The 72,089-nt window shown below is 33.0% G+C and overlaps 5 protein-coding genes across 9 annotated transcripts in view; 4 read left to right on the top strand and 1 right to left on the bottom strand.

Annotated features, from left to right (window-relative positions):
• Positions 1-324, bottom strand: part of LOC123275179 (hypoxia-inducible factor 1-alpha-like) — a 128,921-nt gene extending 128,597 nt beyond the window's left edge. For all 3 annotated transcript variants that reach the window (XM_044743125.1, XM_044743124.1, XR_006511646.1), the window contains exon 1: positions 263-324. In XM_044743125.1, the coding sequence (XP_044599060.1) occupies positions 263-297 (35 nt within the window). In that variant the 5' untranslated portion in view covers positions 298-324. The remainder of the gene's footprint in view (positions 1-262) is intronic.
• Positions 325-9,579: 9,255 nt separating this feature from the next.
• On the top strand, positions 9,580-12,468 carry LOC123275180. The gene is made up of 5 exons (XM_044743128.1): positions 9,580-9,747; positions 9,853-10,082; positions 10,190-10,416; positions 10,516-10,579; positions 11,757-12,468. The coding sequence occupies exons 1-5, from the start codon at positions 9,659-9,661 to the stop codon at positions 12,029-12,031; spliced, it is 885 nt and encodes a 294-aa protein (XP_044599063.1). The 5' UTR covers positions 9,580-9,658; the 3' UTR covers positions 12,032-12,468.
• Positions 12,469-14,396: 1,928 nt separating this feature from the next.
• Positions 14,397-30,824, top strand: LOC123266710 (NADH dehydrogenase [ubiquinone] iron-sulfur protein 3, mitochondrial). Of its 2 annotated transcripts, none has more exons than XM_044731092.1 (5): positions 14,397-14,583; positions 14,648-14,722; positions 14,764-15,032; positions 15,128-15,373; positions 30,598-30,824. In XM_044731092.1, the coding sequence occupies exons 1-5, from the start codon at positions 14,517-14,519 to the stop codon at positions 30,748-30,750; spliced, it is 810 nt and encodes a 269-aa protein (XP_044587027.1). In that variant the 5' UTR covers positions 14,397-14,516; the 3' UTR covers positions 30,751-30,824. The 2 variants fall into 2 exon arrangements, with proteins under 2 accessions (XP_044587027.1, XP_044587034.1); XM_044731099.1 differs by having other exon boundaries at positions 14,398-14,583; positions 14,785-15,032.
• Positions 30,825-35,457: 4,633 nt separating this feature from the next.
• Positions 35,458-38,566, top strand: LOC123263293. Of its 2 annotated transcripts, XR_006509142.1 has the most exons (3): positions 35,458-35,638; positions 38,059-38,253; positions 38,405-38,566. XR_006509142.1 is itself a non-coding variant. In XM_044725927.1 (2 exons), exon 2 carries the CDS (start codon positions 36,323-36,325, stop codon positions 36,890-36,892), a length of 570 nt encoding a protein of 189 aa, XP_044581862.1. In that variant the 5' UTR covers positions 35,458-35,638; positions 36,024-36,322; the 3' UTR covers positions 36,893-38,253. The 2 variants fall into 2 exon arrangements, 1 of the variants encoding a protein (XP_044581862.1); XM_044725927.1 differs by lacking the exon at positions 38,405-38,566 and having other exon boundaries at positions 36,024-38,253.
• Positions 38,567-50,467: 11,901 nt separating this feature from the next.
• Positions 50,468-51,477, top strand: LOC123266875. Its single transcript, XM_044731319.1, has 3 exons — positions 50,468-50,704; positions 50,766-50,903; positions 51,213-51,477. The coding sequence occupies exons 1-3, from the start codon at positions 50,566-50,568 to the stop codon at positions 51,356-51,358; spliced, it is 423 nt and encodes a 140-aa protein (XP_044587254.1). The 5' UTR covers positions 50,468-50,565; the 3' UTR covers positions 51,359-51,477.
• The last annotated feature ends 20,612 nt before the right edge of the window (positions 51,478-72,089 follow it).

The raw sequence follows: 72,089 nt of genomic DNA on the forward strand, positions 1-72,089 counted from the left end.
ACCAAATGGAAATTTATTCTTAGTTTAAAGAATTGAAATAAGAATTTTTTTATTACGTGCTTTGATAACAATCATTCATTTATCAGCGATAATTTTCTGAAGCTTGCTAAATTTAAAAAAAAAAAAACAAATCGTTTTAGTATTGATTTATGGAATCATTCATTATTCGAATTTATTTTAGCAGAAACATATTGAATGAACACATCAATAGAAAAATCCGATGTTTCTAATTAATAGTGTCACAATACTGATCATAACCTACCTTCTTTTTTCTTTGGATTTTTTTTTCGATTCCATTATTTAAAATTATTTGAACACAGTAGAAGTAAAGTTAAACTATTATTATATATTTGAAGTTTAAAATTTTTGTTGTTATGAAAAGGAAAAAAAAATAATCTAAAAAAAAATATGTTATGGAAATTAACCAAATTCCTTGATTTTTTTTCAGTATTCAATATAAATACATTAACTACATTAACAGAATTGCACAAATAATTATCACACTGTCACATGTACATATACAAATATATAATCATTACGCTTAGTAATGAATAACATTTAGAATATTCGGTAAACAGCTTATTCTAACACATAATCTTTTTAACCATTTTCTTTTAACGAATAATAAATCTATTGAATTCCATTTTTAAGATCATATTTAATTTTCTAAATAATTAGTAGTCTAGGGAATGTTACTAGAGAACAACATTTTTTTATGTTAGTCTTTTTGCTGTGATACCTCTAAAAGCATCCAGCAGGTGACAGTACCTGTCAGCAAAGCGCGAATTTAAATATAATTTAAATTATTTTAAATATTTTATTAATTCATAATTGAAGTAGTTGAAACTGTTCAAATTAGAAAGTTTAAATCTTATGTTGTAGAGGATTTATTAAATCGAGTAAGGTAAAAGCCCCAATAGATGATCACGTACCAGTATATGATCACTCCATGTATTTATATATCTATATTCACAAATATAGGTATACAAATACATGGAGTGATCATATACTGGTACATGATCATATATTGGGGCTTTTACCTTATATTTTTGTTTTAAATAAATAAAATTTATGATCGAGTACAAGTACTTTCTCCTTACATGCTATTTTTTTTACAGATTTTCAAATTTTGTCAGTTTTTCAACTCTAAGATCATATTCCATCCATGAAAATACACCTAAGTCATTAACGATCGTGTTTAATAGATTTTTTCTCATATTTATAACTGCAATTTTCTCGATTTTTTTGATTTGTTGAGATTTTTTTAATTTTTAAACGTCAATGGGACAAGAAAACTTCAGATTCAAATTCAGTGGATCAAAGTACTTAAAAATCATACTCAATCTGAATCCAAAAAATTTTTTTTAATCTTGATAATTTCGATTTTTCATGATTTCCTGCAATTTCTTTTTGGTTTTTTGCAATTTTTTCAAATTTTGACGGCTCAAGGGGCTCAAGGGGCTACTCAAGGGGAAATACATAAAAATCATACGTGATTCAGGTCCAAAAAAATTTTTTCATTGCTGTGAATGCAGTTTTTCGCAATTTTTCTCCTTATTTTTGGGTTTTTTGCATTTTACTCAAAATTTTGAGTGTGTGCGGGCAAAACTGACTTCAAATTCGGATTCAGTGCGTCCATATACATAAAGATAGGTAGGTCCGGTCAAAAGTAGAGACCACTTTTTTTTTGTGGGCCGGTGTAATTAATGTTGTAAAAATAAAATTTTACAAAATAATACTATTAGATGATATTTTTCTTTTATATAAATAATTAAGTTGTTTCACAGTTTTGGAGAAAACTTCATAATAGATTGACAGAAATAAAAATAAGTTTAGTCTAATTTGTAAAATACGAATATTAGGAAATGCTTTATTAGTATAAATAATTAATTCATTTATAAATATTTGTGAATGTAACGGAAAATATTATATATTAGTGTGTAAAAATTATTTGTATGTGGTAAAAATATGTGTATTGATGTACGTACTAGTATGGCACGCCGTTTTACTATTTAATAGAAGGAAAAAAATGATCTTAAAATTAACAACTAAAAGGAAAAATGCACATTTTATGTTCAAACATAATCAAAATATAATAGATTAATTTTATGTTTATGCTTGTATTTTTTAAGGAATAATTACTATGTAGGGACATAATAATATATCAAAGAATTAAAATTCTGAGTTGAGCTGATGACAAAAAAAATATTTTTATTAAGTGTCATGATAATTAAAAATAAGAGTTTAATAATTATGTGAGGACATAATTTTAACTAACAATTTTTTTTATGTAGTGACATAAATTAAATTGGCTCCTGTAGATTTATATTTTTGGAGTAATTATTTATAACATTTTAATTTCTTTTAATCTAAAATTTAATACAAATAAGAATTAAAATTATGTACATAATAGAAATTCGGAATTAAAATTATGTACATAATAGTAATTCAGAATTAAAATTATGTACATAATAGTAATTCAGAATTAAAATTATGTACATAATAGAAATTCGGAATTAAAATTATGTACATAATAAAAATTCTGAATTAAAATTTTGTACATAGTAAAAAAGTTATAATTAAAATTAGAGTGTGAGAATTCGTCCGATGAGGCACAGGGCACGGGTCTATCATATACTGTATCCGTGCTCGTACCCGTGCCCCGTGCGTATTAAATATCTGCACGGGTGTAGTGTATGCATAGACCAGTGCCCCGTGCCTCATCAGACGAATTCTCACTTCCTTTTATTAAATTAAGTTTCCTTTCCCGCGCTGAAACCGACTATTTTAATACTCTCGGGCGAATAGTCGGGACAATAGTTGGTAAATTTTCATGCAAAATAAATTAATATCCACCAGATGGAGGCACAACATTCCATACACAAGGTGGAATTTTTCACCATTCAGTGAATCCTTAAGAGCGGTTGATAGTTGATTTTCAAACGTGTTTTTCTCATGTCTGTGATAAAATTTAGAAAAAAACGCTTCGCTCTTCGATAGACAATTAAATTATCTATCGAAGAGCGAAGCGCTTTTTTTGGAAAATTTTCATTTATTTATGCATAAAATGCGTTTTAAGATTCCATTTGTTGTACAAGTATGACAGAGATACTTTCGTTCGTCCAATAGAGGGCGAGAGAAAGAAAAAATGTATACCCTTCTTAAGTTGTCTTTTTCACTTTTCAAGTGGAAAACTTGACGAAAAACAGAGACATAACTAGGGAACTTCAGGGGCTGCTCACTTTGGGCCCCCACCATGCCCAATTTTGTCTCCGGAGGAAAAGAGAGTTGCAACTGTAGAAAATGAAATTTCACCATTATTGATTCCTCAAATGTGGCAGCACTGACAATAATAATAATAATATCCGAAAGATGAACTGGAAAAACATTATCCGCCATTCTTGTAGCCACTGGTAGCCACAATTACTGCGATCATATGCGTTAATTTTGGTTATCTCGAATTTTTGTGATTAGAAGTGTTTATTCTTGATTAATGATAATTAATCAGCAATATATAAAATCTAATAACTATTTACGCCTATTTCTCTAATTCAACATTTATTTATGACCCTGAAGTTAGCGGATAGCAGACAAAATAAAATTTCAGATAGGGATATCTACAAGCGAATTGAAGTTTTTCAAGTTAACCAAATTAGAAATTGTTTGTCGTCGACTTACCTACAGGTGATAATAAACGAAATTTTTTTTTTACAAATAAAAAATTTTTTAAATTAAAAATTAAATTTCGGGAAACTCTCACCGTGTTTCCTATCGATTCATAAATATGAAATTTTCAGATTTAGTTTATTTTTGGATTCTAAAAAGGTGATTTCAGTTAGTTTCTCTAATTTTGGCTTAGGGCATTCTGGGATGTATATCTGCGAGTAAAATGATTATTATTAAAAAAAAAAAAAGTCACCTTTTCGTCTTTGAAAAATCTAAAGATGATATTTTTTTGATTTTAAATTTGTTAGTCGGATCGATAGATATCTTTAATTTTTGATTTTTTTGAAAATTTTGGCGCCGGATATCAAAGTAAAAAATAATCAAAATCAAAATCAAAAAAATGTCATGTTTTAATTTTTCAAGAATCTAAAGATGATTTATCTTGGATTTTTTATTTTTTTATTTATTTATTGAATATCCTTATTTTTTTATTTTTTTGAAAATTTTGGTCTGGAATATTAAAATCAAAAATGATGAGAAACACAAAAAAAAAAGTTTTTTGTTTTCATTTTTCAAAAATCTGAAGATGACTTTTTTCAGATCTTCATTTTTTTCATTTGTTCATTAAATATTTATATTTTTCAGTTTTTTTTATTTATTTTGACGAAGAATATCACGTAAAGCATGAATTAAATTTTTTTTTTCCTCAAGACAATAAATTTGCTATCTAGATTTAAGAAATTTGAGAAAAATGATTCACGTTAAACAAAATTGCTAAAAAACTAATCCTTTTCTTAGTTATTTTGTGGTATGAATTATTTAATCCTGTAAAAAACATGTAATGAAGACAATTCAACTGAAAATAATTAGCCATGACTGAGGTAAATAAGGATCAACGAGTAAGGTAAGTATTGGGCACGTAAAATGATAAGAGTAAAATAAGGAAGAAAAAATGTTTCAGTCTGTATTTCAGAAATTTTTAGTCTATTATCAATCTTCCATGAACCATTTTTTACATAAATCACAGGTGTATTTATAATTATCACTTTGAATCTCCTCGTAAGTTTTCTTCAAATGTTTGAGACAGCTGATATGTGACCACCTCTGACAGCTTTCACATAAAACCCAATTTAAATTTTTTCTAAATACTCCTTGCCCACATACGAGACACAAATCGGAAACATCTAATGAATTTTCAAGGCACTTAACCTTCAACTGCTCTCTATACTCGTTGGGGTTGAATTTCAACGGTATGATTTGATGCCCTTGAAAAAAAAAATTAGATAATTAACGTTAAGCAACTATAATTACTGACTTCAAGAAAATATCAAATTAGTTTAACAACCGTAGCATACTAATCACACTAATCTCATGTTTAAAAAAAAATATTATGAGTGAATAAAAGGTGATACCTTTCAAGATTTGTTCGATGAAATAGATTACGTAAATTCCGCAATTGAAACCATCCTTTTCATCTTGAGATGGATAAACCATATTTTTTAAAAGCCAATCATCCTTTTTGTTTTTGCTGGGGAAAACAGCACTGAAAAATTTTTTAAAATTCGCCGCATAAAATTCGGGATCTTCTTTTATTTGGCCAGAATCTAATAAATAAATCCATTTCTCTTTTAATTGAATATAAACTAGAATCCAATGAGAGTTCTGAACATGACACGGAAGAAATAGATGGGTTTTACGAGACCATTGTTTTTTCATATTGAGATAGAAGTTCTGATCAAAATTTTCTACTGAATTTTTTAAAATTTTAGAGCTATTTTCACAGATAACATAAGCTGTTTTTGAATGTTCTGGCGAGTTTATAATAAATGTAGTAGCACAGTAGTCGATGGTAAAGTTCAAGAGCCATCCTCTGTTGTACAAAGTATTGCAATCTTCTCCGTTCAATTTCAAAATTGAATCATCATTGAGGCTCTTCGTTAGAGCGACGGTATATTCACGAGGGCAGTTTGGATGATAATAATAATCAATATTTTTTATCGTACCGTTGTTATGAAATATCAGAGCAGGAACTTTTGACTTGTCGATAATTCGTTTCAACCTTTTTCCTTCTTGGTAAGGAATCCTTGGAGCTTGTTTCGACTTGTCACGATTCCATGCTTCTTCTGATTGAATGTTATCCGGCTCATTTACAACACGTCGCTTTCGTAATATATTAACTTTCGGTATCGGTAAATCTAATTGTTTATACCGAGATGAAATTGCTTGCCACCGTTTATCTATGAAATGCCCAGCTTTGACAGCAATGTTTTCAATTTTGACATTTTTAAAAAAGTTTTCCACTGACGCATTAGATGAGTGCCTCTTCTCTTCCCGTGCGGACAGTGACCAGAGAGGAATGAAAGGAATGATTCGCATCATTGCATACTCGACGAAAGTCTTGCAGCAATTAGCATTATCTTTCAATTTATTTTCTTTTTCAAAAGCTCGGCTTTTCGTAAATTTCATTTTTCACTGGTAGAGCGTCTAAATAAAACGGGCTTGACTTGTAAACCGGTTTTGTCTTCTGATCTAATTTTTGTCTTTTTTCACGTTCAGAGTTATTATCCTGATTAGATTCATCGCACAATTCATCATCAAATTCACAGTCAAGAACATCTTCGGGATCATCTTCTTCATCATCATCAAAGTCGAGAATTTCAGGAGCATCGGGCAGATCAGATAAGAACTGGAGAGAATCGAACAGCTCTTGATTTTCTTTAGGATATAAAAATATCACAAATATTGACTGCAAGCATTTCTTCAAAATTGTGTAGTCTTCTATGTGGACTAATTTAGCCATTATTTCCAAGATGAAAGCCCTCAATCTTTTTCTACCCGTCGTTTTTGTAATTGTCTTGATAACATCTTCATAAAATGTGGGTAACAAACGTGCACGGGGAGAAGCTTGAGGGTTTCATTAGAAATAATTGCCTGATGGACTTCATTCAAATAATCACGTACGGATAAGTTATTGAATTCGCGAAGTAAGGCATTGATACTCGCCCAAGACCAGTCAGTAGTCACATCTTTAAACGGTGGCCATTTCACGTTACCCTCAGCCCAAATTCCCTTAAAAAATTTCAAAAAATTGCCAATTGATTCAGCGGTATGATTATTTGTGATCATTTCTAATATTGGATATAATTTATGCTCAATATTAATGATCCCCGCATAATAATAAACTCTCTTTGACTCAGGAAAGGGTTTCCTAACAACAGATCCTGTAGCGTCAAAATGAAGAGTGATGTTAGGATGATTTTGCAATAATGTTACTTGCTCAGGGATTGATAAATAGATGGTAAATGGTGGAACATATTGTTTAATGTACGGATGTTTGAATTTACACTTGCTTAAACGTAGAAAAATGTCTGTACAGTCATCTTGATGTTCATCATTTTCGCATGCGGCTTCCGAACTAATTTTCTGCAAAGTTGGTAATGTATGAGCGAACCCATAGTTTTTATCTACTTTAGCTAAATTTAAATCCATTTTATTTATAACAGACTGATGAACTGTGCTCGGTTTTGCATATTCTAATTTTTCTTTTAAAATTTCGCGATTAACACCTTTAGCAGCATAAACCAAAGGCTCGGTATGCTGAGGCTCGTCTTTAGTTTTATAAATGTTAAGAATAGTATTAAATTCAAAGTCTTGTCCACGAAAAATTAGTCTCATATTACACTTGGGCTGACGGCATACCGCATAGTCTCTAAATTCACCAATTTTTTTACCAAGTTTTAAGCCTTGAAATACTAAAACGCATTTTATCCCAGTCAGCTTTGGTAATTCTTGGCGTAAAACATGATGGAATAAATCCCGAGAAAAATGACCTTGATACAAAAATTTTGATTTAGAAAATTCTATTGTTTTGTAGTGAAAATAATCGTAATGAATTTTCAGTCGATCATGAAGATTTACTTTTTCTTCATCCTCAGATTAATCGGAGTGTGAGATGGATGTGGTACTCAATGTTCGACTAAGTTGGTCTAATCCACAAGTTTCTTCTTTATTTTCAGGTTCCATCAATTGACCTAATAATTTAACTCGTAGTCGAGAGTTAAATTTATCAACAAAACCATCATAATTTTTCCGCCATGCCCAAAATAGAGTTGATCGAAATTTTTTAATTTCTCCTTTTTTTTTTATTTTATAGTGCTCGAGTAGTTGCGGAAAAATAAATTTATTTTTTGATGGTTCAATTTTCACATCTTCAAAATTGGTTACGATTTTTACTAATGTGTGTATCAGATCTTCGTAATCGAATGTCATGGTTCTTGTGATAATAAAATATCGAGATATTAAAATTTGTAAATTACAAACGCTCACAGATTTTCGTATATAAATATCACTCGTATTGAGTGTCAATTGTTAAAAATAGTATTAATTGTTAGACTATAACACAGTTAGACACTTCGATTAATAATTAAACGTCAAACTTTTTTTTTAGAAGAGATCAAAATATTAAAAGTTATAAAATCACAAACGCTCACAGATTATCATATATATCACTCGTAATGAGTGTCAATTGTTAAAAATAATATTAAATATTAAACTTGAACACAGATAAACACTTTCATTAATAATTAGACGATAAACTTTTTTTTTTTAAGAAGATATCTAGATATTAAAATTTGTAAATCACAAACGCTCACAGATTTTCACTTATATACATCACTAATGTTAAGAATAATATGTTAAAAATTATTTAGATTATTAAACTTGAACATAGATACGTATTTACAACTAAACAATGTTTATAAGTTTTTTGATTCGTCGTTTAAATAATTTAAAAGAAAAATAACGCCACCTGTCAGAAAGAAAATTTTTTGGCGCGACATTCAAACACGCCCCGTACTTACCTCAGTCATGGCAAATTATTTTCAGTTGAATTGCCTTCATCATATGTTCTTTAAATTTAAGAATAAAATTTTAATTCATGCTTTATGTGATATTCTTCGTCAAAATAAATAAAAAAAACTGAAAAATATAAATATTTAATGAACAAATGAAAAAAATGAAGATCTGAAAAAAGTCATCTTCAGATTTTTGAAAAATGAAAACAAAAACTTTTTTGTGTTTCTCATCATTTTGATTTTAATATTCCAGACCAAAATTTTCAAAAATAAAAAATAAGGATATTCAATAAATAAATAAAAATAAAAATCCAAGATAAATCATCTTTAGATTCTTGAAAAATTAAAACATGACATTTTTGATTTTGATTTTGATTATTTTACTTTGATATCCGGCGCCAAAATTTTCAAAAAAATCAAAAATTAAGGATATCTATCGATCCGACTAACAAATTTAAAATCAAAAAAATATCATCTTTAGATTTTTCAAAGACGAAAAGGTGACTTTTTTTTTTTAATAATAATCATTTTACTCGCAGATATACGTCCCAGAATGCCCTAAGCCAAAATTAGAGAAACTAACTGAAATCACCTTTTTAGAATCCAAAAATAAACTAAATCTGAAAATTTCATATTTATGAATCGATAGGAAACACGGTGAGAGTTTCCCGAAATTTAATTTTTAATTTAAAAAATTTTTTATTTGTAAAAAAAAAATTTCGTTTATTATCACCTGTAGGTAAGTCGACGACAAACAATTTCTAATTTAGTTAACTTGAAAAACTTAAATTCGCTTGTAGATATCCCTATCTGAAATTTTATTTTGTCTGCTATCCGCTAACTTCAGGGTCATATTTATTTTTTCTAAGCCTTTTTGCTTATATTCTTTATTTAAGTTTTATAACCTCTAACTTTTGTGATTGTTTACTTTACTTTGGTTTAAATTATTGCTATTAAAATTCCTATTTAATGCTTGATAATTATTAATTATTCTTTTTTACAAATTTTTTTCCTTAATAATTCATCATATATATTAAACTTTTTTTCTTGTCTTCTCTCCCTCAATTAATTATTTTTATTTTACAATAGGATTTTTTACTATCATTTGCCTTTATTTGTTTTTTAATAATAATTGCAAAATGGTTGTGTATTGTCGTGTTAAGATTTGTAAGCACAAAAGCAAGGACAAGTGTACATTACATCGTTTCCCGAAAAATAATAATAATCTGTAAGTATAAATGATTTTTTGAAATAAAACTAACTAATACTTCATAAATTATAACATTTAAAATTGATTGTAAGTTCAATACCTATCGAATTGAAATTTTTTCAGCTGCAAAGAGTGGGTTCGTCTTACAGGAAACGAAGATTTACTACATAAACATCTGGAGGATTTAAATAATGAAAGGATATGCAGTTGTCATTTTACTTCCGAAGATTATACTCCCGGTAAAAAATTGAAACTTGGATCAGTGCCAACGATTTTTTTTGAGAATACGCCACCCATTGATGATGAGAAAGTGGAAAAATTTTTTTTAACTTCTAATCGTCTTGCTACAACTGGTAAGATTAATGTTATTTTATGACTTGTAATAATAGGTAGTTTTTAAAATGATAATCATTCATTCGAATATAGTATAAATATTAATGAATAAACTCTTTGTTTATAGCCTCCGTTAAACCTCTTGTGGACATTTCAAATCCAAAGGCTATTACTCATAAACAGCCTCAGATGATCAGGATTGTCCAGAATGTAAATGAGATTGAGCAACCATCAGGGCATATTGAACAGTTTACGACTGTTGAAAATCGTGAATTTACCGTATGCCCGATGTTAGAAGATGTAAATCAAACTTCACAACGAATTATACATCACAAAAGAAAAGTCTCTGAATCGGTAAGTTGAAAAACATATAATGTGTTTTCGTTTTGTTTTTATTGTCAGACAATATTAAAAAATATTACTGATCTAATTATGTGGTTTTGTATATTTCAGGGATCTGGAACAAGTGAGGAGTCTACTGATACATCTGTGTCTAATAAGCGATATCGTACATCAGGTAAATAATTTTCTTTAATTTTATTACAGTAGAACCTCGTTAAGTCGAACCTCGATAAGTCGAAAACCTCCTTAACTCGAAGAAATGTTTCATCCCCTTCCCTCCAAGCCCCAAAACCTCCGTTGCTCGAAATTTTTAACCTCTATAAGTCGAAATGATTAGTGAGTCCCTACAAGTTATTTATGTACATATTTTCCCTCCATAACTCGAAAAATTAAATTTGACCTCTGTATCTCGTACATAGCAATATTTTATTTTATAACATCTACAACTTGATTGTTTGAGACTTTTGATACCTTTAAGAATTTGCCGACAGTGTAAGTATACACTGATAAAAAAATTAATTTGACTCAAGAGCCAAAATCTTGAACCAAGAATACCATTTTGACGAAAATGATTTTCTTGAGTCAAGAGAATAAATTCTTATGATAAGAAAAATTTACTTATATCAAGATTAATTTCTTGACTTAGTTCAAGATTTAGGCTCTTAAGTCAAGTTAATTTTTTTATCATTGCACCATTGTTTCTTAGGAGTAGATAATGAATAGAATTACCCAAATTTATGACTCACGTTAATTCGAATTTAAATTTTAAAACTTGAATTTTTATTTATTTTAGCCCTCTACCTCAAAATTTATAAAAATGAATCTCAACCTCTTTATGTCGAATCAAAATCCGCCTAAGTCGAAATCCTCTATAACTCGAAAACTCTATAACTCGAATTTTTTTGCCTCTCCCTTGGAGTTCGAGTTATAGAGGTTCTACTGTATTTTGCTTGCTTGCTTTATTTTTTGATTTGATACTTCAAATAGTGACAAATATTTTCGTTACTGACATGTACTATGATATCTTTAAGCATAAAAGAATGACATGATTCTTTATTATTTTAAATATATTTATTGAAATTAACAAAAAAAAAAAAAAATCAAATTTCTTTTATATCATTCAATTTTAACGGGACAGTGAACAGTGGCTTGTAATTTATTTCCATTGTGAAATTTTATAAATATAAATTTGGGCAGTAAAGCTTCACCAGTTTTATTTACTTTATTTCTTTTTGGGAAAGTGCTATGATAAAAGTATTATTTTTTGCCGACGCAGCTAAGCCGTTTAGCTTCTTACTTTCTTAATGGGTAGCAGGGGAGAAATAAATAAAACAAATAATTTTTCGTTCCAGCTTTTTTAAATGGAAAACCAATAAAATTTGAAAATTTATGTGAACAACCAGATGACAACTCAAATTTATCATATGTGAAAAGTGGAAAGATAGTAGACTTTGAGTCTGAAAGCCTTCAAAACTTGACACAACATGATGAATATGTTGAGGTAACAAATATTACCAAAATTGTGAATAAGTTTGAGCAACTATGTAAATCGTTAGAACCTACTCAATTAAAAGGATTATCATATAAAATAGATTTATTAGCGAATTATTACTGGCAAAAGAATTAAAAGAATTCTTTATCTGGTTAGGTAGATCTATTGTAGGCTCTTATCATAAGAGTAGAATCTACCTGATTTAAATTTGTAAATAACAGCAATTAATATTCGTCGATAAGTAAATTATAAAAATTCAATTGTTTATACTTTTCTCAATTGTATATACTTTTCCCAATTGTACATACTTTTATCAATTGTAAATACTCAATACTTTAATTCTTTTAATGCCAGTATTAAATTCGGTTACTTTTAAGATTATTTATCGATTGGCAATAGATAGTGAAAGCTTTACTTTATTTATTACACGGAAACAATTAAACACAAAAATTTATACAGATTCTAGATAATTTTTAACGTTTCATAATAATATGTCGTCCTCCGGGGAGCATATATTGAAATATTACTATTTAAAATCTAATTTTTACCGTTTGAAATGCTATTTTTTTCGGTTCTATTTAAAAATTTTAGCATTTACATTTTAAATTGTAGCATTAGAATTATAATTATTTACAATTGATTATTAAAATCAAGGTTTTACAGTTTTTGATGATATTTCTTAAACTTTACTTGTTACCGTGTAGGCAATCGATCTATTAAATTCTTATTTTCATTCTTAATTATTAATTTATAATTAAAAAAATATTAATTAGACAATGAGCTAGTTACATTATTTAAATTTTTTTATCGAAAAATAACTTGAAAAAGTTTTCAATTTTATTAATACATTAATGATAAGATATTAATAAGTATTGTTAAAAATTTTATAAATAAAGAACTTAATTATTTATGTACTTTAATATTGATCATTAAAAATTGCATTTATGCACAGCCCCCGAGTAATTCTTACTTCAATATTATCAACTGCAGTTTTTCTTTCAGCTGAGACACTACATCCAGTCTTGTGTATACTTTTTATACACGACAGGATACCGGTAGCGCAAAATATTTTAAATAATTTATTTATTTATAGTTAATATATTTTATTAATTGATCACTTCTCAGCCCTTAATTTAAGTAAAAATTAATTTCGTAATATTATTTTCTCGGTATGACTCAAATAAAAATAAAATTGAATAAAAATAAAATGTAAATCAAATAAAAATAAAATTGAATAAAAATAAAACGTAAATTAAATAAAAATAAAATTGAATAAAAAAATTTATTTCAAGTATAATAAACATTTAGATTATTTCCGCCGTTAAATTTAATTTTGTTATTGATTAATTGAAAAAAAATATTCTCCGCTGGCGAGAATTGATCCTCTCCGCTGTCAATCACTGGTCTCAAAGAATCTCTCGCGACTATCTAAGTAGATAACTGTTTCTGTCACCATGTGATTCTTAAGCCTCGAACATGAGTGGGTTTGTTTCTGATAATTTATTATTCATTTTTGGTCGTATTTATTATTTTTTTTTTTTTCATTAACAATTAGTATGTTTATGACTTACTATCATTAAAAAAAATTTCTGAATAGTTTGATATTTACTCTCTTTCCAAATAAAAAAAAAAAATTCTACGATTCATTTTATTTGATTATTCATCATTTAAAGACAATTATTAATTATTTGTTATTAGTTAAGGAAAAAAAAATATTCGCCGTTCGCAAGAATCGAAGCTCGGCTTCGACAATTATTAGCCTCGCGCAATTCCACGTAGCTATCCAAACATAGACTCTGATACTATCATCAAGTAAATTTTTAGCCTCGAGCATGAGTGAGGTTGTTTATTATTATTTTATACTTATTATTCGTAGTACTTAATTGTTTGTTAATTTTTTTATTGACAATAATTTATTTGAAACTAACTTATATAGATATTTTATTATTTATTATGAATATTGCAGTAATGCACTATTATTTTGTTTCAATTTCCGCGCTTAAATTTCCTCCAATCGCATTATTCAGTAGAGGGCGCTCTCGACTTCCTAAAAACTGCTAACATTGGCTGCGTTCAGGTTTACTAAGTTCTGAGTAGGGCTGACTTTATCTACCAAAAAATTAATATTTAGACACACTTAAATAAATATATCTTGCATTATTTTATTATAGGTTTTTTTAAAAAACAATATAGTTACTTTAAGTTGTTGCTACAAGATATGTTAAGATCTGCCAAGAACTTAGTAAACTTGAACGCGGCCATTTTTTCTATACTAACGAAAAATACCTCCAAAAGTATAGTAATTTCTTTCATTACGTTGGTATCACCATTTTCCTCCGATGACAAAATTCGCCTCTATCTAAAAGCATTGAGTGAGCAGCCCCTGTTGATGCATACCGATAGCGTCACCTAAAATAATGCTCAACATCTTTTCATGCTTAACGTCTACTCGTATACACACTCATTTTTGACTAGTATATCTGCGTGCACCCAGGCAATAATTTTTGCATTGCTACACTGACATTTTCACTCACATTTGTATAGTGAGCTTATTATATAAATATACGAATTTTCAGAAAACAATTACAATTGTAAACTTTTGTATATTAAGTTTTTGGAAATGGCATTCTTTATTAAAAATAGTTTTAAATCATTAGCTCGATCGTCATGTATTTCAATATCTAAACGTTAGCTAATTTTTATTCCTTTTAATGTTATTGGATATATTATTAATTCTTTAAAATTATGCAGGTTATCTATCAATTTCATCGACACTACGTAATCCCCAAACAACTACAGAGACAGAAGATGAATCACAACGATCATGTGAGTCGAAACAATAGTTTAATTTATGTATAATTATATAGATTTTTTTTTATTATTTTTAGCCATTGTGCGGAAGTCTTTCCATGACAATCTTGATTCAGTCAGAAGCTTTGGTCAATATCTAGCGGAATGTTTACCCAAATATGTTCAAAAAGTGCAGATGACAGCTCAAGATGAACTTGAAATTCTTATTGCTCCATCAGGAATTCGGCCTACATTATCATTCTTAAGAGATCACCATAATTCACAGTACACTATTCTAGCTGACTTAACTGCTCTTGATGTTCCTAGTCGACCGTATCGATTCGAAGTTTGTAATTTCGTGTTATTAAAGTATTTATACTGATTGATATTTGTGATATCTACTTGTGATACTTAATAAAATGTGATTATTTTTTTTTGCAGCTAGTATACAACTTATTGTCTCTTCGATTTAATAATCGTATAAGAGTAAAATCTTACACAGATGAATTGACTCCAGTAGATTCTATAGTTTCTATTTTTAAAGCCGCTAATTGGTACGAGAGAGAAGTTTGGGATATGTTTGGTATTTACTTTAGTGATCATCCAGATTTGCGTAGAATTTTGACGGATTATGGTTTTGAAGGGCATCCATTAAGGAAAGATTTCCCACTCAGCGGCTTCATCGAGGTATTTATTTATTTAATCACAAATATTTAGCGAAAATTGTGTTTATTTCCATGGTATTTTTCTCCAAATTGAACAGTCAGAAAAATTTTAGTTTTTGATTTTACCAATTTTTTGACTATCCATGAAAAAATCTTAGTAAATTTTAAGATTTTCCGTTTAAAGGATATAAAAAAAAAAAAAAAAAAAAAAAAAAATAATCGCTATCTTGATGTTCTGCTCATGTCTTCTTCGACAAAACCATTAACTTCGGTCTAAACCAAAACTTATCTTAATTTAATTTTCTTTTGAAACTTTTGTTTGTTTTTGTGTATACAAAATACGTATCATGTGGAAAGAAAAAATAAATTTAGAAATAAAGCAATAAATGCTTTTTTGAGTATTTTTTAATGAGATAGTATAGATATTAAGTTAAAATCTTGGAATTATGTTATTGAAAGTCTGTATTCTCTGATTTATTTCTGTAACTTTTATTTCAAAATTCTATCACATCAATATAACTTACAGGTCTCAGTTTTGTAAGATTATTTTAATAACTATATTTTTTTTTTCGATTTTTGAAAATTCTAAAATTTTTTGCTCCCTCCCGAAGACTTAAAGCTGTTTGAAACTCACTGTGGGTTGATATCAACATTTTTTTATGTAACGGGTGATTGAAATTCATCTTTAGTACATTGTTATAGTTTCAATTAATTCTAAAATTATGATAAATAGCTAAAATTTCAATATGAGTAAATTAAATCTAATGGACCAATCACTTTTTTTTTTTTTTTTTTTTTTTTTAATATAGTTATGATCGTGTTTTTTTTTTAGTAGCATTTCTTTAGAAATCTATCTGTTGTAGTCGGCCTCATGTCGTCATTTTAAGAAAATTTTGTCATAATATGTTTCATTTCATCGAGTCATGTCGAAAAATAGCATTCGCTCAAAAGTATATATATCGATACTGCAATTCTAATACGTCGTATCCCACATTTAAATGGGATTTGGCAGATGAAAATATTTATTTAAAAATAGTTATTTAACTATTTGACCTTTAAAATTTTAATATGACTTGCATAATATTATTACGATTCCATTTTTCAAAAAAAGTCAATTTGTCAAATTTTGTGGGATACGACGTATTAGAATGGCACTATCGATATGTATTTGCATATGTATTAGGGTGGTCGTTAAAAATTAAATTTTTTCCGGCGCCCAAAAAAATCCTTTTTTTTGACGAAAAACTACGGGATAAATTTTGCTTTTTGATTTTAAACAAAAAAAAAACACGTGCCGACGGTCAATTAAAGTTCACTTTTCGATAAAATTATAGTTTTTTGAAATATTTGTCACAGTATTTGAATTGGGACAAAAAATCATGAAAACAGGCTGGTAGGAAATTAAATTCTCTACAAGACGGTTCCTTTCGGTTTTAGATGAAGCTCATATCCATCGAGATAATCTTATCAGTAAACTTATAAACTCTATTAGGTCAGTCATTTTAGCAATAAAAACTTTATTTTTCCGGTAATATGAACAATTTTATGTCGCATATTCTATAAACTCACATTAAGAAGGTCCTTTCCAATTCATTTCTCAATCACTTGCTCCCAATTATCCTGTTACGTGAACGTGGAACGCTTCACGTAATAATAACCGTAACTCCTATTCTTTCCCGCTTCACAGCATTATTTAATTTTAAAAATAATGTAGACCGTAAGATGGACGATGTGGCGTAATGTATATAGAATAAGCGAAAAGGAAATTTGGTATAGACGGGTAGCGCAAATGGTAGAGTAGTCGACATGTCTTCGTAAGGTTCTGGGTTCGAATCCCAGTCCGAGCTATTCGAATTTTTCCTCGCATATTCTATAAACTCTTATTAAGAAGGTCTTTTCCAATTCCTTTCTCAATCCTCTCCTCCCAATTATACTGTTATGTGAATGTGGAATGCTTCACGTAATAATTACCGTAACTCCTCTTCTTTCCCGCTTTACAGCATTATTTAATTTTGATTTACAGATTAAGACCAATTTAAAACTCTTGACCTTACGGAAAGGCACTCCACTCTTTTGTCCATATTCTAGGGAAATTTGAACAAGATTGATCATAGATAACTCACCGATAGAGGTTTCATTTGAAAATCATTAAATTGAAAATTATTTACCCATGTCAAAATATGAAGAAAATATCTAAAATTCAAAATATTTTGCGAGAATTGTTCATATTTCCGGAAAAATAAAGTTTTTAGTGCTAAAATGACTGACTTAATAGAGTATATAAGTTTACTAATAAGATTATCTCAATGGATATGAACTTCATCTAAAACCAAAAGAAACCGTTTTGTAGAGAAATTAATTTCCTACAAGCCTGTTTTCATGATTTTTTGTCCAAATTTGAATACTGTGACAAATATTTCAAAAAACTATAATTTTATCGAAAAATGAACTTTAATTGACTGCCGGCACGTGTTCTTTTTGTTTAAAATCGAAAAGCAAAATTTTTCCCGTAGTTTTTCGTTAAAAAGAAGGATTTTTTTGGGCGCCGGAAAAAATTTAATTTTTAACGACCACCCTAATATGTATATATGGGGCATTCCACGCCAAATCGACCACTTTTGACCCTGACCCCTTTTGATTTGGCTGAAAGTTTACCATCTTTTTCGTCTCTCATAATTTTTTCAAATTTTTTTACCCAACCAAAAAAAAAGTTATGAATTTTTCAAATAAACCGCTTTTTTATTTTTAAATTGCCATAACTTTTTCAAAAATTGACTTATCGAGACGATTTTTTTTCAAAATTTTTGTTATTAAATGTTCATTATGGAAAAAAATATAAAAAAATTATTCAAACCTATCTTCATCGTTATTTTTTAGATTTTCTTAAAAAACTCCGAATTTCTCGATGATAACCATTTTTAATTTCTTTTTTCTTTCTTTCATATAAACTTTGACATTTTCTACAAATATCCTGAAATTTTCAGAAAGGTGTTTTTTCGATTTCTATGTTTTTTTCAATTGAAAAAAAAAATTCTTTTTTTTAATCTTATTTTTCATAACACCGAACCAAAAATTTCCGGGAATCCTTAAAAACAAAAAAAAGTATAGGACCAAAAGTTGAACATGTTAACCCGAGTAAAAAAAATTAGAAAAACGGTTGACCCTGAAGGCCATCCCTGCAACTTCCCGCTAATTCCATACTTAGGCGCTTAAAATTGCACCAATGACGTTTTTGAGCTCTTCGAGCTCAAAAATACAATTTATGGGTTATTTTAAGCTCTCCGAGCTCAAAAAGATTGCTTTCCTATGCTTTTGAGCTCTTCGAGCTCAAAAGTCTGATAGAGATTTGATAAGACACTATTTTTTGAATTTTTAAACCGCAATAACTTTTGAATGAATAAACCGATTTTCACGCGGTTGGCAACATTCGACACAGTTTTTTAAGCCTCACAAAGAATCTTAAATTTTTAATTGATCGCGCTAGGAATTTCGGAATTATTCCGAAAAAACACTTTTTTCGGTTTTCTTTCGTTCACGATATCTCTCGAACGAATCAACCGATTTTGACCGGATTGGTGGCGATCGACGTGATTTTTTTGAGGTTAAGAGCTGATTAGTTTTTGGAATTGAACCATCAAGCCATTTAAAAGTTATTCCAAAAAAACCACATTTGAAAAAAATTTTTTTTTCAGTTTTTTGAAGATTTCTCAAAATCTATTGATCTGAATCGGTCCAAATAGATTTCAAAATCTAAGTTTGGTCAAGCCCTTTCGAATGGCACCAACCGCGATGAAATCGGTCACGCCGTTCAAAAGTTATAAGCGGTTTACATACTTTCACACACACACACACACACACACACACACACACACACACACACACACACACACACACACTCGTGTCGGGCTTGCTGGGTCCCGCATCGGGCGCCTCTCCAGGTGGCGGATAGGGGAATGCCCGGCATATCTGCACGTCAGATGCGTCGGGTACCGAGGAAATAGAATACTCGGGGTGGACCAAAACCTAGCAAAAGATGGTATGGAAATGTCAGAACAATTTCAAACATCGTCTACGGTGCAGAGGAGGGATACCTCAGTGCCGGCGAGGGAAGGCGTACAAACGGGCCTGAACTCGTCGTTATCAAGCGACCGTTTGAACAGTGGAGTAGACCCCATGGCTCTGCTGTCTAACAATGCTAGCAATGCTACAGGGAGTAAAGAAACAGCTCTGATGGAAGTAGACGCACAGCAAACAAACTTTCCTCCAATAGGTGGAAGACCTGTTGCTCCCGTCAACACTCACACATGCCGAGGAAGGATAAACTCTCTACCGACTGTCACCGGTCAACAATCGCCAATGGAACGGCTCGGTAGCAAGATCGAAGAATTAGCTGAGTTCATAAAGGATAAACGAAATCTCCACCATGAACTCAGAAAAATAGTAGCGTCCATTGCCACGGCATATAAGTTGGCCAACAAACCAGCAACGAAGTCGGCGAGAACCACGCAAACATCTCCGGATCTGAACAAAAAATCCCAGACGTTTTCGGTCACTCCTGAGAAAACACAGCATAGAGAAGAGAAAAACAAGAAGAGGCCGCTATCCACGCCCAGCCCTTCCTCGGAAATCGATAAGCCAGCACATAAGAAGACAGCCCGGGGTGATACCTGGACCAAAGTGACTCGGAAAAGCAAGAAAAAGGAAGAACAGAAGCCAGTGGCTCAATCTGCTACAGCCCAAAACCAGCCAAGCAATGTTGGCTCCAGGAAACCGAGGAGGAAGAAGATAAAAACTAAAGCTGTGCTTGTCCAACCAGCTGAAGGGCGAACATACGCCGATCTCCTCAAGGAAATCAAAGCCAAGGTTAATCCGACAGAGACTGGAGTAGACAAAGTCTATCAAACAAACGAAGCGAGGGGGCGTTCTTCTAGAAATAGGTCGCAAGACTGAAGACACTACCGCTTTCACGGCTGCGATAAAAACAGCAACTGCTAACATCGGTACAGTCAGAACGCTTACACCAAAAGCAACGATCGAGATCCTGGACTTGGATGCCATCACTACTGAGAACGACGTCCGCGAAGCACTCAAACGTGACTTCACCGACAGCCTGGAGATCAAACGGGTAAATTTGACAAAGCCTACTCGACGGGGCAACCGGGCAGCCTTCTGCGAGATAGACGAGGCTAGCGCGTTCAAAATCCTTGACAAGGCTCGTATAATGATCGGATGGGTCAACTACCGCATTCGACCAGTTGTAAAAGTAACACACTGTATCAGATGCCTCGGATACGGGCACGCGATGAACTCCTGCAAGGGGCCTGACAGAAGCAAGTGCTGCTTTAAATGCGGGGGAGGAAACCACAAAGCTGCAGACTGCGTTGAACAGCCAAAGTGCTTCCTCTGTTCACAGGAACAAGAAGCTCCAGATAGCTTATGTCATATTCCAGGCTCTGGGGCTTGTAAGGTATTCCGCACCGCACTTGCCGAAGCTACGAAAGGGCAGAAATGACACGCATACTTCAAGGAAACCTGAATAGATGTGCGTTGGCGCAAAATTTACTTCTCCAGTGAGTCTTTGAAGAGAGGATCGACGTTTGCTTCATCTGTGAGCAATATCTAAACCTCCAAGATAGAGCATGGTTCACAGACAAAACTGGCACGGCGGCAATCTGGATTGCAAATACAAAGAACGTTACCACCATCAACAGCGGAAGTGGAGCAGGTTTTGTCTGGATTCAAACCCCCATAACCTACTTCATAAGCGTCTATCTCTCACCCAACGAAGGGATTAGTGTGTTCCGACAGAAACTGGCAAATATAGAGGATTTGATCACCAAGTTCGACGGCGAAGTTATCGTAGCTGGTGACTTCAATGCTAAATCGGCTGAATGGGGCGCTGATTTCTCCGACACCAGAGGCAACGAGGTCGCTGACGTCGTGGCTAGACTCGACCTCATAGTGCTAAATACTGGGAGCACCACGACTGTCAGAAGACCGGGGTACCAAGAGTCCATCCTCGACATTTCGTTGGCGACTCCAAAAATTGCCAACATGATTGAAAACTGGACACTATCCGAAAAATACAGTGGCAGTGATCACCAGTTCGTGACATTTAACGTTGGATTGGCATCTGCTCCGGTACCACAACACGACCTTTCTAAGCGAAAGTGGAATGCCAGGAAGCTTGATCCAGAGGCACTGCGAGCTTCACTTGCACGGAGCTGGTCTACCCTTCAGAACAACCCGACTCCGGATACTTGCAGCGAGACAGAAAGGACAGTACTAAATACGATGAAGGAGATTTCCGCCGCATGTGACGCCTCTATGCCGCGGTTGAAAAACCGGAGTTTTCGCAGGCCGGCGTACTGGTGGTCAACAGACATAGCGGAACTTCGCAAAATGTGCCATCAACTACGTCGCCGCGCAACGAGAGCCGCCAAACGCTCCCCAAGCCAGGACTTGTATTCAAAAGAGTACAAGCAGGCCAAAAAGATGCTAAATCGAGCCATCAAAGCAAGTAAAGCAAAGTTGTGAAAAGAGATCTGCAACGATCTCGACAATGACATCTGGGGTAAAGCCTACCAAATTGTCGCCAAACGACTTGGAAAGACTTCACCAGAGGCGCCGAAGTCTCCAGCCTTAATGGATAGCATCGTAGTGGAGCTTTTCCCCAAACACCCGCCGCGGGAGAAGAAACACTACACTAAAAACAACGAAGTAACGCCTTTCACAACTAAGGAACTACAAGACGCGGCCAAGTCACTCAAAACAGGAAAGGCACCTGGACCTGATGGCATCCCGGCATCGGTGATCAAGATTATAGCCCTGGAATACCCAGACTTACTCCTGAACACCTACAACGCATGCTTGGCAACTGGCACCTTTTCCGCGGTCTGGAAACAGCAGAGATTGGTTCTCTTAGACAAAAGTAAGGGAACCCCCATAACACCTTCGTCGTTTAGACCACTCTGTATGCTAGACATTGCTGGAAAACTGCTCGAGAAGCTCATACAAGGGAGACTTCGCGACGACATCGACCGTGCTGGAGGTTTTGCCACCAACCAGCATGGCTTCCGGAAAGGTCATTCGACAGTCGGAGCGATCAAGAAAGTCATAAAGACAGCAACACAAGCATGGTCTGGTAGCCTCAAAGCTCGTAAAGTATGTCTTCTCCTCACGCTAGATGTCAAAGACGCATTTAACAGCGCAAATTGGGGAGACATTTTAGACGCTCTGGAGCACAAGTTTGACGCGGAGCCAGAAAATCTGGCACTAGTCGACAACTACCTTGACGATAGAAAGCTAATAGTGGAAACTACTGAAGGCCCACAAGAATACGCCATAACGGCTGGCGTGCCGCAAGGCTCAATAATGGGGCCTGATCTATGGAACGCAGACTACGACGAGCTTCTTGAAATCCCGTTGCCAGAGCAAGTAGAGCTAACAGACTTTGCAGACGACGTTGCAGCCACTATAGTGGCGGACAGCGTGGAAGAGGCCGAACTGCTAGTTCGGGAAACCATCGACACCGTCGAGACTTGGCTCGATAAGCATCACCTGAAACTCGCCAAACAGAAAACCGAGATGGTCGTTTTGACCCGTCAAAAATGGTTTCCAAAACCATTCGCTATGGACATGGGAGGAACAACGCTGACGTCAACAAGGGCCCTGCGGTATCTAGGGGTAATGATAGACGAGAAACTATCTTTCCGTGAACACCTCGACAGTGCATGCAAGAAAGCCAGCAAGACTGTGTCTAGCCTAGCACGAATTATGACCAACACCATGGGACCAAGAACAAAAAAGAGAAGAGTTCTTCTAGAAGCAGTCCACTCGGTACTGCTTTATGGAGCGGAGATATGGGCAGACATATTAAAGCAGAAGACCTACCGGCGAAAGATCGCAGCAGTACAGCGGCGAGGCGCTCTCAGGGTTGCCTGCGCCTACCGCACAGTTTCCGAAGCGGCTGTATTGGTCATTGCAGGAGCCGCGCCCATCGACCTATTAGCGTTCGAAAGAGCAAAACTCTATGACGGAAACGCAGCAAGAGTGGCAGGACCGATGGACATCGGGAGAGACGGGCAGATGGACGGCGCGCCTGATCCCAAACATCAACGTCTGGCTCTCTCGGAAGCACGGGGATACGGACTTTTTCCTGACCCAGCTATTGACGGGACATGGGCAGTTCAATGCCTATCTTTTCAAGATGGGTTTGCACAGCACACCAACGTGCAAATACTGCCCGGATAAAATCGACGACTCCGAACACACATTCTTCGAGTGCGCTCGATGGAAGGACTACAGAAGAAACACTGAAGAGATCATAGGCACCAGGCTCTCCCCCTCAAGCCTGGTGACCTATATGATCAAACAAGAGGAAAACTGGTCAGCTGTTGCAGTTTATGCACAGCACCTCCTGAAAGACAAAATCGCAGAAAGGGACCAGTAGCCAGGAGTAGGCGTCGTGAGACGCAGCACGACTGGATTGAAGTAATGCTAATGCGGTTCCAATCCAGTCCTCCCCGTACCATGTAGGGGAGAGGGGAAGAGGAATGTTTTTTTTAGTGGGTAAAAATCTCCACACTACCGACTATCGATATCTGCCGGAAGATGGGCGGCAGAGTTAACGATACCGGTGTCTTTTGAAGATCTTTTTTCGTACCTCTTCACAAAAAAAAAACACACACACACACACACACACACACACACACACATACATACATACAGACACCGTGACAACCTCGCGGGAAGAGTCAGGGAAGCTTCCTGTGACCTTCAAACGTCGAGATCTGATGAAAACTCGATTTTTGTAAAACGGGGTGAAAACAATAACTTTTCGATTTTTGAAAATCTTCGATTTTCTTAGCGGGAAGTTGAAAAGATGTCCCAAAAGTGTCACAAAAATGTTCCAAGCGAGGAGCTCCAAAATTGACACAATTTGGGACTATTTTGTGACATTTTTGTGACACCGGATGAAAAATTCAAAATATAAGAGTTGAGCATTTTTAAACTCTCATAAAAAATTTTTTTCAAGCTTACGTCATTTTTTCAACTCATTTTTGTGACTATTTGGGACATATTTGTGACTATATTGGAACATTTTGTAACTATTTTTGGACATTTCTGTGACTACTTTGGAACATATTTGTGACTATTTTAGGACATGTTAGGGACTATTTTAGGACATTTTTGTGACTATTTTGGGACATGTTTGTGACTATTTTGGAATATTTTTGTGACTATTTTTGAAAATTTTTGTGATTATTTTAGGACACATTTATGACTTTTTTAGAACACTTCACTATTTTAAATTAATTATATAATTATTTCGGAATAGTTTTGTGCCGATTTTTGAACATTTTTGAGACTATTTTGGGACATTTTGGTGACTCTTTTGGGACATTTTTGTGATTATTTTAGGACACATTTATGACTTTTTTAGAACACTTCACTATTTTAAATTATTTATATAATTATTTCGGAACATTTTTGTGACTGTTTTGGGACATTTTTGTGACTATTTTGGGACATTTTTGTAACTCTTTTGCGACATGTTTGTGACTATTTTCGAACATGTTTGTGACTATTTTGAAACATTTTTGTGATTATTTTAGGAAACATTTATGACTATTTTAGAACACTTCACTATTTTAAATTATTTATATAATTATTTCTGAAAATTTTTGTGACTGTTTTGGGACATTTTTGTGACTATTTTGGGACATTTTTGTGACTTATTTGGGACATTTTTTTGACTATTTTGGAACATGTTTGTGACTCTTTTGGAACATTTTTGTGATTATTTTAGGACACATTTATGACTTTTTAGAACACCACTATTTTAAATTATTTATATAATTATTTCTGAAAAATTTTTGTGACTATTTTGGGATATTTTTGTGACACTTTTGGGACATCTTTTTTTTGCACGGGAATCATCGAGAAATTTTATTTTTTTAAAAACAAAGAAAATTGAAAAACAAAAAAAAATATAGAACTAAAAGTTAACCAGGTCAGCTTCTCAGAATTGCTTTTTAAATTTTTAATCCTTGCGAAGGTCCAAGTTTATTTTTAAATTACTCTAAACTTCTTTGAGAAATGATAGCTTGCGCCACCGATGAATCTTCTTCATAAAAAAAACTGATTAAGTGCCATCTTCAGAAATGATATTAAGTTAAAGAACATTTTCTTGCTTAGCTAAGCTAAATGTCTTTATTAGTTTAAGAATTATTGCATTTGAGACATTATAATCATGTATTAAACCATCTGATAATAGCGTTTAACCATAAAACTCAGATTATCGGAGAATTGTTTATTTCAATGCCATTTATTAAGCAATAAATGGAAAAAACAATTGTTTTTCAATTTTCTTTGTTTCTAAAAAAATTAATTTTCTCGGTGTGATTAACATGTTCAACTTTTGGTTTTATACTTTTTTCTTGTTTTTTGAGGATTCCCGGAAATTTTTGGACCAGTGTTATGAAAAATAAGATTAAAAAAAAAAATTTTTTTCTCAATTGAAAAAAAATTTTTTTCTTAATTGAAAAAAAAAATAGAAATCAAAAAAATACCTTTCTCAAAATTTCAGGATATTTTTAGAAAATGTCAAAGTTTTATATGAAAGAAAGAAAAAGAAATTAAAAATGGTTATCATCGAGAAATTCGGAGTTTTTTCAGAAAATCTAAAAAATAACGATGAAGATAGTTTTGAATAATTTTTTTATATTTTTTCCCAAAATGAACATTTAATAACAAAAATTTTGAAAAAAAAAAACGTCCCGATAAGTCAATTTTTGAAAAAGTTATGGCAATTTAAAAATAAAAAAGTGGTTTTTTTGAAAAATTTATGGAAATGGTCATGCCTGTTCATGTCTACTCATGTCTGAAGCGTCAAATACTCTCAGGCCTGAACAGGCCTGTTCATGTCTGAACAGGCCTGTTCATGTCTGAAGGGTTAAATACGCTCAGGTCTGATCAGGCTTAATCATGTCTGATCAGGCCTGTTCATGTCTGAAGGGTTAAATACGCTCAGGTCAGATTATTCCTGATCAGGCCTGTTTATGTCTGAAGGGTTAAAGACGCTCATGTCTCTTCATGCCTGATCAGGCCTGTCCAGGTCTGTTCATGTCTGAAGCGTTTAATACGCTCAGGCCTAATCATGCCTGTCCATCCCTGTTCATGTCTGAAGCGTTAAATACGCTCAGGCCCGATCATACCTGTCCATGCCTGTTAATGCTAAGAAAAAATTTTTGAATATGTTCAGTATATGTACATTAATTTCGATTAATAAATTTGTATCTTATCAATAAACGGTATATTTTATTATTCAATAAATAAAAGTATTTTGATTATCATTAAAAACCTACCGTAAGGTAAATTTAATTAACTATTTTAGGGATGAACAAGCCTGAGCATATGTAATGATTCAAATATGAACAGGGATCAACAGGCCTGAGCGTATTTCCCGCTTCAGACATGAACAGGCCTGATTAGACATGAACAGACATGAGCGTGTTCAACCCTTCAGATATGAACAGGCATGGACAGATATGAACAGGCCTGATCAGACATGAATAGGCCTGATTAGACCTGAGCATATTTAACCCTTCAGACATGAACAGGTCTGAGCGTATTTGACGCTTCAGACATGAGCAGGCATGAACAGGCATGATCATGACTAATTTCAGACCTGATTATACATGAACAGGCATGATCAGGTCTAATTTCAGACCTGATCATACATGAACAGGCACGGTCAGGTCTGATCATTTTTTTCCGGGAATGTCTTAGCCGTAAAAGATAGTTTAAATCTATTGAATGAATGTTAAAGTTCACATAATTATCTTCAGATTACGCTTTTACTTGCCCACTTTTGATAATTTTTTTAAATTTTTGTGGTAGTTCAGAAAATTACAAAAATTTTTCAATATTCATCCAAGAAATCTACCTATCCGTATCGGGTGTTGCCAAATGGCGTTTTTTGTATTTATTTCTAAAAAGTACATGAATAAACAAAAACTTTCAATTTCAGTCATCATTAGAAAAAGAATGGAATTTTGAAAAAAAGATCTCAAAAAGAGCCATTTTTTGTTTCAAATTTGACATCTTTAAAACTTGATTGTTAAAAAAACTCAAAATCCACTAAATAGTATATTACGCACCAAGGGAGAAAAGTAGGACATTTCAACCCGCGCAATTTTGTCACCCAAGCCGAAGGCAACCTACTTTCCTCGCATGGCGCGTATACTATTTTTTATTGATCCAGGACTGAAAGTTTGATAATAATTTGAGAAACTATAAAAATATAATTATTATTATTATCATTATTATTATTATTATAATATCATTAGATGAATATATAAACATACATAATTTTTTTATTTCATAAGAATAAAATTAAGATTTTTATCCACAAAAAATTTTCTCAACTATAATAATATTACATATGATAAAACCATTATAACATAACAGGAAATAGAGTTTATAATGTATTCAAATAACAGAAACTTAAATAACCTCATCATGTAATAGCTTAATTAATCATTTTGATTTTCTTTATCGTTTTCATGGTAATGAAGATTAATTTCAAAATTGTAATTTTCAAATTTTATCTGAGCATGATGTGGAATAGACTTAAAAATATTTTGGATCGTTTCTTTGTAAGCAAATTCTTCGTTTGAATTTTGAATCTGACGGCTTAGTAGGTTTTTCATTTAATCTTTTAGGTCCAGACATCGATGTTGATTTCGAAGTAGGTTGTACATTTGGATAATCCATTGCAAATTCAAGATCAATATCAGATATCAGCCAGTCCCATGGCTAAGAGGTACAACGCTTGTCATGCTTGCTTGGGACTGGTGAGGCGTGGGTTCGAATCCCGGTGTGAGCTGAAATTTAATTTTCAGTGAACATCGGTGCTCGTAACTTACACCAGGCTGTACAGGTTTGGGTTTTTCGATGGTTTCCCCAAGCCCTGTGCTACCGGTAGGGCACAGGCAAATGCGTGCAGTTTCCCCAAAGTCGGCCCATCGCCGCATTACAGTACTCTCCAGGCTGAAAAAGTATGTAATACCGCCAAACTTATTCTGCCAAACTAAATGTACCGATCAGCCTGGGGTCCCCCTCCGGTCTCGGCCGGACTCCCATCGAGATAGAAGTCTGAAAAGCGGGGTTAAAGAAAAAAAAAAAAAATATCAGATATCGAATCTTGGATTTCTGAAACAGACTTGGAAGTCGTCGCTGTTGTTGTATAAGTTGGCATTGTTAATTTTGTCGTTGTTATTGTTCGAGTGATTACTGGTGTTGAGAAATCTGATTTTGAAGTTTTTGTACTAGTAGATGTTACTGTGTGAGTTGTTGTTGGTAAAGAGCAGGTTGAATTGGAAGGCGTTGGCCTAGTAGATGTTGTTGTGTGAGTTGCTAATAGAGAGCAGGTTAAATTAGAAGTTTGCATGGTAGATGTTATTGTGTGAGTTGTTGGTGGAGAGCAGTTTGAATTAAAAGAAGTTTGCATGGTAGATGTTATTGTATGTGTTGATGTCGGTAAAGAACGATCTGCACTAATTATTTGATTGAAAATTTTTCGCTTGTTTGCCAAGAAATTCTCTATGTATCCGGTAGCAACTGCATCCGATTTCCAACCCCCGTGCTGTTTGATAGTGAGTAGAGAAGCTCCGGAATCGGCCAACAGCGTTGTAAATGTACAACGAAGGCAGTGGCCTGTGTATTTCTCAGCATCTGGTAGTCTTAAGAACAGAGCTATGGTTTTAGGAGCTTGAGCAATCGAGTTTTTCCCAATGACTTGACGTATGCAAGCACCGCGATGATATTGTAAGAAAAATCTGTCTGTTCTTGTGTCTTTAGGTCTGAGAGTCTGGTATTGACGAATTTTCTCGCGAAATTCAGGGCCAATCACAAACGTCCGAGGATATTTATTTTTCGTTTTAAGGACAGTTAAAATCAGCTGGGTGCCCGTATCTTCGACGTCTTGTATTGCTAAGTCACAAATTTCTTGACCTCTCATTGCTCCAGATACTCCGAAAATCGCAATAACCTGAAATAGAATTTCAATAAATACTTGTAATTATAGTGGTTTTACGTAAAGACATAAATAGTTATTTAATATTTACCTTCGTAGCTAAATAAATATAATCAGGAGCTTCAGTAATAAACTTTTTAAATTGACTCCATGAAAGTACTTTGGATTTTTTGGAAACATGACCTTTGGAAAAATTTTTAATTGAAGTTTTTAATTTGGCGTATTTATTGATATCAATGTTGTGGTTAATGCTGATCATTGTTTTTAACATAGACCAGCGACTCCAGATTGTACTAGGTGCCAATGTTTCCATCAAGTCCTTAAAATATACCAACAAAACATTTTCACTCAGTGCATCTCCTGCGTTAGCATTTTTCCAACTCATGAAATTATTATAGCAAGTACGGTATCTTTGAACTGATTCTGACGGTGCTAGATTTTTTGTAATTTCTTGAGCTTCTGCTTCTATATCACGTCGCATTTTCAGCGCTTCAGCATTCTCCGAATCGTCAGACGAATCAGATGAAGTCATTTTTCTTTTTAAACTAGATAAATTTTATTTAATAATATCACTGCACACAAAATTATAAATAATACAATTATTTATCATCACTTCACTTATACTTGTATGACGCTGCTGTTAATTACTCGATATTTGGTTACTATAGAACGGGTTATAATATTTAATGCACGGGAAGAAAGTTAAAACAAAAAACGTGCGTGATTTTAAATGTCACTAATAGTGATAGGTCTGAAATTCATTTGTTTCTTCGCGCAAAAGAGGGTTGGGAAACAAACTTTCGGCCTCGGAATGATAAAAATAGTATATTACACATCTAGGGCAGTAAAATAAGAAATGTCTCAGATCACATGTAATTGTTGTCCGAGGCGAAGCCGAGGTCAATAAACATGTGATCTGAGGCTTTCTTATTTACTGCCCGTGGTGTGTATACTATTTTTCTCCTCGACGGAGGCGGAAAGCGGCATTTTCGTTTAGCGCAGCGGGAGGAAAATTGACGCTTTCCGTCCGAAGGTGAGAAAAAAGTTTTTTGATAAATATCAGGACATAGAATAATTGTCAAACATAAAAACTAAAATTTTTTGAATTGCTTAAAAAAGCTTGGAGTATCCAAACACGTATTTTCTTTAAATACCCACACCTGCACAGCACTCCGTGTATACATGTAATATGTTTTTTTTCTCAGGTCCGATATGATGACGAAGTTAAACGCATAGTAGCTGAACCATTGGAATTAGCCCAAGAGTTTCGTAGATTTGATTTATCTACACCATGGGAGCAATTTCCTAATTTTAGAGAAACTCAATCATCAAAAGACATTAAAGATGAAAAAAAATAATTTCTTCAATAGAATAATTTATACCTAATGTAATGAGTTTTAATTAGTCAAATACATTTAAAAATTCAAATCTACATTTATATTTTATGATTTTAATCGATCTGTTCAATTTTTTTTTATATCTTCCCTCTAAAAACGCTGAAAATTTTCAGAACTTCGAGAAGTTATTGTTAATTATTACCAAAAAAAAAAAAGAAAGATAATAAATAAAATGTTATCCTGAAACGTTTTTGTAATATATGGATCATTTCACTAAATAAATTTTTTTTGCAGTTAAATTGACTGTTTTGAAATTTCGATTGAATGTTCTTTGCATACAAAAAACTTTCACTGAAAAGTTGAGCGTTCAACATTACATCACGCAAGAGTACCCATGGCGAAACTTTGAAGCTTGAATAGTGGAAGCTTATGAGATTGATGTTTAGATCGAACGATGTTTGGATTCAGATTTAGCACAAAATAATAGTTTTCAAATTTTTGAATTTACAGAAAATAAAAAACTTCTTTTTTTTTTTCAAGAACTTTAACCGTTGATAAAGGAAGTAAAAATTAAATAGTAGTAATTGACCATACAGGGACTTAGACCGCCAAATAAATCGACTATTTCTTTATTTTCTGCTATAAAAATCGATGATTTCCGAAAATCGAGTTCTTATTAGATCTTCACGTTTTGAGGTTCTAGGAAGTTACTTTGACTATTCCTACGAGGATGTCCCGTCCACGTGTGTGTGTTTTTTTTTTTTTTTTTTTTTTTTTTTTTTTTTAATGGAGAATCGAAAAAAATCTTTCGAAGACACCGCTATCATTGAAAGATGATGGTCGGTAGTGTGGGATTTTTACCCACTAAAAAAAACTCCTCTCTCCTTCCCCGTAGATGGTACGGAGATGACTGGTTCGGAACCGCGTTAGCATTACTTCAATCCAGTCCATATTGCGTCTCACGACGCCTACTCCTGGTTACTGGTCCCTTTCTGCGGTTTTTTTCTTTTAGAAGGCGCTGCGCGTAGGCTGCAACAGGTGACCAGTTATCTTCTTTTCTAAGCACGCAGGCTATCAAGCTCTCGGGGGAGAGTGTGGTGGCTATAATTTCTTCGGTGCTGCTTCTGTAGTACTTCCACCGTATACACTCGAAGAACGTGTGTTCGGCGTCGTCTATTTGATCCGGGCAGTATTTGCACGTTGTCGTGGGGTGCAGTTCCATCTTAAAAAGATAGGCGTTGAACTGCCCGTGTCCTGTCAATAGCTGGGTAAGGAAGAAGTCCGTATCCCCGTGCTTCCGAGAGAGAAAATTTGAAATTTATACGGTTTTTCCATATTGTAATATATACGATTGTGATAATTTTTTAATTTGATTGGATTTTATCTGGTGCCCCGAGTAAGTTATTTATTTGATTCAATAAGGAAAAACCAATATGGTAAATTTCATCAGTATTTACAATTTTAAGTGGTTAAATTTTTCTAATTGCAACTCCATTTAGATTGTACAAATTATGTATATACCTGGTTTTCGTTTTTATGAACATAAAAGTATTTATAAGTTTATGCCAATGACTTTTTCTATCGGACTTTAATTGTAATAACTAACCTATTTTTGTGATATGTATTGGTATAGATAAAGTATTTGCAACATAAAAACTATAATTATTTATTATTTTTCATAAGTAATTGCTGTCGCAAAAACACAATAGATTCCAATTACCGAATCTGATATTCCGTTAATTTAATGGTATTTGGGATAAGGAGGAATTGCATATCTTTTCTCTATCAGTTACAACAAGTAAATCATGGAAATAATTATGGTAATTCCAAATAAGGATTTTCTAGTATATAACAGATCGATTTCTATCGGATATAATTACCATGTATTTATAATTTTTAATATTTGATACACTTATAAATGTTACGGTTTCATATACATACGAGTGTAAATTCAGCCGACGACATTCAATAATTTTGGTTTTGTAAATAAATAAATTAATATTTGAAAAATAATAATTTTTAAAAAATGCACTTGTAGAAAATTAAAAAATTTACAAGTGCATATTTTAAAAATTATGGCACGTCAGCTAAATTGACACTATATAAACTGTCGTAAGTATAATTAAAAACAATTTATAATAATAAAGTTTGCCGACATTTTTGATTTTTCGATTTTGCATCATTGATTAAATTAGAACTAAAAAATATTTTTTAAAAGTTGCATTTACAGTTTTTCAATTTTTCTACAAATTAAAAAAAATTTTTTGTAATAAAAAAAATTATAAAAATTTCTAGATGTCGGCTAATTTAATTTTCATATCAATTTCTGTTCTATATAAGTCTCTCCTTTGTACTATATCTTTATTTAAAAATCCTTGGCTACAACCAATAAATACTGTTTCGTTTGGAATCACTGTCCAAGCGAGTACCCGCTATAAGCCTCTATTGTCGTCTTCTTTTTTGAAGAATCATCGTGCTAATCCGAGAAAGAAACCGAGAGACTTCCAACGTGTATTTGACTGTTGCCAGAATTGAGACAAGTGCATACCACAGGTGGTGGGGACAAAGCGCTACAACCCGGTAGGCCGCTAAAAATTACTTAGCTATTCACTTGTTCGTTGACCGTCTAACTTGTAACATGCTTAACTCCTCTACAATTCTATTGTCTTCAATTGTGTGACTTTATGTATGAACTTATATATTTAAAAATTTCCTGTGTTTTAAAAAACAGATTTAAATTTATCTACAAATTGATTTTGATAAAATATGTAACTACTGTTTTTTACTAATTGTAAATAAGTGTTACCTTTTGTTTCATTGAGGTTGTAGCTAAAATTGATGATTTTAGAATAATTAATCAGTGCATGCATGACTAAGCTTCTGAAAAAATTTTTTTTATAAAGTGCATACAATTTCGCGAAAGTGTGGTGTAACTACCTTCTCTTTGTTTCAAATAACTGCATTAAAAAAAATTTTTCGTTGAAATTTTTTCTTGTATGGATTTCCAGTTTACCTATACAATTTAATAAACACCAATAGAAAACTTTTATCAATATATTACATTTATGTATTAGATATCTCATGATACTGAAATTAGCAGACATGTAACAATTTTTATGATTTTTATAATTGAAAAAATTATTTTAAAAGAATAAAAAAAAATTGCATATGTAGATAATTTGACAAAATATAAGTATACATTTTTTAAATATTTTTTTTTTCCACTCATTTACTTCTAAAATAAAACTTCAGTATCATGATATTTCAATAGTTAAAAGTTCCTAATTGTTAGATATGTCATTAAAATGTTTTATAACATTTTTTAATTTTGATGAATAACTGTGGAAAGATTTGAATAGCAATAGGTTGCAATAAATTTTATCCAAATCTCCTATTTTACCGGTATAATCCAATACATCCCATTAAAAATCTACTGTTATTTTCTTATTGAATAATTTTAGGATTATTTGTTGGTAAGTATACTCTCTATGTCCTTAAAAAAAAAGTGGTTGAAATTTAATGCAAGATCATTTATATTTTAATGAATCACAATCTGTAAGAAAATTTTTTAAATTTTGTTATTTTAAAAAACAACGAGTTTTTTTTTAATATGCGTAGATGTGTAGTGAAATTAAATTTTTGAATACATTTTTTGACGAAGAAATAAAAAATTATTTCTATTCGCATTAATAATATCCGCTTCTGTCTAAAATGTGTTGTATTTTATAATTCTAAAAATAACTAATTGAAGCAATTAAAAATTATTAAATTATATAGTCTTACAAGTTTCTCCGAATAGACCAATAGCATTAGATAGGTTCCGTTAAAATAATCTTCAACTCAAATATTTATAATTATCAATATGTACAATCCCTGTTGAAAAACTCCAATAAGATCCCATTAAAAGTGACAATAGCCACTTAGAAACCAATAAATATTTATTAGTTTCTAAGTGGCTTTTGTCGCTTTTGATAAGATCCTATTGGAGTTCTTAAACAGGGATCCATATTGAAAGAAAAAGTAATAATAGCTGAAGTTTAGCTGAAAATTTCAAATAAAAAAAAAAATTAGATTTTTTCCTAATGAGGAAAACAATATTTTAATGAGTATTAACGGTTTAAAAGAATGTAACTTGTAATTTTATATTTCATAAGTAATTTCTCAGCTGTAGTGTCCTTTTGCATTGATAGTTTGAGTGAATTTTGCAGTCGCATTAATTATTGCTGATTAGAGTCTCTGTGTAAAAACAATTTAAAAATATTTAATTGTATAGAAATTTATAAGAATATTCTGTTCTTCCACTAAAGCACAATAAATTTCCATCTTTTCTTCTGGACTTCTGTCCGTCATCATTTAACAATTAACAAGTGCCTAATTATTCACTATACTTGAGATGAATTCTTATAAAAAAGAATATCTAAGAATTAAACCAATAACAAATTTAGTTTCATTTATTACTTACAAAAATAAGAAAATTTTAAATTCAGATTATTATTTTCGAGAAATTAAATTTTCCATTTAATCTTTATCTACAAGAAGTCAAAAATTTTTGTGCCTATTCGCACTAAAGTTTTAAAATAAATTTTGTTTTATTTATTACGTTTGACAAAAACTCGAATAGAAAATTGAGAATTTTGTAGCATGCATATACTAGTTTCCTCTATAAGTTATATTAAGTACTTCATTTGAAGGTGATAATTAATTATTTATTCATGATGTTTCAGCATTAATAAAATTATAAGCATGTTTGCTTATATAAAATTAATAGACGATGATAAATATGACACGATCCTATTGTCATTGGTACATAATCATGAGCAGTTAAAGCCACCGTAAAATAAAAGTAAACAACATTGGATTATGTATGAGAATAACTCACCTAAGAAAGGCTTACTGATATACGTTGAGGGTATGTATTTTACCAAATTCTATATAAACATTTGTAATATTATAAAAAAAAATTTTTTTTTGTCACGCTAAATAAGGTAAAAGCCCCAATATATGATCATGTACCAGTATATGATCACTCCATGTATTTGTATACCTATATTTGTGAATATAGATATACAAATACATGGAGTGATCATATACTGGTACGTGATCATCTATTGGGGCTTTTACCTTATATGTAAAATATTTTTTATAATTTTTTTGTTCTTATGATAAAAGGCCATTTACTGCTGTATCGACAGTGTGTTGTGCGGCCACTGTAAAGCAAAATATAAACTTTCATCAGCAAGTAAGAATCAATTTATAATGATTGATTTAAAATATCAATTAAAATTATTTCTTAGGGGCTCGGAAATAAAAGATGACTGACTTATTGAATACTATTGAAAAATTAAAACAACCTCAAAATGATGCATTGATTCGTGATGTATATGACGGTCGATTGTATAAAGTTGTACAAGAAATGTCACCGGGTGAATTGACTTATAATGTCAATACAGATGGGGCACCACTGACAAAGAGCTCCAAACGAAGTATGTAGCCAATACAACTATATATAAATGAATTATCACCAGCATTGCGATTTCGTAATGTGATTCTTGGTGGTCTATACATAACATCAGCAGAACCATCTCCACAATTAATGCAAACTTATGTGTCTGAATTTATAAAAAATGCTAATAAGATTATGAAAAAAGGTATAAACATTAATGATAACATCGGCAATAGAAGAAATTTGAAATTTTTCTGTCTTTTGTTATGTGTGGACTCCGTTGCAAGACCTGTTATTCAGAATCGTTTACATTTCAACGGATATTCGGGCTGTAGCTGGTGTTATGCTAATGGACTTTATGATAGTTCAGCGGTTAGGTATCCAATCACAGAACAACATCCTATACTACGGACAAAACAAAGTCACAATAAAGATGTCGAAGATGTTAAAAAGTTGGGAAAGCCGATAAACGGTGTTAAAGGTAATTGTGCAATGCAACAATTAGAACAATTCGATTGTGTTTGGGGTTTTCCTATTGACTATATGTACGACGTTCTGTTGGGTGTATCACGACAATTGTGGGCAGTGTGGACTAAGCCAGGAACAGAATATTATTTGAAGCCGCAGCAACGAAAAGAAATTGCTGCTCGTCAGCTAAAGATTGAGAGACCTCAAGAAATTCATAGACTGGTTCGAACGGATGATCATGTAGCCAAATAGAAAGCCTCAGAATGGGAATCGTAGCTATTATTCGATAGCATTCCGTGCCTAGCCGGTATTCTCGACGAAAAATGTTTTCAATCTTATATTTTGTTAGTTTCAAGCATCTATACGTTGATGACTGACAACATAACTGAAAGAGATCTCAAAATCTGTGAAATAGACATACTCCAATTTGTACGAGATTGTCAAATTCTTTACGGTGTTAGTTCGATCACGTTTAATTTACACTCATTACTGCACATTGTAGAATCTGTCCGGCAAAGTGGGCCATTGTGGGCAAGTTCAGCTTTTCCATTTGAAAGTATGATTTTTTTCATCAAGCGTTGCATTACAGGAGTCAGTGGTGTATCAAACCAAATAATTAATTCAGTGCTTAAAGAGAAAAATATTCGATGCAATATCGATCACAATACTGAATCCATTAAATGTCGTAATTATTGTAAAGATTTGTTTAAGCCACAGTGACTGAAGAATTGTACACGAAGTAATGATAATGTCATTCTTATCGGCAGTACTAAATCACCAAGTGATCAACTACTTCAATTGATAAGCCAACACTTTAACACTACTTTTTCTGTAGAAGTTTTTGACAAATGTATTTTTAATGAGATGGTACTTCGCAGTATAGCTTATATTCGTCCCAAAAAAACGAATGACACAGTTGTCCAGCTTCGTACAAAAGAATTCTTACAAATTCATGGTTTCTTTACTGTGAACAATATCTGTTGTCTTTACGGTAACCAAATATCAACTGTTCCAATCATTTTTCTGCCAAATGTTCAATTAAGTCTTATCCTAAAAGTAACGAACATGGATAAAGACAGTATAATCATCGATATTCAATCCATAGAAAAAAAAGTTATTTTTTTTTTTTTCAACCAGAATCGATTATTACATCTGTTTATTCCCTAAAAGTTTAGGGCGATAGATTAATTACTTTATCTGTGCTTGCTACACATATCTTATTATAACAATACGTAAATTGTAGGAAATCCTGTTTTTATTCATTGCATAAAATTAGAAATATTTTTTTAATCAATTATAAGCAATGCATAATAATAGTGGTAAGAAAATTTTCAAATGATTGTATTTGTCGACTCAACCAACATTCGTGTATTTGATTTACTTTAATTATAGCTTCTTAATAATTAATGCTTTTACAGATTATTGATAATAAGACTGGAAATCATGACAGTGATAGCAAGGAAAATTTAAAACCGATTACGAATGCAGATAATCAGAATGATGATGATCCTTCAAAAATCATCACTCTTCCGAAAATAAAACCGACAATGAAGTTTAATTCATCTTTAGCAAAAACTGAAACAGTAAAAAGAAAGAAATTAAAAAAAAGCAGGGTTAGTCAAATTTATTTTGTTATAACTTATATAATTGTATTTTAATACTACTATTTTGATCAAACAAAATAGGTATAACAACTTGTATTATAGGAAAACATAAGTTGGTTAGAAAAAAATGTTAAAATGCATTACATATATTATGTTACAGAAAAGAAAAGGTGATACAGATTTATCGACAGAAACTAAATCCAAGAAGAAAAAATTTCGAAAGACCATGATTGACAAAAAATTGCAGCAGGTAAAAGTAACAGTTATGTATTTAATTATTAATTGAAACATTATTAAAATATTCAATAAGATAACTAAAGATTGTAATCAAGTATTTTATAATAAATATTTCTAAAAGTTGGGTGACAAATTATTAATTAACAATAATAAGTTACTTGCTTTAAAGTAAATGATTTTAGGATATTCTGCGTCTATATTTTATAAAAGTAAATTTATATGCAGAAGTTCAAAACAATCTGTGTGTTAATTAATATATATATATATATATATATATATATATATATATATATATATATATATATATATATATATATATATATATTGAGACACTGCAAAATGTCCCGATTTTATCAGCCTGGCGAACTACCACCCGAAATTTCTGTTACCGACACTAGCTAAATTAATGTGTAGCCCCCGTGACGTCACAAGACGACACGAGTAGGGGAAAATCAGTTACGAGCCTCAAAACCTGAGCATTGATCGACACTTCGATCTATCCCCCGGTGTCAATCACCACGTTTGATATTTCTTAGTCAATTTACTACTATACCACTATTACCACTATTAGGTGATTACTCACCAAAATTTATAAAACTTACTACTAAAACCTACTAAAATTCTATTAACAGTTTAATACTAATTATCAGAAATATTTTATATTACGTCTATTAATTTTATTATTTTTGCATTAGGTGATTATTCACCACGTTTATTACTATTGTTCAATTATTTATAGCACTAAGTTTAATTATTCTATCCCTATAAATATTTTTTTAAATTACGTAACCGAAATAACACAAGTTTATATTAAAAGTGCTTATTTTGTGTAATAAAGTTAAGTTTATTGTTATCACCGCTATACACTATTACTAAACTACCACTATTCACCTATCTATTTACTACGACTATCTATCTACAACCTGCCAAAGGGTCAATCAAAGACGAAGGGTCATCGTTGCAGTTAAAATTTGTAAGTAAGTAAAATAAATTAAATGGCACGCGTGAGAACTTCTGTCTAAAACTAATAAAATCATCTAAAGACAAAGACACTCATTGGTTCACGGGAGCGGAATATACCACAGCAGCGAATCCCAGTTTTTAGAAGTTTAGGCGATTATTTCTTATCCGCGAGGTTTAATGGTCTAAATAATTAAATTTTTAAATTAAGCAAAAATTTAGTATTAACAATAAAATTTTTCACAATTCAAATGCTACTGGTGGGAAATTTGGAATTCAACGTTACCCTTATGAGGTATCTGATTGTACTTATTAATTGCAAATTATTTCTTATCCTAATTAATTTATATTTTTATAGAAATTATAATGACAATTATTTATTCTTAAAAATATTTATTTATGTATGTGTATAGTCAAATGAAAATTTTTAATTTATTTGATAGATACAAGTAGTATAGAATTTCGCGATTGTCATTTGTTTAAAAATGTCAATTTGTTTTTTCTTAACGTTTTGTTGTTGAAAGTGTGTATTGAAGAGCTAAATTAAGTAAGTATGGTTATTTATTTTTAATAAATCTGCATTTGGATAACTTTTTATTGTATGTAACAATATCTAAACTAATATTTATTAACGCAGATCATGGGTGGATGTAGCTTTCCTGACTGTCATAACAGCAGTGAAAAGGGTTTTAAAATGCTGAGGTTTTCTCGTTCAGTTGAGATGAGAAGTAAATGGGCATCTACTTGTAAAATTTAAAAACCCATTACTGAGAATTCTCGTTTGTGTGAGGTATTTACCACCATGATAAAAAAAAGTAACTTGCCTGACGAAAAAAAATCTTGAACCAAAAAAGAAATCTATTTGGAAAAGAATAATTTTTCTAAGTGAAGAGAAAAAATTTTTAATCTAAGATAATACTCTTCGTTTCAGTACATTTTTCTAAATTCAAAAAATTTTTCCCATTTTTGTTAATATTACCCACGTTCGACAGCTTGTAGAGTACCAATCACTTGGTGGACCTGTTCTAATAAAAGGTCTCACCACTGCTATTTTAGACCCACCACAGTTCGATAAAATGCACGTTGGACTGGCTAGAAAAATTTTTAGCTATGAAATGGGACATGCATTAATTCTAGCGGCGCAAACTGGTCTTCTTCCGCAAACAGCTATGACCACTGGGTGGTTTATTTTATTATGTAGTCAGTGGTATGAGTTCATGGTTTGTCGGCACAAAAGTAACTCACGGAACTTATGGCGCATCGTTAGAACGAGTAGAGTTTCTGCAGAGCTTTATTGAGATTTTCAGAGAACTACAAGTTAGCTCTGATAATAGATGGAAACCGATACAACGGGGCATCATTCTGGCTACTACTACTGCGTTAAAATTACGAGAAGATCTAGTTCTGACAAAAAAATTGGAGTACCTTCTTACGGGGCGTCAGACTTCTAGTTCTGGAGAAAATTTATTTTCTCAGGTTCGAGCTGGTGGTGATATTCACCCTAAACTTCGCCAATATTACGCTACCGAATGCGCTTGATTGCAGTGGCTCAGTATTTATGTGTCCCTGCGTCTGTATCATATGAAGACGATGATGAGCCGTACTACATTGAATTTCTCAAGCATAAAAAAACTGAACTCCAAACTACTAATGATGATTCACAAAATTTCCTTGAAATTCCGGTAAATTGTAAATTATCCGAAATACAAAACTATAGGCTTTATTACCTTTGTGGTTGGGCAGTGTTTACTTGTGCGAACGGTTGTAATGATTGTGAGGCAGCAATAATCTCTTCAGTTCCTTTGCCTAACGCGAGTACGGCTTGGACGGATGCAATAAATCGAGGAAACTTGAAACATCCGACAGAGGCAGTATATACACTTTTGAAGACTGCGGAAGAAGTTTTTGCTACTTACAGAAAATCTCTTCTCCATTTGCAATCTGTGCATGAAAAAGTAATGAAGCGTGTCCTGGAAACTGCCGATCAATCATTAGTCTTCCCAAAATGTCATGGTATTCGCGACAAAATACTCGGAAAATTTATCTCATTGCGACTCCATGTTCTCGCAAAAGACATTACAGTGCAACCTGATAATCCCAATGTTGCAGTCTTCAGCTCTAAGAGCGCATATATGCGCACGTCAACAAAAACCGTCCGTAAATAAGTTAATTATACTACATTATTTATTCTTCTTTCTCAATAAAATTGAGGCTTTCAATTTTTAAAAGTTACTTGCTGGGTGACAATATTTTATACATATATTAGTCCTTGGAATAAATATATTTTATCTATATATACTGTCCATCATATTTTCTATTGTAATACGTTGAATTTGTTGATTTGATCAATAATAATTTCATATATTTTACACAATAAACTTAAAAAAAAGTACTTGTTTCAATAAATTAAAATGACTGTATACATACTAATTACTTACCTGTTATTAGACGAGCTCTAATCTAATTATTTTTACTAATAATTAATAAATAATAATAATACATTCAGTATAAGACCTGAGAATCTATTGGAATAATAAAAATTATAATAAAAATATAGAATAATTGTAAAAAAAAAAAAAAAAATTAGAATTGTCGAGTTTCGAACCCGGACTTGGTAAATGAAAAGTTATCAAAAAGTGTCGGCGCCACAATAGAGCTTAACGTACCGATGTGAGAGGTAAATCATAAACTGCGTTTAAGAAAAACCGGTTTAACCGGAGAATTTACGGATGCAATAAAAAAAGTTATTTAAAGGTTTTTATTTAATTATGATTATTTATTATTATTGTTAGAGGGTGAAAATAATTTTTTTATGCAATGATTATTTATTAAATAAAATTTATTATTATTGCGAGAGTTAGCATGAAAATACTTTAGTTGCCGGTTAGTGTGTCTGACACACTCGTGGTGGCGCGACCGCTTGACACATTTCCCATCATGCATTGCAGGATTGGAATACCTTCTTATATATTATCTTAAGTTGAGTCAGTCAGCAGAGATAATCCCACGAGGTATTTAGGTACCGCCAATTTTTTTTGTGTGTGTTTACGGATGTATAATTTTTATTGTTCGGTATAAGTATTATGCTGGTTGATTTTGGTACTCCCGGGGTAATCGATGAGTTCGATTACCCATTGATCGATCTTCGGGTTCGTGCGATTGACCGACGTTGAGTAAGAGGTTCGCCTACGGAGAGGGAACCCGAGAAACGGCTGCCGCGTCCGAGGCAGGCAATCGGACGTAAGTTGCCCACTCTCAGCGGAGCATTTGGGACTTAGATTAAAATTTGAACTGTGTGAGACTCAGTGACAGAGAACTGAGTTATTATTTAATTTTTTTTTACTTAAGTATTTAATTTAATTATTGAGTAAATTCGACGATTGAATTTTATTATTTAAGGTTTAATTAAAATCGGCGAATAGATTATTTAAATCTTGAAATTTAATTTGGCTATTCTTAATTGAATTTTGGTGCATCGATTATCGAGTTTACTTATTTAATTAGTCGTTATTACTTAAAGCAAGCGGAGATTTATTTTTTTTTGTATGGTTATTAATTTTAATTAATCATCATTAATTAAAGCCGGCGATTCGATTTATTTCTTTGAGTTAATAAATTGCTATTAACTGAATTTAGCGAAGATTAATATTTTTTTTTTTTTTTTTGTTAATTTACTGAAATTAGCTGAATTGATGCAACGATTTATGTTTTATTATCTTGCTTACTTGTATTTACGTGAGTTCAGCGAAGATTATTATTTTATTTAGTTAATTAATTGCCGTTAATTAATTTGAGCGAAGATTGATTTTTTTTTTGAGTCGCTGGTCATTAACTTAGCTGAGCGAAGGTTCATTATTATCTTTTTGAGTATTTAGCGAGTTATTATTAAGTGGATTATTACGAGTAACTCATTATTATTATTGCGGCGACCTTGAACTTTTCCTTGTTCGGGTTGCGAACTGCGAATCGACGACAGCGTCGACGATTATTATTGATTAATTTTCCTTGCGTTTAGTTTCTTGATTTGTTAATACTAACCAATCGTTTTCATTTATTTTAATAAATTTATAATTTAATTTTCTATATTAATTTTTTTTTCATTAATTGCGAGCAATCCCGCATACTTTCCTCGTTCCTCTATAATTAAGTCGTACCCTTAAGGCCCGCCACCCGACAAAGAGAGTCCCGGACCGGAGTAGCCGGAAATCGACGTGATCGGAGCAAAGCTCCTGGCGCCCAACAACAGGTAAAGCAGGTAGGCCAGATTATTTATTTCGGACTTCGTCCTCGCTAACGCACGGGGACGAAAATACCCGTTATAATATATATATATATATATTTATATAAGTTTTCATTAATTTTTTTTGCTCAGGATAAATCAGTTTCTAGTAAAACGAAAAAAATAACGAGTAAAAAGACTTCGACTATCAGTCACGCTAATCATGGAAATGACAGTAAACAGGGATCAGATGTAAGTATGATTAAAAATAATTTTAAAAGTTATAACAATTATTAAAGATATATTTCATTATAATAACTAACATTTTTTGAATAATTCAATTTTAATATGCATGTCTTTTATCATAAGAAGAATGTGGTTCGCTGACATTGAAATTCAATTTGAAAAACTAAATTAGCTAAATTTTTATTGATATTTTTAGGACTGTAACAGGGTAAAATTACCCTGCATCGATAAGTCGCCAGAGATCGATAACTATTCGACTAGCACTGGTGCGCCTCGATCTTCGGGCCTAAAGAGAGAGTAGGAGGGGGTATTTTGGGGGTTGTTATATAGGTGAGCCAGGCGTTGTGACAGGGAGAAGTAGTGTAACCGCCAGACAGTGTGCCACAAATCAAGAAGAACCGATCCCCGGAGTAGTTACGAGACGACAGAAGCCAATAACATCTAGGACTCCAATCTCGAGTAGTGAGTTAGATCGTCGTATAATCCAACAAGGTATCAATAATTACTCTGTGGGCTAGGAGTGGACTGCGGGGTTTATACTCAGTTTACTTCTCCTCTGATTGATTATTCTCAATTTATTTAATAATAATTCAATAATCATTTAATTGCAATTAAATTTTATTCGTTAGTTGCCGTTGAGCGTACCTCTAGGGGGTTTATACCCGAGGACTGCTCAAGGACCTTGCGGTGTTAATTGTCGTGAGAATTTATTAATTTACTCGATTAATTCTAAATCATTCTGAACATCTGGAAAATCGGTTTAGTTACATTTATTTTATTTCATAAAATAAAACCGAGAATTAAAAGCTTCGAGAAAATTCCATTGTCTTCTCGCGGATTAGCCAAGCGTCGGTTGAATTTACAACGCAGTTAACGTGTACCCAAGGTCAAAGATAACTACGCACTAACGAACATCGGCGTCCATTTTGAGCGCGCAAATTCCTGGGAATTATTTCACTTGATAATTTATTTGTAAGAACAATTGAATTATTATTATTTAATATTATTTATTACAAGAAAGTATTATTTATTTAATATAATTTATTGAGAATTGGCTACTGAACTTCGACGCAATTAAGATTGGATACCCGTGGATAATTTTTCGTGAATTTATTTTACATTGAGATAAATTGTTCGATTAATTATTTATAAATCGAAAAATTCCACGTGGTCATTTTATATATAAAACTATTGAAAATTAAAATTATTATTCTGTTGGAATTGTTTATAAAAATATTTAACGGCGTGGATTAAGTCCCAGAAAATTAGTCAGAATTTTATAAAGAAATATTCTTAAGAATTTATTCAAGATTTAAGAAATAAAATTACGAGTTGAAATTGGAATAAAATTTTACGTCGAATGATCCGGAAAATTTATTTAATGTTGAGTATTAAACTCGTGGATAATTTGGAATAAATTCAAGCATCGGTTTTTAGTGTAGATTTTTTTGAGAATTAAATAATTAGTTGTGAAAATGGTTTACGATTTATTTGCGAGCTAATGACTGAAAATTTTAGTAAAAATTAATGTTGTAATTTTTGGAGTTTAATTTTATAAGTCAAAAATAAAAGTTAAGTAGAGCCAGTGTGTGTGTATGTGTGTGTGTGTGTGCGGGTTATGTGTGTGAAGATCGTGCGGGATATGTATGTGTGAGTGTGTACATTCTCTACTTCTTGATATTTTGCCGAGTAGAGTAGTTCGTACAGTCTAAGAGCGTGAGAGTCCGGTGGACAGCGCGACTTAGTTAGAAACTGCGGTATAGACGCTCCATAAGAGGGTACCGTCAGGATTAAGAATTTTGATAGAGCGTGAGGGTCCGGTGGACAGCGCGACGTAGCTAGAAACTGCAGTAAAGCGCTCCTTATGAGGGTACTGTAGGATTAAGAATTTTTGTAACGATCTCTACTTGTTGATGTTTTGCCGAGTAGAGTAATTAACATACTTTAGAAGCCGTTGTATAGACGCCAAGTTGGGGTACAGCGGTAGTAAGCTAGAAACTGCAGTAAAGCGCTCCTTATGAGGGTACTGTAGGATTCAGAATTTTTGTTAGTTATAAGGAATTTACACATCGCCCTCGTATACGATAGCCTCTGTACGAGGTGCTTTGCTGGCTACTTAGGTTAAGTTGAGGCGTCGGTTTTAGCCCGGAATCCTCGGTAGTAATAAGTCGTAGTGTTAAGTCAGTCTTAAGTGAGTCAGTGTACGTGCGAGTGAACAAGTTGTTATTTTATTTTGTTGTTAATAAATTTTTGGTACCGTTGTTAAATAAAAATTTATTCATTTCAGATCACCTTCCTCCACTCTCTCTCCCTGTAGATAAGCTCAGCTCTGGCTCCGGTTCCAGGAACCGCGATTAAAAATCCTGGTGGCGCCCTTTTATTAATTAATTTAGATTCATTTGTTGGTTTTATTATTTCAATTAATTAATTTAAGGCGCCAATTAAGCGGAATAAACAGCCGTTATAGGACAAACCGGATTATTCTGATGCAACTAAAGGAATAAAACGTGAACATAATGATGAACCGACAAAAATTGCGGAAGTGAGCATGCGAAATTTTTCGCAGGGCAAGGATCAGACTGAAAATGAATCTGAAGAGAACACAAAGAAGATTGTACATGAAAATTCCAGTCAACAGCAATCGAAAGTGAGTATTTCAATTGTAAATAAAAATATCAATAGTTGTTTGAAATATAAAAACCAATATTTCCAAGTTTTTAACATTTGTAAACAGCGGAAACTTCAATGAATATCTTTTCAGACTATGTATACTTATGACCCAGATTTTACTTTTTGTATTTGAGTATTTTAGTTTATTTTTATTAATTACTTAAAAATTAATAGAAACAATTATTGTTATTAGTGCGGCGATTATTATTTAATTATTGTATTTATTTAGTTAATAATATTATATTATTGTTACCAAAGGTATGATTAAATTAAGAAATTAAGCGTGTGAGAAATTATTATGAAGCCGAGCCAATTAATCGAGCAAAAGAAATTAATTGTAAAAGAAATTAAAAGACTGGGAAAATTATTCTAAGTTCCGAACAAGATTAAGTATGGGAAAGCGATGAATGGATATAAAACGAAAGAAATGACGATTATTATTTTGTAAGAAATAATTTAGGTAAGCGAAGATTTTATGTCCCGAGGACAATTTAGTATGGAAAATCAACGAATGGATTTATAATGAAAGAAATTGCGATTAAAATAATAAAGAATTGTGAATTTGACGAAACGAATGGATAGAAAATGAAGGAAATTACGATTAAAATAATAAAGAATTGAGTTTCGAAAATAAAAACTTAGAATTTGGCGAGACGAATGGATAGAAAATGAAGGAAATTACGATTAAAATAATAAATAATTATTTTTCAATGCTAGTTCGAGGACACCGGACAGGTGTATAAAACGACCCTTCCGGTTCGTTACAAGAGAGTTAGGGGAAAAATGATAAACGCCAAAATTTGGCTCGATAAGGGAAGCAATTCTTTCTCGGGAGAATTACTCGGACGAATACTCTTCACCAAGTAATTCCAGAGGATGATACTCTACCTGGAGTCTGACCAAGGCCCAGGTAAGTATCGTGAACCGACCGGATGAAAGTGCTACTCCCTGTGCCGAAGCCTTCAGCTGAGGTACGGTAGGTGATCATAAGCCGTGTAGGTGGGAGCGAGGAGGATACTCTCCACTTGCTCTCAGGGTAGAGTTTAGGACCCCACAGGGATGACGGCTAGTCGCCCTGAGGGGGGAGGGGGTGTTACTGGGAAACTAGTTAGTATTTTGTAGAACGCGTTTTTTTTTAGTTTGAACCGTGAATACCGTCGTGTATGTTTGGATAGAAAGTTTCTATTGTATTAGTGTATATTGCTTATATTTTTTCTTGATTTTGAACCGCGAATATGTGTGAAAAGAGTGTTCTAATGTATTGTTTATATTGTTTAATTTGCTTATATTGTTTATATCGTTTATTAACATGATCAGGCCAATAAAGAGGTTTCCTTTTTCTTTGATTTATTTAAAATGAAGTGTTTTGTTTATATTTTGTTATTGATAATGTGATCCCCGTTTATGACCCTGGACTCCGGCGAGCAAATTTCGAGCTGGGGACTAATTAGATAATTTATATTTTGAAAACGTAGACGTTACATACTTGAAATTTTTTTCTAAATTATAATTATACTTTTATATACTATTTTAGAATGAAGAAGGCACATTACAAACAATTGATGAAACAGCCGATTATAATACAAATTTATTGAATGACATCAACAAATATCTGAATGACCCACCAACAGTCAAGGTTGTTGATAAAGGAAACATTCAGCCACAACATGACGTATGTATAGTTGAAACAATATAATTACAATTAAAATAGTGAAATATTTTTTTTTATCGATTCAAAGATTGTATAAAATTTGCAAATCATCAATTTTGAATTAGTCAATATTGTACAAAAACAGCTTTAGAAAAAGTATTGAATTGTCGAACATATCAGGGGAATAATGCTCATTAGTATCTGTACGCTCTATTTAAGATATCTCTGTTTTAATTCAAATGCAATTATGAATATTCTAATTTTTATAATAACTCTTTAGAAAAATAAAAGAATATTAAGTTGAATAAAGGCTTTATTAGATTTAGAAGAAATAAAGAAAATTTTGTTTAAATGAGAAGAAAATTTAAACATTTCAAATGTCAGCTGATATTTAATTCAAACATTTATACTATCGTGAATCATCACTTCAACATTTTCTTTTTATAGATAAAGAAAATGAAATGTGTCTTAATAGATAGACGCTTATTAGCCTCTAATATATGACAAGTTTTCCAATAGTGCTTTGTAAAATTACATTTTAAATATCGGCACTTTTTCAGTGATATTATGAAATATAATATAATGTTTATTGATTCAACAGTAAAATTACAAAATAGGTTAAAAATAAAAACACAAAATAAACATGAATAGAATTTAAATATAATTATTATAATTATTAAGAACTAAACGTTAATAAACGTATTATTTTTCATGTTGCTTGCTCCGAAATTATAAGTTTTCATATGTCTTCTACATCACTCAAAATTAGACAATCATGAGCCAATACGATAGTTTGTTGCAGATATTTCAACTTATTATTTTATAAATGATGGTTTGAAAAAAGTTATAATTATTAAGAAGTAAACGTTAATAAACGTATTATTTTTCATGTTGCTTACTCCGAAATTATAAGTTTTCATATGTCTTCTACATCACTCAAAATTAGACAATAATTTCTTATATTATATTGAAAAGAACGTTAATCGACTTTTCGATGTTTAGGTACGCGTGCAGCAATACCATCAGCAGTCAAGGTAATCGATTTTTAAAATATCCAAGCACCTCCACCAGTAGGTTTTATTCGATCGGATACCGTAATGGTAAGCCTTCAATATAATTAGGTAGCTCGATTACAATCAATAATTTATTATTGGTTTGAAAATGGAGAGTTAATCATTTGAAGAATAACGTCAAAAAATTGAATTTGCCATAATTAACTGTTTGATTGCTAATATATATCCTTCTAATTTATTTATTTATTTATTTATTTCCTTATTATAGACCCAACAGCTTACGCCATTGACAGGGTCACTTACATATACAAAATAATCGGTGTCCTTATAAATATGATAAACTTAAAGCTCAAAATAATGACATTGTACGGTGCAACTTACATGGTTATATATAAAAAAAAGTGAGAAAAGTAGATGATTAATTAGTATAATGTTATAATGAAATAAAGAGTTACTGAAACCTGGTAAAGTCTAAATTTTAATATTATAGACTTGCTATTCCCTCATAGAAGTAAGAATAGACGCCAAAGCACCGATCGTAATGGGTTGATTGAATCCAAAGAGATCAAGTGCTCTATCAGTATTATTAGCTAATAAGTTGCATATCAATGCCAATCTGAGCACCGGCGCTGACCTTTCAAAAGACGATCGAGCAGTACGCGTGTAAAAAAGTTGATAGGATCTAGAGTTCCTGGGAGGAATATAGAAAGGTAGTTGTTCAAGAATTCTAGGGCAGTCAATATGTCCACGTATTAAATTTTTTACGAACATAAAGGCAACGCAAATTCTCCTCTCCTCCAGTGAAAGCAAACCTGAGTCTATACATAGCTCGTAATAGTTCACACCAGTCACTGGGTAAACACCGTGTTCTTTAAAACTTAAATACTTGAGAAATTTACGCTGTATTTTCTCAATATTTATGATATGCTTTTTATAGGTAGGAGACCAGATAACAGAAGCATATTCAAGTTTAGGGCGAACCAGTGACATATACAGTACTTTAATTTATAATAATTTCTACTAATAATTTCTAAATATTCCTAACTTTACTTCGTAGTCAATTATCTCCATAAGTTTTGTATAAAATTTTAGATATTTAAATATGAGCTTTAATGTGTGATTTTTTAACTAAAAAAAAATGTTTATTTTTTTTTTTTTGATAAGTGCATTCTTTTTTAGCTATCAAAAAATAATAAAAATTTTATAATTGGTCTGATAAAATAACTATTCTTGGATTTTTCTCTTTGTAGATTCATTGTGGACAAAATATTTGGATTACTACGCAAGATTACACCAATGCAAAAGCTGCATCGTCATCAGAGTCTATGTTTGTAAAAAATATAGCGATGAATATATTTACTAGAGAAGTACTCAAAAATAGTACTATAACGGGCAATAGTAGTAATCGGACCAAAGGACCTGCAAAGCCGAAACTGGATCCGGCCAAAATGCTTGTCGTAAGAGGTGAAAAAGTCTACTTATTAAAAAAGTAAAATTCCCCGAAGCTAATCATACGTTTCTGGAGATATTTATAGATATTATTTAGCGGAGCACAGGAAACTGCCAGAAAAAGTAATTAATGTCAAAGTCGATGAATACGTGGAATATATCCGGCAAAAAATTGCGGACTTAATTAGACCTCCGAAGAAGACGCCATCAGAAGGTAACTAATGTTTATTCTAACACCAATTGCATTATTATATAGCTTGGATATTGAAATGTCTGTAACATGAAAAAAGATTATAAAAAAAAATTTAAGCCTGCATGTCCAACACCAAAACTGTTAACTGTAATCGAACATAGTATCTTGTGACCAATAATTTTATCTTTGAGTATGAATACATTTTATGAAAGTACATTCTTGAGATTCGAACGTAATAAAGTCAAAATTAAAACAACTACCTTTGCACGCCATAGCTCACACTATTTTTTCAATTCTGATCTAAAATAAATTGTTACTTATATATTTTAGCAGCTGAAGCAACAAAAGATGATAAAAAAATTTTAAAAAAGCTGCCGAAAGCTCGAAAGGGTAAACAAGATATTTCGAGCTCCAGTGAAAGTAGCGACCCCAGTGAGGACAGTGAAGCTTCAGACAGTGAAGATAGTACCAATTAAGTCATAGCATTAACGTACTTTTTTTGATATTTAATCAGATAACTTTTGTCTATTTTCAAACTTCTTCATTTTTAGTTAATAAAATTAAGTAATATATAATACAGTACAAAAATACTATAATAAAGGTATCATGCTCAAGAAAAAATAAAATGATATATACTACATAAATATTTTAATTTTGTTTTAACTTAAGATATAACGATCTAATGTTGTTCATAACAAATGAATAATTAAATAATCAGACAACTTTTGGCCAAAAATATATTCCATTATCACATAGACCGTTTGCGGCAGAGAAGAGGGTCATTTAGCAGCCGAAATGATTGTAGATTTTGTAGAGTATCACGATAAAATTTTTTGAATACACAGATAAATTAAGTAATTCTTAAACTAAAGCAATGGTAAAGTATATAATTGAAGCTTATTCAATAAGCTTTCTGATGTAAATTACATGAATTAAATAAGTTATCCGAATTAAAAGTTATTCATGGTAAAAGTATGCTTTTTTTGATTTAAAAATGTTTTATATGGTCGAATTTTTAAATTAATTGACCGAGTTTGGTTATCTTCGAGTTTGATTGAAGTGATCGTCCATGGAATAAGTAAGCTACGTTTCATTGAGATCCGTTCAGAACTATAGACACTTGGTAACAAGTCACGATCTACGTTGAAAAAAAACTAGTTAATAACGATAAATAACTGAAACGATAAATTAATGAAAATTCTCTCAGATTCTGTTATAGCGAAATATATGGTTAGTTTAACGTAATTAATACTGATAAGTAATCAGAAAAGCGTAAATCAAATTCATTCGTCATTACTGTTTCGAAACGATACGTGAAAGAAACATATTTATCAGGTACAAGCCCTATAAAAACTAATTGTATCCTTACTCGGATCACTTTATAAAATGTCATCTATTGTCAATATTGAAAAAAAGATAGAGAACTATAAAAGCATTGATAATAAATTCTTTTGAATTCCATTAGGGAATAATTATTCTTGGTTTGATAAAACTCCGATTCATTATCATAAAAGCAACTATCAAACTTATAGGTAATTACTCTTTCCGAACGATTCACAAAAGGCGAATATTTATATCAGGAACAAAGCGTATAAAAACCAATTATATCCTTACTCGGATCACCTTATAAACTTTTTCCATTGTCAATATTAGAAAAACAATAGAGAACTATAAAAGTTTTGCTAGCAAATTCTTTTAAATTCCATTAGGGAATAATTATTCTTGGTTTGATAAAACTCCGATTCATTTATCATAAAAGCAACTATCAAACTAATAGGCAATTACTGTTTCGAAACAATTCCCATAAGGCGTATATTTATCAAGAACAAATCCTATAAAAACTAATTGTATCCTCACTCGAATCATCTTATAAAATTTCGTTTATTTTAATGTGAGATAATACAATAGAAAACTACCTACATATCACTGGAAAAGTCTCATACTAAAAATTAGAAATTCATCTGCAATTACTACATCAAAATGATAGTCCTCACTTGAAGCTACTCAAGACATACAACTGTCTTTGCAAATAGATTATCATATTTCTTTATGGGTATTTTCGATAATAATTTCGTAGAAAACTACAATGCAAGTACCTATTCTGTACTGATTCAGCCTCGTAAGCTTCTATCAACAAAATCCATTCTCAATTCATAGCCACTTGGAAATATTGATAGAATTTAGTTGGTCTTACTCGTACCACATAAAATCCAATGAATTTATTGTTTTTTTCGTTTATCAGATAGTATTTGGAATTCCTATTTCAAAAACACAATATTTAACAATAACTTCCAATCAATCATTGTTTTTTATTTGGATCTATGTGGGTCTTTCCGCAGGGATAGTTTCCCGAACTAGCAGTTCTGCCTCCTCAGGGCTGTCTACTACTATCGTGGCTGCGACGTCGTCAGCAAAGCCCGTGAGCTTTACTTGTTTTGGCAACGGAATTTCTAGGAGCTCGTCGTAGTCTGCGTTCCTTAAGTCAGGTCCCATAATTGAACCTTGCGGAACGCCTGCTGTTATATCGTGTTCATGTGGACCTTCCGTCGTTTCTGTGATCAGCGTCCTTTCGTCAAGATAGTTATCGATAATTGACAGATTTTCTGGCTTTGTGTCAAATTTGTGCTCCAGGACATCTAAAATATCTCCCCAATTTACGCTGTTAAAAGCGTTTTTGACATCTAGTGTGAGGAGGAGACACACCCTTCGAGCTTTGAGGCTTCCAGACCATGCTTCTGTTACTGTCTTTATGATTTTTTGGATCGCGCCGACTGTCGATCGTCCTTTCCGAAAACCATGTTGGTTAGTGGCAAAGCCTTCGGTACGATCGATGTCGTTGCGAAGTCTTCCCTGTATGAGCTTCTCGAGCGGGTCATCCAGCAATGTCCAGCGTTCGGAGTGGTCTAAACGACGAAGGTGTTACAGGGTTTCCTTTACCTTTGTGTAAAAGGACCAATCTCTGCCGCTTCCAGACTGTGGGAAACGTGCCAGTTATCAGGCATGCATTATAGGCGTTCAGTAGTAAATCTGGATATTCCAGTTTTACGCGGGTTTTGAAATACCGTAAATTTTCGGTATTAATGCGTTTACCATAAATTTACCGTTATAATTCTGAAATAATACGGTATTTCTGTGGTCATTTTGGCCAGTTCATTTACTTGTAACGGGTAAAATTAGGGGAAAAGGGGTTTAGCCCCTTTTATTACGTAATAGCTTAAATTGAACCCGAGTCCAGTTTCTAGGATCCGAAAATCCTTGAGTGGACCACTAATAAACAATATCAATAAATCCCCGGCTCGAATTTAGAGCTCGCCGATGTCCAGGGTTGGAAAGGGGATTGTCTAAGTAAACAAACAAAACGTCAAAAATAGAAGACACAAAGAAATTATTTATTTTAATAGTAATTATTTAAACATCGAGGCGGAGTACCACCTTTACAAAATGGCAGACACTCATTCGTCCTCCGCGCTTTTTAGAAATTTTCTGTTTTACCGATCGATGATAGAACAGGAATCTGTTTACATGGGTTTCTAATTTCGATCAATTTCAACTTTACCGACTGTTGGCAATCTATTTTCCCGACCTTTGTAACGGGTGTTTTAGTTCCCGCTCATTTGGCCCTTAGTAAAATTTAACAACAACAATATATTCAACAATTGACTCTAAGATTTACCAGGGCGCCACCAGGATTATTTTCTCGGTTCCTGGAACCGGATACCAGAGCTGATTCTATTAATCTACAGGGAAGAGAGAGTTGGGGGAAGGTGGTTCTGAAAATGAATAAATTTTTATTTAACAACGGTACCAAAATTTATTAACAAAAGAATTTAACAACTCGTGCGCTTGCACGTACACACACTCACTTACAACTAACTCACTTAATGCTACAACTTATTACTACTCTCCTCAACTCCACGCTACCGCTTTGTCACCCCGCAAAGAGACTAATCGTATGCAAAGGCTCGTTAACTCAGCTCACGAAAGTAGTCGACCCAGTGACTAAACGTAGACCGATGTCCTCCCGTGAGCTTACAAAAAAATTTACTTAATCCCACAGTACCCTCTTATGGAGCGACTATACTGTGGTTTCTACCTTACTACCGCTGTACCCCACTTGGCGTCTATACAACGGCTTCTACGCCAGCGAAACACCTCGCAAAGAGACTAATCGTATGCGAAGGAACGCTGGTAGCACTCACCCACTCACAACCCACTCTTCTCCACACACACTGACTCTACTTTACTTTTGACTAATTAAAATTTTACAAAATTAACTCCAAAATTTACAACGTTAATTTTCACTAAAATTGTTCAGTCATTAGCTTACAATAAAACTCATGAATTATCCTCACGATTAATAAATTTACTTCTTAAAATTTCCGGCTTAAAACCGACGCTTCTTTTATTCCAAATTTAACACGAGCTTAACTCTGCGCATTAACTTAAATTCTTTCGAAGAACGTTCTTTATAAAATTAACTAAATTTTTACTCGGACGTAATCCACACAATAAATAGTTTTATAACAATTTCTACCGGAATAATGGTATTAAATTTTACTTATTATAATTTTCACAGGCTTCAATTTCAATATAAGATTCAACCGCGTGAAATTTCCGACTAGACAATTATTATTATTGTTATTGTCGACTGGATAATTAATTAACAACAATTTTATCTCGATTTAAAAATAAATTCCGAAAATCATCCGCGGTTATTTCAATTTCTAATTTCGTCGCAATTTTCTCAATACTTAATTTTCCAATAATAATTTTAGTCTTCCATAGTTCAATATATAAATAACCACGTGGAATTTTCCGATTTATAAATAATTAATAAAACAATTTGTCTCAATATAAAATAAATTCACGAAAAATTATCCACGGTTAATTCGATCTCAATTGCATCGAAGTTCAGTAGCCAATTCTCAATAAATTATTTTAAATAAATAATACTTTTTTTGTAACAAATAATATTAATAAATGATAATTCAATTGTTATAATTTATAATAATAGTCCAGTTGTTAATATTGTAAATTTACTGCGTCACAAAATTCTCAAGGAATTTGCGCGCTCAAAATGGACTCCGTTGTTCGTTACAGCGTACTAAGCTCGACCTCGGGTACCGAAGCTTGACCAGTCGTGAGTTGCTGATTGGAATAATTCTCGATGTTCAGAAATTAATTAAATTTGATTAATCAAAAGATGAATTTAATTTAGCCAATCTTAAGATGTTAATAATTATTAACTGGCCATTTCAATAATCTAATTACTCACGACTATTAACCCAGGAGGTCTAGAACATTCCTCGGGTATAAACCCCCAGGAGGAACGCTCCCAGCAATTAACGAATCAATTCAATCAAATAATTAATTATTATTGAGCAAAATTATTAAACAATTGAATTATCCAAACCTGAATAAATAAAATGAGAAGTAGTGTGTTTGATGAGCCGGGTATATGGCCCCAAGGCTCATCATTTCCAAAGTCCAATACCTGGTGTAAATTTGGTTGAAGAAACTCTATGGTTGATACTCGCTTCCTTCTTTGGACTTCTTGATGTTACTCGTTCCAACACTTTACTACTTCTCCGGACACCACGCATGGCTCGTCTATATAACGACCCCAAAATACCCCCTCCTGCTCTCTCTCTAGGCCCGAAGATTGATGCGCTCAAATGCTAGTCGAAAAGTTATCGATCTCTGGTGACTTATCGATTAAGGGTAATTTACCCTGTTACACTCCTCCTTACCAGACCGGCAGTTGGGTGTATCGATCTTCAGCCTCTCCAGGACCAAAAGAAAACAAAACTAACAAATGACGAGGTCCATTGAAACAAGTACGCGTCCTCCTCATGGCCCACCAGGCGCAGGTATTGGGTACATTGACGTAGCCGTGCGTTGGAACTTGTGACCTAAATAAACTCTGGAAGACACTGTCGACCTTGGTTTAACAGAGTTGTTTGCTGGAACTAAACTTGACTAGGAATAGCACCCTGGGACACCTCAGTACATGTCCGGGTATAACGCTTTGGACCTCCTGTCGACTCTGTAGACTCAAAAGAAAAAAATTTTAGACTTCTAGGTGATACTGGTACAGACCGCGTTGAAGTTGGACTGGGTTTTGGCTCAGATATGGGCTCAATTGATGACACAGCGTTGGTTGAAGCCTCCACTGACTTAAAAGACGTCTCCGACCCCGCCTCGTTCGAACAGTTTGGACACTTCTGGTCATCAGCTCCGTGAGCTCGAGATAGCATCTCAGCCTCCCCCTCACCAAACTGCAGCTAGGTGCTCCTACTGTAGTTGTAAATCTAGTTTTTATACCACGGAGCTGACAATTGAGACAAAATTGCATTGCTCTGTGTCTTTTCCGGATTTTTCATAAACTAGATGACACCGAGATCGGTATCTCGTACACCTGAATTTCACCACGAAGTCCATCCCCAGGACCAAGGAATAACCTAGGTCGGGTAAAATACAAAATAAAGGTTCTCCAGCTGTCTGACTCGAATTATGAAAGGTGCTCCACTCTTACTTTTATCATCAGAGTGATTAACAAGAAGCACTCCTTCTTGGTCAGATACTCTTGTAGATCACCAACAACCAAATGTTTGAATATCTTCGTACCCTCTCCTATTTGATAAAAGATCTCTCACTATCTCTATCTAGTGTCTGTTGGAGCGTTAATAGTACAATGATGTTTACGAAGACATGTTGATGGTCGGTGAATCTACTTGTTGACTCTTTGCTGGTACACACTGGGTTTTCAACTTCTAATTCTCACTCAGGAACAGATGCTTGTTCTGTTTCTGAGATTACTCCAGAATTTGTTCGAATAAAAATATCCAATATCTCAATAGTTTAATTGAAAGGCCCAATGATGATTTCCAGTTACGTAAAACTACTCAGGGACAGATGCTTGTTCTGTTTCTGAGTTTTTTTGAATTTTGTTCTGGTGAAAAATATACACGATTCCAATATTCTAATTGAAAGACCCAGTGATGGGTTTTGTCATAGGATACTTACTTTCAACACCTCCTCTGTACAGAGTGGTTCAACAAATCGCTATGCGATGATCACTTTTATTTTTTTCAGTTTTTTTTTTTTTTTTTTTTTTTTATTTTTTGTAACAAAATTAACCATGTAACCAAAAAAAAAAAAAAGATTTTTCCGAACTAGACAAAGGCCCTGACGTCACTAACCTCGGTAGCGTCGTGTAAAATTTTGTTCGAGTAACTTTTCGACTTTACTGCGTAGAAAAATTTCTATTGCAAGGTGTTAATTTTTACCGAGTTTTATTTGGTAATTATTATTATCGATAATCCCCTGAGTAGCTGTGACTCGTAGAAAAATCTACCACAAGCTACTGGGTATACTTTCTTTGTTGTAGATAATTTTAATCCCCTGAATAGCTGTGACTCATAGTTAATACTACCACAGCTATTGGGTATGTTGTCTTTGTTAATGTAAATTTTTAATCCCCTGAATAGCTGTGACACGTAGGCTATGCTACCACAAGCTATTGGGTATTGATGACACTTCCGGTTTAATTATAAATTTCAATAGAATTAAGAAGAAGATAAATACTTAAAAAATATTTTTTGATAAAATTCAATAAACTTAAGTTTCACTATACTCTAAACTCAAGTAACTTTTTCCCCAAACTAAAAATAGCTAATGACTGATATTATTTATTTAATTTTTAAATATTAAATAAAAATTTATTTATTTCCGGCCTTCCTTCTCTCTCATGGGTTTTTTCGAATTGGGCGCCAGTGTAACGGGTGTAAAATCCCCAGGAGGAATTGTTCACAAGCTAACAAATTAAATTGATTAAAATAATTAATTATTATTGAGCAAAATTATTAAACAATTGAATTATCCAAACTTGAATAAATAAAATGAGAAGTAGTGTGTTTGATGAGCCGGGTATATGGCCCCAAGGCTCATCATTTCCAAAGTCCAATACCTGGTGTAAATTTGGTTGAAGAAACTCTATGGTTGATACTCGCTTCCTTTTTTGGACTTCTTGATGTTACTCGTTCCAACACTTTACTACTTCTCCGGACACCACGCATGGCTCGTCTATATAACGACCCCAAAATACCCCCTTCTGCTCTCTCTCTAGGCCCGAAGATTGATGCGCTCAAATGCTAGTCGAAAAGTTATCGATCTCTGGTGACTTATCGATTAAGGGTAATTTACCCTGTTACACCTTTTAATAAGATAAATTCTGCTTTACCGGCCGTCCGGTATTTCCAAAAATCGCGGTCTCCAGTTCGCGGCACTAATGGGTCAATTCCCTACTCGGGATTCCCCGGAAAAACGAGAGGATAGCCTCCAACTCCCTTCTCCTGCGGTGCTGCCACCCAGGTCCCCAACATCGAGGTGTCTAGCCGTACTTCCTCGACCTCTTACTCGTAATCCCCCCCGGATCGAGAGGATAGCCTCCAGCTCGATCCCTCCTACTCGAATATGATCACCTGCCGCACCCTGACAGAAGGTCGGAGTACATATTACCCCCAAGAGATGAGCTCCACTTACTTTGGTACAGCCGTACTCTGGGTAACTGAGTTCCTTGTCGTTTTCCCCTTCTGGATAGCCTCCACAGAGAAAATCGTCTCGGTGGTACTGGTTCAGTTTTCTGCGATAAATTTGGGACTATAACATTTCCCAAACGGTTCTCTCCCAGCGTAAATTTCTCGCCATCTATCGCCGGGTTTCGAAGCTCGGAAAACGCCAAATAATTTTAAGTTTTAGTTTTCGAAATTAATTGTCAATAATTAATTTTGCATAAAATTATTTTCCTCACTAAAATTTGCTCGGGACTTAAGAATAATTTTGGCGTGTTTTCAGCCGTCCTACGGCGCAGTAAAATAATTTACACGGCGTTCTCCAGTCCAAATCTTACGAGTTTGGTTTCTCCAAAATTCGAGCCTATCCTGGCGGACATTTAGCGCATACCAAAATTATAAATAAATAATAATTACATAACAATAATCGTAACAACAATCCTCGTTATGCCCAAAAAGACGGTATGCGCGGGGCAAAATAAATTTCCCTCGTCGGGTTTCATTGGCAAAATTCCAATTTCGAGGTAGGTGTATACCTATATATGGTTTTAAGTTAACCATGTAAAAATAATAACAAAAAGATATAAATAAACAATTAATTTCGGCTCTTTAATGCCCTCCCGCGCCGGTTCAGCCGGCACAACATACGGTTCGCGGGGTGTGTCACACACATAATACAACACTAAACAAAACACACTATTAACAAAATTAAACAAAGTAATCAAGAACAATAATATTAATAAACAAAAAGAAGAAATTATTTTTTTTTTTGAGATGAATTTCGGTTCCTGGGGTCGCCATCTCGGTGTCGGTAATCCCTACGTTGCATACTATAGTTATACAGCATTTCTACCGTACTTTTGCTGCAAAGTTCAGAAATAATACGATAAAATTACCGTAAAACTCTAGAACTTTTACCGTAAAAAATATGTGTATTAACTATAATATTACGATAATTTTACAATAATAAAATCGTATTTCTACGGTAAAAATACCAAAGATATACTGCAATTTTGCCGCGTTTATACTGATATAATTAAAGATATAATGCTTTCTACCGTAAGATGGACGGTTGTGTTTATTACTCGGTGAGTCTTATTAGGTGACTGAGTAAATAGATACGGATAGTGTCTCTGATAGATCAACTGGTAGAGCCTTCGACGCGTAACTAGATCATCCGGGTTCGAATCCAGGTCTGGGCTAAAAATGATAATAATAATAATAACGGAGAAATTAATTTATCAACCTCTTAAAAATTATTCATGATAATTTATAATATTGTAAAGAAAAATTTTAAGCTATTGAAAAATAGTAGTAAAGCAGCATATTTTTGGTATTTTAACGGTAATAGAAAGTAGGGATCTTCTTTTCCGGTTTTTTGCTGCAATAGTGCCGCAGATATACAGTAAATATGCGGTACGTTTACGGTTTGAATGCTGTTCATATACCGTAATTTTTCTATTGTATTGCCGTAAATACTCTGAATTTATTTCGTAATTTTTTCGTAATAATTCAACAAAAAAACTGGCTAAAATAACTGAAGTATTACGGTAAAAATACAGCATTTATATCGTATAAATACCGAATCTTTACGGCATTTCCAAAACCGTGAGGGTCTACAAATAATTAGATCTGCATGATCAGAGATGTGATAAAAATTTTTCTTTGACGAAATTATTTTGCAAAATTATTTTCATCATTACGTTTAAATAATTCTGAAATAAAAAATTTTTTACATTTCCTATGGGATGTTTTGGTCTGCTCTGCTCCTGCCTAATATTAAAATAATTACTTATTTTATTATTTAAATAAATTTGATGTAATAATGAAATTCGGTAAAATAAATAAATTAAGGGCCAGTTTTTCAATCCGAGATAAAATTTTATCTAGGATAAAATTATTATTGCCAGTATATCTATAAACATGAAATATATAGATATATTTTGGCATAGGATAAAATTTTATCTCGGTTTTAAAAACTGGCCCTAAGACTATCAAAATATAAAATTATAAAATATAAAATTAATTTTCATATTATATTTATGATAAACTGATTTGATACGTTATGTATTTCATAGAATTATTGTCACATAAGATAGCAGCACAGCAGACGGGAACTTCAAGGCGCACGGATATTACCAAAGTTAAGCAGCATTGAGCATGGTTAGTAGGTGGATGGGTAACCGCTGATGTTACAGCCGTAAAATTATATGTAAAAACTTTTTTTTGTATTTTAATTTATTATAGAGAATTGCGTATGACTCTATCAAGTGCTATACCCGGGGAAAAATGATCAGACACGAACAGGCATGAGGCTTCAGACCTGATCAGACATGACAAAAATGACCATGCCCAAATGAACAGGCATGAATTGACCTGATCAGGCCTGATCAGACATGGTCAGGTCTGAAAGCCCATTGTTACTTTTAATTAATTATTTTGCTTAATTTTATGGATATAGTACTTGATAGAGTACTATGTCTAATTTCAGGCCTGATTATACATGAACAGGCATTATCAGGTCTAATTTCAGGCCTGATCATACATGAACAGACATGGCCAGGTCTGATAGTTTTTTCCCGGGTTAAACTAGGACTTTTTGAAACATGAAATTTAGACCATGTCTATTAAGGTTGTTCGGATACTAATGCACTTGTGAATATCAAAAGCTAATTTTTTGATATGTTATGAATTGCTATCTCATACATCTAAATTAATTTTTTGGATTAGATCTGACGAAGGGTTATCCTTTAATAAATTATTAAAAAATTGAAATTTAACATGTAGCCTATAGAGACTATTGGCGGATTGCACATATATCGATTTATTTGACTACCTCATAGGAAGATTAAAAAACAAAAAACTGGTATTTCAGTCAATCAACTTTCGTAGAATACGTTGAAAATAAAATGAAAATTTTCTGACGAAGGCTTTTAAAGATATTTTAATGCAAAAGATGAGAAATTCACGAAAATTTCAGGCCGACATATTTAAAAATGAATAAACCACGTGATTCAGCGCAGTGTGGCAACATCGCACAGAACAGAACGCGCGAATTTGGAATTTTAATAATTCCTGTGTATATTTATGGGCTATGTTTTTCAACTTAACTCTACACAGCTGGATAAATATAAACAGCTGTTAAGCGCGGTGTTGCCAGGTCTGAGTTTTGTGAAAAAATACTTGAGTCAAACGTTGACTATTTATTGTTTTTGTTAATTAAATTATTTAATTATTTTAGTTAATAATGTAAGGTAACGGTTAAATTATAGTAATGAATTTTCGTATTCAAATTTTTAATTTTAATGAAAAAAAAAATTTAGATTCTATTATGACTTACGGGGTACTGTCCGTGCAACCTTAATTTTCAATAACATTTACTAAAAATTTCCTTACAACCAGCGTCTCTTTAGCAGCGGGAAAAAAGTTATTGTAAGGTTTCCAAAACTTAACATTACATGTAGTAATTCGGTCAACGGACTAAGAATTTTACATACAGGTTATTTTTGCTGATTACATAACTTATAAATTGTTCTTATTGTGGGATCGCGGGAATGTAACTGATTAAAATGAATGCATTTTCTGAACACTGGGCATGTGAAAAATAAATTTGGCTACTTATTTAAATAGAATTCGTAAAAAACATGTTAAATTTATTTTCTATGAGAAATTGATGTCACTGAGAAAATTTTAAATATCAAAAAAACTCTTCGCACTTGAAGCTAGACAGATTTCAACTTTACTTATGAGACTTGCAATAACTTTAACTAAAACTTTCAATACTCATTTGGAATCTGTGCAAATCGAAACAATACTCTAATTAAATTTCAAGGCTAGATCTGAAAATGTAATTCTATAAAGCACTCAGCGAAGCGATTAAAATTTAAACGATAAAAATTTTAATACTTTATTTGGTAATTATAATTTTTGAGTCAGTATAGTTTATTAACTGTAAAGATTTATAATAATTTTAGAAAAAAGTTTTATGAAAAAAGTTAATTAATATGATTTAGATTTAAATACTCAAAAAAATATCAATATATGATATTAGTTAATCACAACAGTCAAAATGAGTTAAAATTATTGAAAAACAGTCAATTAGTATTGGTCCACCGACAATTGGTCCCACGACACTTCACCCCCGATTGTGTCACTGACTTGTCTATACGACAAATTTAACTACAAATTAATATTTGTTATTTACCGTAAGATGGACGGTGGTGCTTACTCAAGTCAGGTCTTAATAGGTTACTGAATGGTAGTTACGAACAGTGTCTCGTATAGCTTAACTGGTAGAGCCTTTGGCGCGTAACCGAACGATCCGGGTTCGAGTCCCGGTCCGGGCTGTCCGAATTATATTTTTTCAGTTACCAAAAAATTTCTACTAAGTAAAAAAAGGTCCCCTCTTCCCCCCTTTATCATTTATTCACCCAATTCCCAAATTTGTCGCGGACATTATGACGCTGACACAACATCGCGGGATGAGTTGTCCTGGGATCAATTATCGGTCGACCATTAGTATTAGATATTGTCATTTCGTTCTTCTTAATCTTATAATTTACAATGTACCTATTTGAATTTGTGTATTAAAAAAAAATTAATTTAAATCTTACATCACAATTGGTGAGTTTATCTATATATATTAGGGTGCTTCATTTGAGACGACTATTTTTTTTTTCTCACTCCATTGACGAAATATTGTTCTGAATATAGAAAAAAAAAATTAGGAAAACGGTTGACCCTAAAGGCCATCCCTGCAACTTCCCGCTAACTCCATACCTAAACGCTCAACATTTCACTTATTTTGTTTTTGAGCTCTTCGAGCTCAAAAGTCTGATAGAAGTTTGATAAAACACGATTTTTTGAATTTTCAAACCGCAATAACTTTTGAATAAATGAACCGATTTTTACGCGGTTGGTGGCATTCGACGCAGTTTTTAAAACCTCATAACTGATTTTGAAGTTTAAATCGATAACAAGGAATTTCGAAGTAATTCCAAAAAAACACTTTTTTTTTTTAATTTTTCGTTTTCGATAACTCTCAAACGAATTAACCGACTTTGACGGGACTAGTGGCAATCGACGTGGTTTTTTAAACTTAAGAGCGGAATAGTTTTTGGAATTGATCGGTGCAACCGTTTAAAAGTTATTCCAAAAAAACATTTTTTGAAAATTTTATTTTTGAGATTTCTGAAAATCTAGCGAACCGAATTGATTCAAATCTTTACGAAATTTAATGGCAATGATACTCTTTGGATCGTCACCTATTTTGATCCGATCGGTCAAGCCGTTCGAAAGTTATAAGAAGTTTACACACACACACACACACACACACACACACACACACACACACACACACACACACACACACACACACACACACACATACACACATACACATATACAGCCGCACGGACGCCATTGCGGGAATAGTCAGGAAAGCTTCCTGTGACCTTAAAACGTCGAGATCTGATGAAAACTCAATTTTCGCAAAACGGCCATTCCTGGAACTTCCCGCTAATTCCATTCCTGGGCGCTTAAAATTGTACTTATGACATTTTTGAGATTTTTGAGCTCAAAATATAATTTATGTGATATTTTGAGCTCACTGAGTTCAAAGAAATAATATTTCTATGCATTTGAGCTCTCCCAGCTCAAAAGTTTGATAGAAGTTTCATAGACACTATTTTTGGAATTTTCAAACCGCAATAACTTTTGAATGGATCAACCAATTTTCAAGCGGTTGGTGGCATTCGATGCAGTTTTATCATCCTCATAAGTTATTTTCAGATTTTAATTGATAGAACCAAAAATTTCGGAGTAATCTCGAAAAAATACTTTTTTCGGTTTTCTTTCGTTCATGATATCTCTCGAACGAATCAACCGATTTCGACCAGCTTGGTGGCGATCGACGTGGTTTTTCAAGCTTAAGAGCGGATTGAAGTTGATCGATAAAGCCCCTTAAAAGTTATTCCAAAAAAACCACTTTCAAAAAATATTTTTTTCTTATTTTTTTTGAGATTTTTCAAAATTTCTCAAAATCTATCGGTCCGAATCGGTTCAAATTCACAGGAAATCTAAGTTTAGGAAACTCTTTAGAACGCCGTTTAGTAGATTCCGATCGGTTTAGTCGATCAAAAGTTATAAGCGAGTCACATAGTCACACACACACACACACACACACACACACACACACACACACACACACACACACACACACACACACACACACACACACACACACACACACACCTGCGGCAGAGGAGAAACTGCTACCAGTCGCGTCCCCACAAGCGGATAGGGGAACGCTCTCTGTCCTTAGAGGATGCTTATTTACTATAGTTGATAAGGGCAGGGGGTAGGAGCCAAATTAAATACGCTCCCGCGGACAAAACTCCCCTTCGATTATGAAGGGTCGGTCACAACACCTGACCAATGGGTCACGTACGCAAGCGGATATAGTGACGCTGCTCGAAAGAGATGTGCGATATGATCCGTATAGCGCGGCGTATGTGGTAACTCCCGGCATCAACGTGCCGCTCCCACGGGAGCAAGAGGAAGCCGATGAAGGAAGAAGGTGCAGGGTCGAAGCGGTTGAAACTTCCCGCCTCAATGGCCACAAGCTCTTATGGCAATGGGGGTAGCTATAGGAGTGATCACCCCTCCACTTCCTGAGGCATCGCGTTCGGAGACGACCTTCTGCTTTGGAGTATCATAGAATTTATGGATCAAATAAACAATCAAGAGAAGATGGACGCGAAGAAGAAACTGATGAGGATTCTATCAGTTCCAAAAGAAGAAAGAGTTCAGGGCAAAGGAAGGAATGCCCTCAAAGAGGTAATGGACAAAGGCGCTGGAATTACCAAGGAGCAAACGTGGGACATCCTAGGCAAGCTACTATAATTCATCAAAGGATAGAAGCTGTTGTTGATCCACTCTTATCAGACAACCAGTATGGATTCCGGAAAGGACGAGCAACCCTTGATACAATCAACCTGGTCGTCAATACAGCCAAGGAGGCAATCGCCGGGAAGAGATGGAAAGGTGGTATGAAAAAGTATTGTTTGGTAGCTGCTTTGAACATCAAGAATGCTTTTAACTCCGCCAACTGGGACTGCATTATGCGAGCTCTCGAAGACAAAAAAGTACTAGAATACCTGCTTCGAATGGTAGCAAGCTACTTTTCGAATAGGGTCCTGAAGTATGACACGAAAAACGGTCCGAAGGAGTACGATATCACTGGAGGAGTACCACAAGGCTCAGTTCTTGGACCACTCCTGTGGAACATCATGTACGATGGACTCCTGAGAATCGCGTTGCCATCAGAGGTCAAGTTAGTTGCATATGCCGATGATGTAGCTGTAGTGATAGTCGCGAAACATCTGGAAGAGATAAATCTGGCCTTTGACATTACATTCGGCCGCATCAACCTATGGATGAATATGATGAATTTGGAGCTGGCCAAGCATAAAACTGAAGCAGTGCTTATCACTAGCAGGAAAGCAGTAGAAACAATCAAACTAGAAATCGGAGAACATGAAATTACATCACAACCATTCATCCGATACCTGGGAGTGATGCTCGATGCCCGACTGAACTTTAAACAGCAAGTCGAACATGTGAGTACTAAAGCATCAGCAGTGGTAGCTAGTCTATCACGACTAATGCCGAACGTCGGAGGTCCAAAGCAGAGCAGAAGACTATTATTATCATCTGTGGTCACATCAGTGCTCACGTACGGAATATCCATTTGGGCTGACGCATTAGAATTACAAGAAGCATGGAGAAAAGCTGGACCAGTATACCGTTTGAGTGCCTTAAGAGTAGCTTGCGCTTTCCGAACAATATCTGAGGAAGCAGTGTGCGTCATTTCTGGAACTCTGCCCCTCAGAGTCCTAGCTGAAGAAAGACGAAACCTATACCAACGGAAAAGGTCAACCACACTTAGCCACGAAGAACTCAGAACAGAAGAACGATATCGCAGCATCGTACGATGGCAATTGCAGTGGGATGCCGCAGGAAAAGGTAGATGGACTTATCGTCTTATACCAAAGATCGACGTTTGGATGAACCGGAGCCACAGTCAAGTCAACTATTACTTGACGCAGTTGTTGTCAGGACATGGTTGCTTCCGAGAGTATCTACACCGCTTCAAGCACGGCAACTTTCCGGAGTGCCCGTCCTGCCCAGGAGTTGCTGAAGATGCAGAGCACGTTTTCTTTGTGTGCCCACGTTTTGACCCTCAGCGAGATGAGTTAGAGAATTGTTTGAACAAGAAAGTCCAACCAGAGACGTTAGTAGAAGCAATGTTGTCGAGTGAAGCTGCCTGGAACGCCACAAGCACTTTCGCCACAGAAGTTCTTACCGAACTGCGTTCCATTGAGAGAAAAAGATCCAAAGTCAGAGTTTAGAAGGAAGGTAGAAACAACACCTTAGCCACAAGAAGGAAGAGCGGCAGCTAATTCCTCCCCCTGCGATGTAATGCCTACACGGCGGTTTCCATAGGGGATAAGAGGATAGAAGAAAAGAAGTTTAGGGTTTAGTGAGTATGGGCGCTAGTGTCAAGTATTTGCATGACACTGCGTCGAGTCTCACATATCCAGGCGAAACATCTATGCCTGGAATCCGTAAAAAGGATTCTCCCCTCTTAGATAAAAAAAAAAAAAAAAAAAAAAAAAACACACACACACAGACATAGTGACAACATCGCGGGGGTAGTCAGGGAAGCTTCCTATGACCTTAAAACGTCGAGATCTGATGAAAACTCGATTTTTGCAAAACAGGGTGAAAACAATAACTTCCCGATTTTCTTAGCGGAAAGTTAAAAATTCTCACCAAAGGATAGTTCTTAATTTCAATTTTAAGTACTCGCTGAATGAATTTAAAGTTTTCCCATATAATTAACCCGTTAAAATAATTTTTTTTGCTTAAATTATCTATACCATAACGACATTTCATGATATTCATTTAACCATGGGTGGAAGTTGTAGAGGGATCCTTCCTCTTTAAAAGCTCTGAAAGCTTATTCCCAATTTATGAGCTACCTCGCCAGTAAAAAATTGTATATTCGATTTTTGCTCAAAAGTCGTGATTTTTTTATTTTTTCTCCTAAACTATTGATCTGACACCAAAATTACAAAGGACCTTTTTTGTAAAGAATTCAATTTTCTATAAGATAGATTGATAGCTGAACCCTTTCAATGAATTGCCTCTGAGATAAATTTAATTAATTTATTTGTAATTACAAGAAAACAATAAATGACACTATTTTATCGTAATTTTTATACTTTTTAATAAAACAACAGTTGATAAAAAAAATTATAACATTGTATATTTTTATAATCAACCATTGTGATATCGTTATAATGCCTAAATTTCTAAAATTTTGAATCATCTTACAAATATTCTAATAAATATAGTTGTTACATAGAATATATCCAAAATATATGATCATACATAACTCCGGCGCACAAAAAAAGTGGGATGTACTTTGGATCGGACCTACACGGAAAAAAAATATTGTTAAAATAAGGATACGTATCGTTATTTTGACTGTACGCCGTATAGTCATTTTTTTTAGAGATATACGCTGTATAGCCAATTCAGCTATACAGCGGATCATCAAAATGACGATCCATATCATTATTTTAGCGTTACATTTAGTTAATTCAACTATACAGATCCTCACGTTAACGAAAAAGTTGCTTGTTTTGACGAAACTACATATATTTACAAGAGCTATTCCCTGTATGCTTTTAAGTCAAACAAATAAATCCTTAAATCAGAAATCCGGATTGTTATTTCAAGGAAACGTCGTTTGAGGATACGTTGGATAGTCATTTTAACAATATTTTTTTTCCGTGTACCTATCGAAATGAATATTGACCCACTGAATCCGAATTTCCAGTCCGTTTGACGCGAGCACCCTCCAATATTGAGCATAATGCGAAAAACGCCAAAAAATTGCATAAAACTGCAGTCACAGCCCAGTGCCTCGTTAACGTTTTAAAATTAAAAAAATCTCAAAAAACCAAAAAAATCGGGAAAATTGCAGTTACAAATATGAAAAAAAAAAATCTATAAAACATGATCAAATACTCTTATATTTTTTCACGCATGAAATACAAGAGATAATAATAAACGGAAGAGAAATTTACTGCGTAGATCGTTTGAGAACAAAAGAGTTCGATACCAATGAAGAACAGTTTGAAATTCGAGAAAACCGTTTTCTTAATTCTAGTTATATGTCATTTTTTATAGATATTAAAATTTTTTAAATTTTCAGATTCTTAATTTGTATTTTATGCGTGAAAAAATACAAAAAAAGTATTTAATCATGTTTTATAGATTTTTTCTCATATTTATAGCTGCAATTTTCCCGATTTTTTTGGTTTTTTGAGATTCTTTTAAATTTTAAAACGTTAACGGTGCAAGAAAACTTCAGATTCAAATTCAGTGGAACAACATACATGAAAATCATACTCAATCTGAGTCCAAAAAATTTTTATCTCGATAACTTCAATTTTTCATGATTTATTGCAACTTTTTTGGGTTTTTCGTTTTTTTTTTTTTTCAAATTTGTTCGGCTCACCAGGCTAATTAACGTTCAGATTTAGGTTCATTAAATTGGAATACATAAAAATCATACTTGATCCGGGTCCACAAGAATTTTTTCATGGCTGTGACTGCAGTTTTATGCAATTTTTTGGAGTTTTTTGCATTATGCTCAAAATTGGAGGGTAACCGGGTCAAACGGACTTCAAATTCGGATTCAGTGGGTCAATATTCATTTCGATAGGTAGGTCCGATCCAAAGTACATACCACTTTTTTTTTGTGTGCCGGAGTTATGTATGATCATATATTTTGGATATATTCTATGTAACAACTATATTTGAGGAGTTGAGTTTCAAAAGGGTATCTTTTCATTTTTGATTAATCGAGACAAAAAACTGGTTATCTTCAATTATAAATATTTTTATTGAACTTTTTTAATTTAGCTATAAAGCGCTATCGGTTATGAAGTTTAAATTCGATTTTCATTAAGAAATCTTTATAATTCTCGAAATAATTAATATTTAATAGTTCAAAAAACTGCTCTTTTAAAATATGAAAAGATATCTTTTTGAAAATCAGCTCCTCATTTATTATAATATTTGTAAGATGATTCAAAATTTTAGAAATTTAGGTATTATAACGATATCACAATGGTTGATTATAAAAATATACAATGTTATAATTTTTTTTATCAACTGTTATTTTATTAAAAAGTATAAAAAATACGATAAAATAGTGTCATTTATTGTTTTCGTAATTAATTAAATTTATCTCAGAGGCAATTCATTGAAAGGTTTCAGCTATCAATCTATCTTATAGAAAATTGAATTCTTTACAAAAAAGGTTCTCTGTAATTTTGGTGTCAGATCAATAGTTTTGGAGAAAAAATAAAAAAATCACGACTTTTGAGCAAAAATCGAATATACAATTTTTTACTGGCGAGGTAGCGCATAAATTGGGAATAAGCTGTCAGAGCTTTTAAAGAGGAAGGATCCCTCTACAACTTCCACCCATGGTCAAATGAATATCATGAAATGTCGCTATGCTATAGATAATTTAAGCAAAAAATTATTTTAACGGGTTAATTATATGGGAAAAATTAAAATTCATTCAGCGAGTACTTAAAATTGAAATTAAGAACTTTCCTTTGGTGAGAATTTTTTTTTCTATTTTCAGAACAATATTTCGTCAATGGAGTGAGAAAAAACAAATAGCCGTCTCAAATGAAGCACCCTAATATATATATATATATATATATATGTATATATATATATATATATCTATATATATATAAGCGAAATACCACTCACTCATCACGAGATCTCCGAAACTATTCGCCCGATTGACTTGAAATTTAGCATAGTTACTCCATTCGTGATGTAGACGCTCACTAAGAACGGATTTTACGCAATTCCTAGCCAAAATGAATTTTTCGTCTACCATCACATATGCCCTCCCCTCCCCTCCCTCTCATTCTTCCCCTCCCCTCCCGTGCCTTCTTCCCCCTTCCCTATATCTCTCTCTCTTTTTTTTTTTTAGAAAATGTCATTTTGATTCGCCAATCTAAGAAACCTATCAAGTGGCACCCATAAATTATAAAACTCACCTCCCCCCGCAACCACCCACGCTAATCAACTGTTGCCATGGATACCATTGCCATGGTTACCGTTGCCATGATTACCGTTGCCATGGTTACCGTTGCCATGGTTACCGTTGCCATGGTTACCGTTGCCATGGTTACCGTTGCCATGGTTACCGTTGCTATGGTTACCGTTGCTATGGTTACCGTTGCTATAACAACTGTTAAAATAAATAAATTGTAATAACAAATTCGGTTGTAAATTAAATTCAGAGGAATGATTAGAATAAAAGTAGAAAGTTACTAAATATTAATATTCTATACAATTATTATTCAACAGTATTATTCTATACAATGTTAGGCAAATACATCGATTTTTATCGATTGACTGTTGGGACAGTAGGAATTCATAATCATACGTTTTTTAAGAAAGAATAGCTAAATCATTAATAACTGAAATAACTTATATGTATTGGAATAATCATGAAGGATGAACTCGA

The sequence above is a fragment of the Cotesia glomerata genome, linkage group LG1 (genome assembly GCF_020080835.1).
Source record: "Cotesia glomerata isolate CgM1 linkage group LG1, MPM_Cglom_v2.3, whole genome shotgun sequence".
NCBI classification, from domain to species: Eukaryota; Metazoa; Arthropoda; class Insecta; order Hymenoptera; family Braconidae; genus Cotesia; species Cotesia glomerata.

Coding starts and splice junctions, on each gene's coding strand:
- LOC123266875 (XM_044731319.1), top strand. CDS start 50,566: ATGTTTGTAAAAAATATAGCGATGAATATATTTACTAGAGAAGTACTC. Junction 50,705..50,765: donor CAAAATGCTTGTCGTAAGAG/GTGAAAAAGTCT, acceptor ACGTTTCTGGAG/ATATTTATAGATATTATTTA. Junction 50,904..51,212: donor GAAGAAGACGCCATCAGAAG/GTAACTAATGTT, acceptor TATATATTTTAG/CAGCTGAAGCAACAAAAGAT.
- LOC123263293 (XM_044725927.1), top strand. CDS start 36,323: ATGCAAACTTATGTGTCTGAATTTATAAAAAATGCTAATAAGATTATG.
- LOC123266710 (XM_044731092.1), top strand. CDS start 14,517: ATGGCATTCTTTATTAAAAATAGTTTTAAATCATTAGCTCGATCGTCA. Junction 14,723..14,763: donor AGATGAATCACAACGATCAT/GTGAGTCGAAAC, acceptor ATAATTATATAG/ATTTTTTTTTATTATTTTTA. Junction 15,374..30,597: donor CACTCAGCGGCTTCATCGAG/GTATTTATTTAT, acceptor TTTTTTTCTCAG/GTCCGATATGATGACGAAGT.
- LOC123275180 (XM_044743128.1), top strand. CDS start 9,659: ATGGTTGTGTATTGTCGTGTTAAGATTTGTAAGCACAAAAGCAAGGAC. Junction 10,083..10,189: donor TAATCGTCTTGCTACAACTG/GTAAGATTAATG, acceptor CTTTGTTTATAG/CCTCCGTTAAACCTCTTGTG. Junction 10,417..10,515: donor AAAGAAAAGTCTCTGAATCG/GTAAGTTGAAAA, acceptor TGTATATTTCAG/GGATCTGGAACAAGTGAGGA.